The sequence below is a fragment of the Sycon ciliatum genome, chromosome 6 (assembly GCF_964019385.1).
Source record: "Sycon ciliatum chromosome 6, ocSycCili1.1, whole genome shotgun sequence".
NCBI lineage: Eukaryota > Metazoa > Porifera > Calcarea > Leucosolenida > Sycettidae > Sycon > Sycon ciliatum.
Genome location: NC_088648.1, coordinates 31,265,964 through 31,337,745, shown reverse-complemented (window position 1 = coordinate 31,337,745; position 71,782 = coordinate 31,265,964). Strand labels below are relative to the sequence as shown.

At 45.1% G+C, this 71,782-nt stretch overlaps 5 protein-coding genes and 1 long non-coding RNA gene across 6 annotated transcripts in view; 3 read left to right on the top strand and 3 right to left on the bottom strand.

Moving 5' to 3' along the window:
* The window catches only part of LOC135820216 (leucine-rich repeat-containing protein 15-like), a 57,847-nt gene extending 53,407 nt beyond the window's left edge, over positions 1–4,440 (top strand). Inside the window, exons 12-14 of the mRNA XM_065333532.1 lie at positions 1,331–1,594; positions 2,991–3,002; positions 4,163–4,440. Of these exons, the coding sequence (XP_065189604.1) occupies positions 1,331–1,594; positions 2,991–3,002; positions 4,163–4,440 (554 nt within the window). The remainder of the gene's footprint in view (positions 1–1,330; positions 1,595–2,990; positions 3,003–4,162) is intronic.
* Positions 4,441–5,010, bottom strand: LOC135820215 (uncharacterized). Its single transcript, XM_065333531.1, has one exon. It carries the CDS (start codon positions 5,008–5,010, stop codon positions 4,441–4,443), a length of 570 nt encoding a protein of 189 aa, XP_065189603.1.
* Positions 5,011–10,402: 5,392 nt separating this feature from the next.
* Positions 10,403–31,327, top strand: LOC135818951 (sushi, von Willebrand factor type A, EGF and pentraxin domain-containing protein 1-like). Its single transcript, XM_065332120.1, has 5 exons — positions 10,403–10,677; positions 23,391–23,555; positions 26,234–26,446; positions 27,735–27,958; positions 30,870–31,327. The coding sequence occupies exons 1-4, from the start codon at positions 10,530–10,532 to the stop codon at positions 27,944–27,946; spliced, it is 738 nt and encodes a 245-aa protein (XP_065188192.1). The 5' UTR covers positions 10,403–10,529; the 3' UTR covers positions 27,947–27,958; positions 30,870–31,327.
* Positions 31,328–42,051: 10,724 nt separating this feature from the next.
* LOC135820214 (uncharacterized) lies at positions 42,052–44,939 on the bottom strand. Its single transcript, XM_065333529.1, has 2 exons — positions 42,770–44,939; positions 42,052–42,548 (listed from the first exon to the last, which is right to left on the bottom strand). The coding sequence occupies exons 1-2, from the start codon at positions 44,937–44,939 to the stop codon at positions 42,052–42,054; spliced, it is 2,667 nt and encodes an 888-aa protein (XP_065189601.1).
* Positions 44,940–59,081: 14,142 nt separating this feature from the next.
* LOC135820213 (uncharacterized) lies at positions 59,082–60,515 on the bottom strand. Its single transcript, XM_065333528.1, has one exon. It carries the CDS (start codon positions 60,513–60,515, stop codon positions 59,082–59,084), a length of 1,434 nt encoding a protein of 477 aa, XP_065189600.1.
* Positions 60,516–68,849: 8,334 nt separating this feature from the next.
* LOC135818950 (uncharacterized) lies at positions 68,850–71,452 on the top strand. Its single transcript, XR_010553838.1, has 3 exons — positions 68,850–68,936; positions 69,421–69,521; positions 71,064–71,452. It is a non-coding gene; the product is annotated as an uncharacterized LOC135818950 (long non-coding RNA).
* Positions 71,453–71,782: the final 330 nt, after the last annotated feature.

Below are 71,782 nucleotides of genomic sequence, written 5' to 3'. Positions count from 1 at the left end.
GTTACTGTTATTGCAGCAACCATGACCAGTTACAAAATCTGTCAACCATGGCTTGTTACAAACTCTGTCAACCATGGCCTGTTACAAATTACATCAACCATGACCTTTTACAACCTCTGTTGACCATGACTCGTCACAAATTCTGTCAACTACGACTGGTCACAAACACTGTCAACCATGACTGGTCACAAACACTGTCAACCATTACTCGTTACAATGTACATGTACAACCTCTGTCAACCATGACTGGTTACATGCCAGCTCAGTATGTACATACACAGTCTAAGCATGCCTTGTCACAGGTCTCTAACTAGATGATTCTGAACTGCTGTAAGACATGTGAATAAAACCAAGAGTGCACAAACAAGAGTATGCAACTGTGGCGATGGGTCAGTGCGCGGCACGCTGCTTTCATTACGTAATTTGCCTTCATCACGCTCTGAAAGCATGCATTCAAACTCACAATTTCTCGTACGAGCCCATCCGTTTTTACTCGATACGTTGCAGTACCTACGCAATTTCTCAATTCTGGCGAGTGAACTCCAGTTTCGTACAAAAGTTCATTTCAAACCAGAGGGAAAGTGCTGAGTTTGATTTTCCGCAGTGCGCGGACTGCAGCTGAATGATGTAGGCAGCACGCCGCGAATCTGGCCCATAGAAAAGAGATCACTCTTGTTTATGGACTCTTGATAAAACCAGGAAGTAAATAAAATATTTTGATTAATGAGATTTCTTCGATCGTAAGTTCTGTTGGGGCTGTAAGGCGTCATATCTGTTATATGCGAAACATGTCTGAAGACTGCAAGATTGTTAACATATGCGCCCGGATTAGCGAAAACTATCAATGGTGTTTGATATCAAATTAATCAAAAAGTGACGTTGCTTCGTTACCGCAAGTGCTTTTGGGGCTGTAAGGCCTCCTATGTGTTATGTGCGGATATGATAGCATATTCTCTCGTTATCTGTGGATTTTGGAAAACTTGTAAGGCGATTTGTTTTGTTGCTGTACACAGCTATTATTCTAATGAGCCTCAAATATAAAGGTTACTTAAAATTGGCCGGTTTACGTATTCGAAAGATAACGGCTATCATCAGAAATATAAATCTGAGAGGATTTATCCATTTCTGGAGAATGTCTTGTCTTTCACCGACAGATTTCTTCTCATCACCTCGTTAGATTTAGCACTTGATTACATATGAGGCTTTTACAGTCACACACCTTTGCAGTTATATCTCCGAATATGGGGAAAAATTGCGTTACACAATATTGGTCTGTTAGATGTGAATCACAATTGTTAAATTTGAGCTCTCTGATTTGTTTGTCTCTTAGAGGTGAAGAAGGCCAATCCACTCTTCACTGATCATGAGGGCAAAATAGTTTGTTTCTACCTCCCAGCCGTCAAGCCTGGCTACTCAAGACAGCTGGTGGGGATTGGACAACATGGCTCGGTGAATGTTTCGAAGGAATTCAAAAATTCTCAATTGGGTGACCGTAGCTATGTGTTCGTCAAACCAGGCTATGATAGCTATGGTTTCCAATATGTTCGTGACAGCGATGGACGTAGGTCACCTGTCGGTGCCGAGTTCTCATTGGGTAAGTAATTAAGGAGTACAAAGGGGACAAGACAACTGATGATTTTGCAATACCGATCCACTTTTGATTATTCAAGTAGCATTTTGAACAATCACTCCTCTTGTAGTTTGAGGTGTTGTGTACTTCGAAAAGGTGGAGAATCGAGAAGCTCACCGTACTGAATAATGCCAAGAACCCGAACAGCCTGAACAAAAGAAGCGAACTCCTATCAAAATGCCACCAAGAGAACAAATAAAGTTAACAAAATTGACATTTAGGGTTACATAGTAGAACAAGTTAGTCGCCAGTCGAAGGATTTTTGTAGTTGCACGTCTATGAAAGTGCACATGCCCATAGAATGAAAGAGAAGATGAACAACCACCACGACCACGATGACGACAACGACGACAACGACAACAAGCAAGAACAACCAACAACCAACATCAAAAACAACAACAACAACAACAGATTGCATCGGGTGTTGAAGAGCGATGCCTTGTCACTGTTCCTTATGGCGATTTTCTCCGTTAGGCATAGGTTGCACCGCTTCGAGGTTCTTTTCTAGACGCTGGATCTCTGTCTGATTCTCCACGAGATGTTGACATCTTCACCTGCCTCCTTCAGCGCCCATGCATGCTTTGACAATTCTGTGCTGTTTCTCTGTGGGGCATTCCGGAACGATGACGTGTGGTTGTTGAAAAGGAGCTTGAATGGGGTTTCGGAGATGCCGATGTACTTCTTCTGGCTGAGATTTGAGTGCACTGTAGCTTCGTATCCTATCTCGTTGACATTCCAGTCCCCGTTGACAGAGAGATAGAGTCACAGACAGAAACGAACAGAGAAGGACAGAGACGGACAGAGACGTACAGAGACAGACAGAGGCAGACAGAGACAGACAGAGAGACAGGGACAGGGACAGGGAGAGAAAGAGAGACAGAGGAACAGATAATATGTCTGTCTGTCTCTCTCTGTCTCCCTATGTCTCTCCGGCTCTCTGTCCCTCTGTCCCTCTGGCTCTCTGTCTCTCTGTCTACATATCGCTCTATCTATCTCTCTCTCTGAGAGGCAGACAGACAGACAGCGACAGAGAGACAGATAGACAGAGACGAAGAGACAAAGAGAGACAGAATAACAGAGAGTCTGTCTGTCCGCCTGTGTGTTTGTCTGTCTGTGTGTGTGTCTCTCTCTCTGTCTGTCTTTCTCTCTCTCCATATCTCTCTCTATCTCTATCTCCCTATCTCTCTCTCATAATCCTGCTTGGAAATCGTCCATCTGCAGTTATGACATGCCACTAACGTTCCCATACTCTGTGCCTTGTGCTTGTCCTCCAAACACTTTCTTGATGCTGTTTTTGGTGCTGATGCTGATGCTGCTGCTACACCTGATGCTGATGCTAATGTTGCACAACAAACTCCAGTATCTACACCAGGTGAGTTGAAGGCATTGAATTCAACTTGCCTGCATTATACTTCCTCTGCATCAGCTAAGTGTGTGTTTATCTTTTAAGTGCCTGTAAGGTGTTTTTTTTATAAAGTGGAAACATTTACGTGGAAAACGTGATCCAAGACTTTAGAGAAGGAACTGACATCTTTCATAACTTGCCGTTGATCTTGGCTTAAACTTATTTGCTCACAACAACAAACAGTTTTTATTAGCTACCACAATAGCTTCACATGCGATACCAGTTTGCGGAGCCAGGGCACGCATTCCAGACATATCATGGTCTCTTTGTTGGAAGCCCTGTACACAGCAGCAGCTTTTCCGTGAGGATGTGTAGTCAAGTAGCTCTGCCCGCCATGCCCCGCTACAGCCTCTGTCATCTATGACGTCACTGCTATTACAGTAACCAGGGCTAGTTACAAACTCTGTCAGCCATGACTCGTTACAAACTCTGTAGACCATGACTCGTTACAAACTCTGTAGACCATGACTTGTTGCACACTCTTTCAGCCAAGCCTTGTAAAAATTTCTGTTTACCATAATACGTTACAAACTCTGTCAACTATGTCGCGTTAAAAACTCGGTCAACCATGACTTGTTATAAACTCCGTTAAGAATAGCTCGTCACAAATTCTGTCAACTACGACTGGTCACAAACACTGTCATCCATGACTGGTCACAAACACTGTCAACCATTACTCCTTACAATGTACATGTACAACCTCTGTCAACCATGCCTGGTTACATGCCAGCTCAGTATGTAAATACACAGTCTAAGCATGCCTGTTCACAGGTCTCTAACTACAATGTAGGCGATTATGAACAGCAGGAAGACGAGCGAATAAAAGCATGGAGTAAACGAGAGAGCTTGGAAGCTCAGGGCCCTACGCTATGCTTTTTTGCCCAGCTCATCGTCCATGTTATTAGAACTAATAATACTTTAAACAGCTATTTTTCTAACCAGCCACAACTATAAAGATGTCCTTAAATTGGCCGGTTTACGTGTACCAAAGATAACCGCTATTATTACAAATATAGTTCGCAGTGCTTACTAGCGACAATAGATTTATCCAATTCTGAGGAACGTTTTCCATTTAACTAGACTTAGCACTTGATTACATTAAATTTTACATTCACATACCTTTACAGTACGGTCAGCTAGGAGTCGCTCCGAGAACTGCTGTCTGCACTGGCTCACTGCCGATGGTGCTGGTGAAGCAGTCCGACATGGCGCCCTCCAGCTTGACGACCAGGATCGTCGAGCACAGCAGGTGGTGTATCATGCAGAGCTCACCTGGAAGGAAGATACCTCTCATGACCTCGAGCAGCTTACGACGATCCACCTTATCCAAAGCTCTGCTCAGATCCAGGCCCAGGCCATGACACTGCCAGTGGAACCGCTGTGCTCTCAACGCAAGCCAGCGTAATCACCACAGGACGTCACATGTGCTTTTGCCGGAGCAAAATCGTGCCGGAACTGGGCCCAGAAAATCCGTTATAGGAGCTCGGGTGCGGCGAAGCGTAATGAGGGATAGAGCTTTTCTGCCCGTATTCAGAAGTATACCAGGCCTCAGGTTCTTGACTGGCCCTTGCGGCTTGTTGGGTTTGGGTTGGGGCATCAGCACTCCTTGACTGATCACCTCCGAAATGTCCGCACAATTCTCAAAGCTGATGTTCAACACATCGGCCATCACACCGTGGAGAACCTCTGGGCTGTACTTCAGGAGTTCTCTTCGTGCGCCATCCGGCCCGACAGCTTTTTGGTTCTTCAAACGGGCCACCGCTTTGCTTATTTCATCACAACTGATTCTGGTAACCATGATGTGAGCGTGCGGGGGTGGCAAGCCGGTCTGCTCTTCAGCGGTGAACAGGAATTGGAAATGACTCTTCACCCGTGCTACCTCGCTTTGCCGTTGCGGTATCACATGCCCATCATCCGTTTCAACTAGCAATGAGTGTTTCGCCTTCTGTCGGAACTCCTTCACTGCTCTGAACATCTGGACATTCTACGCTACGCTGATGACGTGACGCTGATGAGCACTAGCAAACAATGGTTACAACTGGCCCTGCCTATTATCGACATTGTATTCGCAGACTGGCATCTAAAACTCAACACAGAAAAAAAACAGAATGGATCCACCTCACCCACGACAGTGATATCTGGAAGTCTTCCAAGCAACTGGGATTGCTGCTGGGGTATGTAGCGGATTGTGAGCGCCGGATACAGGTTGCCTCGACAGTATTTTGTTAGAATGTACTCACTGTGGATCAGATGGGAGAAAATCAGCGAGAATCGGAGAATCAAATTGTACCGTGCATTTGTGAAGCCATGCCTAACCTATAACTGTGCTAGACGAAGGCCCTGGCGAGTGCGATTGACAGATGCCACAGACGCCAGCTCAGGAGCCTCATTGGCATAAGGTTCCCGAACAGGACATCGAACATCGACCCGTACCAGCGCTGTCGGGAAGAGCCGCTGTCATCCACCATCGAGAAGGCTAGTCTGCGGATGCCGGGACATGCACTGCGACTGTTGCCGGACACCCCAGCGCAGCAAGCCATGAGTGGGTACTTCACTCCACAGCAACGTGGGTGAAAGGGCCGGCCAAGATCGTCGCTGGTCGGCACCCTGAACCAAGACATGCTCAGCAGAGGCAAGCCGGGTCGCTCAAGCCGAAGCCATCTGGACGACCTAAGACAGTTTGCTGTGGATCGCAATGGATGGCGGCAGATAGTTTGAAGGAGTCGCCACAACTGTCGGATATTGACAAACATATGAGCCGCAATCAGCGAAAACAACCCTTAGAGGTTTCGTAATTTTTTCGAGAAATAGGTCGATTTGTGACGTTCAACGATTTTTGATCGCGCTGCCAACAGCACGACGACTTCTTGAACCCCTTGCTTGAAGTATTATTTATTTTGAAGTTGAAGTTGTGTCGAGTGGCGATCTGGCTGCGATGGCTTCGGACGCCAGAGTTGTTCAAGGAGCGCACACGGCAGTCATTGTGTACAGCTAACTCGAACCTGGTGGAGAGTGGATGCTGAAGTAGCCGCTGAAGTTCAGAGTGAAGGTGAGACGTTCTTTGGTTACGACATCGTTGTCGACAGCGAGGCGGAATCGCAGCCGTCATCTCCTGCTGTGATGCGGCTCAAGGTGGCCGATGACTCGTCAGAGTCGAAAGATGAGGAGTCGTCACCTGAGATAAATTCTGAGTCTGGGGCTAGTGACGGCAGCGACGCCGTGTCTTCAGCTGCGGAGGAAGAAATGGAAGACAAGATTGCGGAACGACTCCACGCAGGATGCAGCTGCGAATATGTCGGTCATTTCTCCGCACTCATCAGCTATTCTTTGTCATCATAGCTGCTTACTGTACTATTTCAAAAGTATTCAAGCTGCCCACCCACATTCGAAAGCTGAATATTCATTGTACACATACATCGTATACATACATTGCACCAATTTGGAGTACATCTTGTATATTAGTGTATACGCCCGTTTTGAATCGGAATATTGAATTTTGTCTTCGCTGAGGTCCTTCAGTAGATGTGTTTCAACAAATTTCCAACCAAAAAGGAATTTCGAAAATGTTGACCCTAAGGGCTGTTTTCGCTGGTTTAGGCCCTTTATTGGTCAGAGCTAGGGAACAGCAGCGGAGCCGTGTGCGCTCCTTGAACAACTCTGGCGTCTGAAGCCATCGCAGCCAGATCGCCACTCGACACAACTTCAACTTCAAAATAAATAATACTTCAAGCAAGGGGTTCAAGAAGTCGTCGTGCTGTTCGCAGCGCGATCAAAAATCGTTGAACGTCACAAATCGACCTATTTCTCGAAAAAATTACGAAACCTCTAAGGGTTGTTTTCGCTGTCTGATTCGTAGGCAGCTCCGAGATCGATCTGCCCCAGAAAGTGTGAAAACGTTTGGACTTTTTTGAATTTTTTTCATCTTTGTTGATTATCGATTCTTTCGTTTTCACTTTCGTTGTGTTTGGTAAGAATTTTCCTTTTATTTTTCCGCAATGTCAGGTGAAGTGCAGGCTCCCCAACGTCCCCCTCCACCCCCGTGTCTCCCTCTGTAGCAACTCCTGTAGAATGCAGAAGAATTCGGAAATTTGCAGTCTTAGATGACATGATTCAAGTTGGTGAACTTGATCTTGTCCTCTGGACATGAAAACGTCTTTGCCTTACTGCAAGGGAATAGGGCCTTGCAGGACATTGGCAACGTCCTGTCACGGTCGGAGCCAAAGCTGGGCGGCATCACCAGCCGGGCAGTGAAGGACCGAGCTGAAAAAGTCTTTGCGCGAAGAAATTTTGCAGAGGATCTTTCAAATTTTCTCTCCGCCATATTTACCATGGCAATCAGGATGCGACTCGCTGTCTTCTCGTGCACGAGTCACTGAACCTATTTTGGGTACTGAACGAGCCGAATACAAAATGAATTCGATCTTGTTTCGTTTACGAGTTGACAACGAATCACTGAACCTCTCTATTATTGTTATTATTATTATTATGAGTCTTTATTCCACTCCAAATTGAAAATAAAAATAAAAATTGGAGGTATTACACTAACTCACCGGACTTATCATAGCCAAAGGTAAGCAGCACGGAATAATATATGGAAAAAAGTAAGGTAGAGAGAGAGGAAGGGAGAAAGGCGCATGTACCATCACAGGCATTAAAGCCCAAAGGTATCATGGCAACAGGTATTGCAGAAAGGGGAGCATCAGAAGTTGGCGAAAAATTCAGGCCAGCAAAGCTCATCACTGGGCACAACCTCCAATGCGCACCCACAGAAAGATCAAATACGAATACCCACAGAAATACCACAGTGTTTCAATTACAAACTAAAACGAATACAATAACATACAGAGCATAAAAAGCCCACCAGGGACAGCGAAGAGCCCTATGCTGCACCCAAAACAGATCTTAGAATGGCCATCGAGCCAAGGATAGCAGCCTGCTGCAGTTCATGAAGGTGCCGCTCTTCTCCACATAGCTGCTTAATTGAGGTAGCCGCTTCCTTCGTCAGGCCACCAAGAGCACCAACTATGATGGGCACTACGGACACTGCCTCTCGCTGCCAAATCTGCCCAATTTCCACTGCGAGGGGCAAGTACTTCGCTCTCTTTTCAGCATGTTTTAGTGTTACTCTATGATCCAGTGGCACACTGACATCAATAAGTTGGACTGACTTGCCATCGTCCCACACAAGATCCGGCCGATTTGCTCCAACCATCCTATCTGTAGGGATTGGCATTTCCCACATTAACTTACGGCCTTCACTATCCTCGACGTAGTGTGGCAAGTGGCCAGGGGGAGCAGGAGATACCAGTCTGTAGCGATGACAGAGTGCCCGGTGGACTATAGCGGCAAGACGATTATGGCGAGCAATGTATGCCGTCCGTGCCAACACGGGGCAGCATGCCAAAATATGGTCAACAGTCTCCCCCGGACCTCCACACAAACGGCACACGTCCACCACGGAAGTGTCGCCAATAACCGATCTTTGGTAGTTCCTGGTATTAACCACCTGATCCTGAGCAGCAAATACGGATGACTCAGTGGATGGACGCAATGTTGGAGACTTTAAGAAGTTGAATGAGAGAGGCATGTCCAATACACCGCCACTCCTCTGCCAATAGCGACCATGCAGGGGCTTCTGCCGCAGAGAAGCTTGGGTGGAGGTTCTGATAGCAGACTTAACAACGTCAGTTGTTGCACCTCCGATGTCCAGGATGTTGAAGTGCTCCATTGCCGTGGCCGCCCGGGAGATGATCGACTTTGTAGGCGGAAGATTTTCATGATGAGCATGCAGCGCAGCAATCAGCGGCAGGTCAGAGTGCGCCTGGAGATACCTAGACAGGCGGATGTATTTCCTCTCCAGCAGGTGCTCAACCGATACAATCCCTCGGCCGCCCTCAGATCTCAGATTATTATTATTATTATTATTATTATTATTATTATTATTATTATTATTTCTCCTTTATTCACTTCTTTCGAAGGCGATAAGCCAGACCCACCGGGAAATATTTCCATGGGTGGGACAGCAAAAAGAAAGTGAAAAAACAAAAACAAAAATAAATAAATAAATAAAACCTAAAACCAAAGGGACAAGAACTAGTTGAAGGAAGAGGAAGAAAGGAAAGAAACTCAATCCGAACTCCAACATCAAAACAATAATAAAGAATTTGCAGCGACAGGCAAAATACATCAACCAATGAAGGGAGTAGTAACAAAGGAAATATCAGTCTTTATCAGTCGTTATTCAAGTCTCTTAGCTATTGAACATGCAAACGCAGCAGAGGTGCATCTACATGTTAAGGATAGTTCTCAGTATTTTAATCGAACCTTGTATAGCCTCCTGTTGCACAATAGCCAGGTCTCCTCCCTGCACAGTCCGAAGGCATTGAGGAGTCTCCCCCACCAAGCCTCCCAGGGCACCGACAACCACAGGGACCACGTCAACCTGGTTGAGGGACCAAATCCTCGAAATCTCCCGCTTCAAATCATAATATTTCGAGCGCTTTTCAGCCATTTTCTTATTGATGTTGTTCTCACCAGGAACGCTGATGTCTATAATGTAGGCGATGCGCTCCTTGTCATCAACAAGGAGCAGATCGGGCCTGTTTGCTGATAGTTTCAGGTCAGTTGGGACCGAATACTCCCAATAGAGGCGATACTGATTACTCTTGACCAATGCCTTGAGCTGGTGGTCGAATCGTGAAGCACCAGTAGGTAGATTTCGTGCTTTACACATTTCGAAGTGCACATACTTTACTATCCGGTTATGTCGTTCAATGTAACTTTATTATTATTATTATTATTATTATTATTATTATTATTATTATTATTATTATTATTATTATTATTATTATTATTATTATTATTATTATTATTATTATTATTATTATTATTATTATTATTATTATTATTATTATTATACTCATAAAAAGGACACACTTCAGGCTCATTACAAACATCTTGAAAGTTTTTGTCTTCACAAGTATACTTTCAAGCCTTCTCATCAGGTGAAATACAGGCAAGGGAAAAGGAACAGGAACAGTGGATTAAATACAGTACAGTCTTACTGTATTTAATCCACTGTTCCTGTTCCTTTTCCCTTGCCTGTATTTCACCTGATGAGAAGGCTTGAAAGTATACTTGTGAAGACAAAAACTTTCAAGATGTTTGTAATGAGCCTGAAGTGTGTCCTTTTTATGAGTATTATCGCATTTTTGTCTCAGAGGAAACTATTATTATTATTATTATTATTAACCTTTGCAGTTGCACCTCCAAATATTGGAATACTCGCGTTAAACAATATTGGTTTGTTAGATGTGAATCACAATTGTTAAATTTGAGCTCTCTGATTTGTTTTGTCTCTTAGAGGTGGAGAAGTTCAATCCAGCTTTCATTGATCGTACGCGCAAAATAGTTAGCTTTTCCCTCCCAGCCGTAAAGCCTGGCCACTCAATACAGTTGGTGGAGATTGAACAACAGGGTTTGGTGGATGTTTCAATGGGAAACAACTCCGAAGAGGCGAATGTCAACAGCAACTATTTGGTTCTAACCCCAGGCTATCATATCTACGGTTTCCAATATGTTCGTGTCAGCAGTGGTCGGAGATCACCTATCGGTGCCAAGTTCTCAGTGGGTACTCCCCCTGGTAAGTACCTACGGAGGACAAAGTGGACAGATGATGCTTTTGCAGCACCGCTCTACTTTCTATTACTGCCTATAAAATAATAACGGGAAGAAAATCTTACGTTTTAATGCGGGAGTTATTTTCGTAATGATAAGCTCTCTTGAGGCTGTAAGGCCATATTTGTGAAGTGTGCGGATTTCCATGAAGATTGCGAGATATTGTCCTATGTTCTCAATAACCTATGAATTTTGGGGTTTAAATTTGCGACTCGTTATAATAACATGTCTTACAGTTTTCAAGCAGCATTTAGAACAATCATTTCTCTCGTAGTTTGAAGTGTTGTGTACTTGCCTAGTTGAGAACGTAGGCCACAGAGCAACAAGCTGTCTTCTAAGTTACCAAAATATCTGTGACGCAATCCGTTTGCCATTGCCAATAGTGCGGCTTACTACGCAAGCTCGTTACTTTGTTGAGCCCGAACAAGAGACTGACAACGGGAACAAGTAGGTTGGTGGAACGACATTAGAAACGGGACAAGAGATCAAGACGAACGAAACGACTACATGGTGATTATTGAAGAGGGAGTTTATTGAAGAGAGCTTATTGAAGAGAGAGTTGAAGAGAGAGCAACGCCGTATAAAGGGCCTGGGTAGCTATGGCAAACATGGACGCCCAAGTAGCTACCAAGGCCAAATGAATAATGCATGAACTAATGAATTGATAATATGGTGGTAAAGACACACCTGGCAATATGGCGGTAAACACACGCCTGCCCACACGCTCTCTAGGCTGCAAAGTTCTGACACAGAGCTCTCCTTCTCACCACCACCACCACCATCAGTTCGCGCCTGGCGCCTGGTCGATGCATAGCTGGCGGTTTCCGGCATAGCAGGCTGGTACATCAAGTAGCGCATGGCACGTAGATGATGACACAGCAACGACATAGCTCGATTGCGACGTACGTTTCGTCCCCGCTGGACTCATCAGGCAATCTTCTTCTTGGATGTCTTCATACGGAGCTTGACTCGCGAGAATGAAGTTGAAGACACCACTGCAGCTGTACTTATGGTTGATAACTTATGTGTTTACCGCCATATTTCCAGGTGTGTATCAACCATACGTACAGCTGCAGTGGTGTCTTCAACTTCATTCTAACTAATGAACTATATGAAATAATATATTGCAATTACTTGTGGGCCTAACAACTGCATTGGCGAGGCATAGGTGTAGGATGTCAGGACCTGTTGCGGGGAGGGGGGTTGACAACTGGCAGGCATGGGAGTGTTTCACTTGATGTTGGTGGCGGGTTCTGGGGCGGGCGGGCTCAGGGGCAGCAGGTGGCAGCATGCCTGTCAGCTGGGCCGGACCAGAAATGTAGTGCAGCTTGAACAGGTAGCACAGTCTCGAGACTTACAGACACACTGATAGGCTTGGGAGCATGGTCCCAGCGCCAGTGCTGCATATGCACCGTTGCTGGATGCGGTCAAGCTTCGCTAGTTTGGACCAGGCTGTGCCTTGCCAGATTAGGGGAGCATATTCCATGGTTGGGAGAATGAAACCTTTGTATACGCTGAGGCAGCCGCTGTGGTCGAGCACTGGGCACACCTTCCTGAAGAAGCCAAGGCGCTGGCTTGCTCTGACTGCAACCTGATGGAGATGGTTGCGGAACATCAGTTTATGGTCGAAGGTCACACCGAGAAGCTTAACATCGGTTTTTTGTCTGACCACAGAACCCCAAAGCTGAGAGAAGAGGGTGGGAAGGGTGTTCATCGCCTGCTCATCGACATTCCTTGGCACTTTAACGGCTCAAACTGGACCTTCTATCTCAATCCCCAAGTTTGAACCTCATCGAGGGAGGCTTGCAGTGAGTTAAAAGTGGCGGGGACACGTGATCGGCACGGATCAAGCAGTACAGTATTGTGTCGTCTGCATACGTTGCTAGCTGGCATTCTTGGGAGACACAGTCAGAGATGTCATTGACATAAATAAGGAAGAGCGTTGGTCCTAAGATGCTGCCTTGCGGCACACCGTCTTGGATTAGGAAGTGGGAGGAGTTCTGACCACCCACAACATTATGGACAACTTATTTTTGATTCGTTGTGACACTGTAAACAGCTATTATTCTAACGAGCCGCAATTATAATGATTTCTTAAAAGTGTCAGGTTTATGTGTTACAAAGATAACGGTTACAAGAATATTTCTTGGTGCTTCCTGCCAAAGTAGATTTATCCATTTCTGTAGAATATTTCCTCTTTCAGATACAGATTTCTCCTGGTCACCTGATTAGATTTAGCACTTGGTTATATATATAGCGTGGAGAGATGATGACATAAGCAACGAACACAGTTCCAAAGCGGAGCCAGGGATTGTATGTGTGCATAATGGGTACGACAGTTAATACGACTAGTGCAGCCGTGGACAGCGCAGCCGCACGGAAAATACGAACTTGCCAAAGTGGCAGGAAAGAGTGTGCAAACACTACAAATCAGATCAATCGATGACTTTATGTTTTCGCTGCCAGAGCTCTCATTTATCTTTGCTTGCTTGTTTGCTAGCTTGTATTGCTGAGGGAACATATGCTGGTTTGTATATGTGGATCGCCATGGTGAATGGGCCACGCGTACTTGCCCGGCCGATATGTGTGAACAATAAAGAGAGAGCTTGGAAGCTCAGGGCCCTACGCTATGCTTTTTTGCCTAGCTCATCATGCATGTTATTAGCACTGATGGAACTTTCTCTTTGGCCCAAACTGCGTTGCGGTCTTATAGTGTTTTTCGTCGACCATGATGGCTTCAATGCCCAACCATACCACAATGACCTGATCAGCTACATAATTGTACTGCAAAATGTTTCCATCTATTCGAATAACATGCATGATGAGCTAGGCAAAAAAGCATAGAGTATGGTCCTGAGCGAAAGAAATAACCTTTCTCTTTGCAGTCGAGGGTAATACGACACCGTCTGCCACCTTGATGACCTAGGTAAAAAAGCATAGGGAGGTCGTAAAATATTTTTTTTCCAGACATAACCTGGTATTCGAACCGACACTATAGCGCTGCATGCATTCCCCCGATACACTTCGCATACATACTCATTCTTCCACGTTGCTTCACGTTATGATCTTGTATTTGACAGTCCTATTTGAATAGTGTGGCCAGCTGTATTTGAGGGGGATAGTGCGAATTCGAATCCCAGGATATGTCTCGTCCCATAGCTATCCAAAAGACATAACTTCAGTAACGTCTCACGCTGGTTAGATTCCACACAGCTCTATTTCCGTGTTTCTTTGTTTTTGTGCCGTCGGCGCTATTTCGTACCTGTCCCGTACCGTACCATCAAAGACTTCTGTCAACAATAGTCAAATAGAGCTATGCAATATATGCCTATAGCAACGGACAGCGCTGGGGACGCGTACTGTAAGAACACCGGTAGCTCTGAGGCCCACGCTGCAGCTACAGGAAACCATAGGGAAGTGCATACTGCAGCAGCGACAGCGAACGAAAAGCACAGCACCGGCCTCTGTGGTAAGGACACAAAGGATGTGGACAGTCCCACGTTGTCCCACCCATGGGTGACGAGGATGACGCTTGGACTCTGGTATCGCATGACAAGCCTCGAAGACCACAAAAGAAAGTCATCTTTGTTGGCAACCTCAAGGCGGGCACAACTGAGGAGCAACTAGCAACTTACTTGCACAGGAGACTTTGCTGCTGCTGCACTCCCTGATTTCCCTTTACACAGTATGGCAATACTGGAGAAACAGCCACTCACTCACAGCTTAATGGTGGAAGGGGGGGGGGGTCATGATCAATGCACAAGATGCTGGATAATTGCTTGCCAAGAACTTTTGGCCAGCCCGCGTGTACTCCAGGCCGTGGAAGTTCGATGCTGACAGAAACAGCAGTGGGGGAGCAGTGGGCGAGCCACATCTGGCGAAGATATTGGAGACAGCATTTAGCATTGCACATCCTCCAATGGCAGTGCTCAAAGCACAGCTGCCGAAGCCCGCTGACCATGGAGAGCCCTTTTTAGGCACACAAAGCCACAATATGGTCAACAATAGCAGCAGCACCGGCGACCCACTCTTTGAGGAGACTAAGACCAACTCCTTCAGGAGACTGAGGCCACTGTGAACAAACTCCTTCAGGAGGCGCGGATGGTGACAGACAACTTGTCTGCTGCACCACCAGCGATAGAAGGTGCATCAACACAACTCGACAACAGCCAGAAGAGAAATAGCTCGCACCTCTCCCCTCCTGACGCTGAAGATGCGATAAGGCCACCACAAATCTATTAGATCATGACTAGTTCACATTCCACTTTGAAAGTACTGTCCCTGAACATCTCCAGCTTCCGCCAGAAGCTGAAGGATTTAAGAGAGCATGTCTGAGAAAACCAGAACATATGTGCAAGTCGATCTCTCAGATTTCGCTCAAATTTTGCAGGTAGGTTTGCTTTGGGGTGTAGATCGACATTCCAATGCCCGCACAAAATCTTTTGAAGGGAACCATGAAATTGGCATACCACGCTCATATGGGGAAGTGCCTTTGCTGTTAGCGTTATGCAGACCTCACTGACTTGTCAGTTTGAGCACTCTGGCAAGGTACGTGTGGCTTTTCAGTCCGACATCAGTGTATATACACACCACCACCCAAGTTCCCGCAACAGTCTAGACGATGTAGGGTGTAACCTGGTATGGACATTTCTGCTGTTGTAATGGTACCATCAGGCCAAGTTTCTGAGACATCTATTACATTGGGCACACTATTAGGGGCCAGTTGCATTAAGAGAGCATGTCTGAGAAAACCAGAACATATGTGCAAGTCGATCTCTCAGATTTCGCTCAAATTTTGCAGGTAGGTTTGCTTTGGGGTGTAGATCGACATTCCAAAGCCCGCACAAAATCTTTTGAAGGGAACCATGAAATTGGCATACCCCTCAATATTGGCCCAATATTGGCACGATTTATGGGTCTACAAACGAGCTACGGCACAGCGTACAAGAACAAGCTACGAACAAAACTCCATCAAGTCTACATTACCTTACCTTAGAAGAGTTCTTGGGGCAGCACCACTTAGCCACGCCAGCATCCCAGAAGACGAGGGCAATCATCCCTTGACGCCACAAATGATCGTCTTGAAAATAGCCAAATTACAAGCGCTGATAAAACTGCGAGCTACGTCCTCAATTAGCAAACACTAAACACCGGCAGATAGTAGAACACCTCTTCTAGCACTGAGGACATGTCCCCCATCATCCTTTTTGGGTTTTCTTGAAATAAACAATTTTGAATTTTTCCACTCGACCATTCTGAAATACGTCCAAACTCATACCTGCGCAGGAAAGCTCGCCCCTCCGCGACGTCTAGTCAGCAATTTCTACTCCAACACCACTCCCAACGCTGCAGAACAAAGTGTATTGTTGACTCTGACAAGGAAAAGCAGCGGTGATCACTTGTCACTCCAAACGACAAGCTTCTCCTTGCGCCACCAACATAATTCGGTGCAACAGTTGATGCAAAAGTGACTGAATTTTTGCGTGTAGTTTTTGGATTTTACTGCAAGAGGAATGAAGAAATCACGTGCATCGTGACGTAGAATAATGCTTTCTGGTGCACGACACAATGCACATGATCACGATCGTTCCCGAGGCGCTATTCGAAACGGACCATGAGGGAGGAGGTAAGATGCATTATATTTCTTGCATGCTCTGCCCAGAACATTCAGAAACTATCGTTATAGCACTAGCAGTATTGCATTGGCAAGAATTCTTTGAGATATTTCCTCTTGCAGTAAGAACAGGGATGCATTTTTTCACACTAACCTCGCTCATCCCGAACATGGTTCAACAGGAACTACGCGTATACGGCTAGTTTACATGCTGATGATCCACGTAGATCTGCAACAGCAAGGAATGACCGTTGGCGTTGTCCATGCCATCAAGGTCGCTGGGAGTTGACCAGCGCGCGGCCTACAGGCTACACTGGTTGCATGGGTATGTGGCGCGCCCACATGGCAGATTCTTACGTCATGAACAACGTGATTTGACCCTACTCGCCCTAGTCTGTGTGCTGCATGTTGAGGGAAAGTCCCGGCTGGAAGGCCTACAACACGACATGCGTGCTCTTGAGCTGGACATCAAGATGCACTTGATCCGATCTTGATCAACGGGTGATCCATGTAAGTGCAGGTGCGCTTGATCAAGGTGACTCGGAACAACTGCTGAACCCACGGCTGTTTTTTTGCGCGATTTTGGCCCATTTAATATGGCGGCCGAGAACGCGTAAAAATTCATGATTTTCGTCCAGGAATTGCTTTAGACAGCTAAGTATTCCACAGACTTCGCCACTTTTCGTCTCCAATCAGCTTGGTTTGCCCTGAGTTTTCGATTTTTCGGCTTTGCCTTTCCCTCAGCTCCGCGTACATGCCGCGCGACCACTGCTTCGATTTGTTTCCTTGTCTATGGAGGACGTTTGTTTTCCTGTCCTGGGACGTTCGTCGTGCAGAATTTGAGCCAACGTTTGTGCCCCAAATAGTATCCCCAGATTTGAGTATCGTTTAGATAATTTGGAATCGGGTAGGTAAGTGTCCGTTCTGGTGCTGTAGAAAATTTCGTTCCGTGACGTGCATCAATTCCGTGTGACTTGCGTTTGCAATATTCCCACACTTTTGGTATTTCCCACACTTACTGGATCGTAACTGCAATTGTGTTACTCTCCAGTTGTTGTGAGGACGTAGAGTGATCATGGATGAGCATAAATCGCTGCTGCAAGAAGTCTGCCGAGTCGGTGGCAGAAAGTTTTCCTGTTTCAAGCAGTCTACTAGATATAGTGTGGAAAAATATAGTGATCTGCTGAAATCTGTACATGGCATTGATATCTCGAAAGATTGCCCAGACATCCACCCACCATACATCTGTATTCTGTGCGAGCGAGCCCTAAAGAGAGCCATTAGAAAGGCAGAACATTGTGGAGGTGGCTGTGGACCTGTCACCAAATGGGAGCCACACCATCGCACAAACTGCTCTGTGTGTGCAAGCCAGAAAAAAAGGGGCGCAAGCGCGCACCATGCAAAACCAAAAACAGCATTGCGAGGTGCCGCACTCCTGACAGCACCCAGCCACCAGAGCGATGATGGATCACCTGCACACGCAGCCGGCAGCAGTGTAAGTGGTCTAGATATCAGTGCAGAATGCATACAATCAAGAGCAGCGCGACAACATCGTGCAATACTGCCGCTTGACAGGGACAGATTTTTGGACAGAAATGCGGTGCAAGTTTGCATCATTTGTCAGAATGCCGCAGACGGTATCCTGGAAACAGCATGCTGCAATGAGCTGAGTTGTGCAGAGTGCATAAGCGAATGGCTCAGCACGAATAACACATGCAAGTCTTGCAGCGCTGACATGGCTGCATCATCGATGCGCACGCCCAGCATTAGTCTAGCCAGGGTTGTCAGCAGCCAGTCCATACACTGCGACTTCCACGAGCCATCGCTACGTGGATGTCCTGAAGTCGTGCCGCTGCATGACTTGCAACGTCATGTCAACATGTGCCCGTTCAATCCCGCAGAGACGCCATCATGTAGCACAGCACGTAGCCCGCCGCCGAGCACGACACCTATCCGCTCAGTGCGCCCATCGTCAACAGTGGCTGAGGTTCTAAGTGCTTCTCCGTCGAAGTTGAAGGGCAATGTGGCAACCAACCTCACTGCACGTCTGGTCACGGCTAGGGCAGAGGGTGGCAGGCTGGAGGTGAAAACTGGCGAGGGAGGCAGGGGCAAACCGCAAGTTTACCAGCTAACACCAGAATGCAGTGTACCGTCAACCGATGCGTCTGCCTCAACACTCAAACGCCGCGCTGCTGAGCTGACCCGAATTGCTGAGTCCGTTTGTGGTGGATCGGATGGAGCTCGAGTGCAAATGATTGCTGGGCTGAAGCGGCTCTCATCAGCTGCACAGGAGGAGCTCTTGCAGGAAGCTGGCTTGAAGTGTAGTTCACCTTCGCCTGGCACCGCGCTGGCCATCAAGGCAGACCTCCGACTGCCATGGAGCCAATTGAGGAAGCTGCGGCAGTGGCTCAAGGTCTTCGGAGTAAAGTTGGAGTCTGAGCGTTCTATACGAGAGTTCATCGCGAAGACGCTGCCCAGCTACACCGCTACAGAGCTGCCGATGTCGAAGCGGAATGGCGATGTCTCCATGGCTGCCACTGTATTTTTTCCGGACCTTGTCGCTGTTGTCATGCACTTCCTCGACATCCTCAATGAGAGTGACAGCTTGACATGGCATTCAGGCACGATTCCACAGTCCGAAGTATGGCTCAAGATTGGCGGTGATCACGGAGGAGGCAACTTTAAGTTAAGTTTGCAGATCGCCAACGTACTAGCACCGAACGCAACGCACAACACCATTCCACTGTGCATATTCGAGGAGAAAGACACTCCGGCCAATTTGAAGACTGCTCTTGGACAGTATGCTCCACAGATTGAGCATTTGCAAAGCACGGTATGGAACGGCAGGCAGCTGAGAGTGTACATGTTCGGCGACTACGAATTTCAGACTATGAACTACGGGCTGTCAGGTTCTGGCGGACTGCGTCCATGCTTGCACTGTTTGTGTCCGAAGAAGGAGATGGCCAATCCAAATGATGATAGAACAGATGCGCATAGACAGGCACGCACACTGACTACATTGGCTGATGATTACGGCAGATTTTCTGAAGCTGGCTCGCAGATATCACAGGCAAAGCACTATAACAATGTCATTCGTCCGTGCATATTGCCAGTGCCCGTTGAAAATGCAATCATCCCGGTGCTGCATCTCGACTTGGGCATCTACACATGGATGTTTGAAGCCCTTCTGAAGGACCTGCAGGAACTGGACTCGAAGCTTGCTTCGAAATGCAATGCTGACACCAACGATGCTGGTACGTTCACGAAGTTGTGTGCCCTCCACGAGAAACTCCGCTGCGCACAGTTGCAACTTGACCAAGCCGTCAACGAACAGCAAATGGTCCAACAACAGATGCAATTTGTAGCTCTCCACATCCAGAACCAAGTGGAACAGGCGTTACTGGCATTGGTGACTACTCTACAGCAAACATGTCAGGCAGCAGTTACGAAGACCCAGCAACACACCAAGCTATGCCGCAGTAAGGACTTCAGTGGCCCATGCGTAGCCTCTGTGGAGCCTGTTCTCCAACACCACAAGATTGAACGTCAAGTGTACCACGGTGGTGCTTTCATCGGCAATCACGTCCACCAAGCCTTGAAGCCCACCGTGGTCGCTGCCATCAGCCATGCTCACGTACCAGTCATCACGTCCAGGTGTCCAGTCCTGGCGGAGGAGGCCCAAACAATAGCATCTTTACACGAGAATCTGATGAACAGCTACACTTCTTGTCGAGCTATCTTCAGTCACAGCCAGGCAGTTTCAGCAGACGAGATGGATAAGCTGGAGTCTGAAGTTCGGCGCTTCTTGAGTATGTGCAGACGACACGTTGTGGCACGGCGACTTGGAAACATCACGCCGAAACTTCACCTGTTAGAGAATCATACGGTGCCGCTCATCAGGAAACTTGGCGTTGGTCTGGGCCTGCTCGCGGAGCAAGGGGCAGAGAGCTTGCACGCCAGTCTCAACACCCTCAACACCATCTATAAAAACATACCAGGAGACCTCGCCAGGCTGAAAGTTGTCGCCGAGCAGCATCTGCTAACAACCACCAAAGAAGCCAGTACGCTGGCTCCTCGTCCACAGAAGAGGAAAGCCGAGGACCAAGGTCCAGTCTCCTCGTAAACAGGTAAGAAGACAGCGTGGTGACAGCAATGTCTGTCTTCGTGTTTTGTATTTCCAACGCTCCAAAAAAAAACATTTGGAGCACCAGATCATGCTCCTCTTTCAAATTTTCAAACGATCTTCAACTGTTTGCGTTTTTTGTGTCGAATCATACTGAAAACCAACTTGGTTTTGTTACTATTCACAAGAATTTACCGATTCGCATCGAGTTTCCAAAACTTCTCTAAAACCCGGTGGAACGACGCCATATTGTAATCTGGTCAGCCGCGGACAGCCGTGAACCGTGATCTACGAGACCTGGCATTCTTGTGTCACGAAGCACGTGATTTCATCATTCCTCTTGCAGTAAAATCCAAAAACTACACGCAAAAATTCAGTCACTTTTGCATCAACTGTTGCACCGAATTATGTTGGTGGCGCAAGGAGAAGCTTGTCGTTTGGAGTGACAAGTGATCACCGCTGCTTTTCCTTGTCAGAGTCAACAATACACTTTGTTCTGCAGCGTTGGGAGTGGTGTTGGAGTAGAAATTGCTGACTAGACGTCGCGGAGGGGCGAGCTTTCCTGCGCAGGTATGAGTTTGGACGTATTTCAGAATGGTCGAGTGGAAAAATTCAAAATTGTTTATTTCAAGAAAACCCAAAAAGGATGATGGGGGACATGTCCTCAGTGCTAGAAGAGGTGTTCTACTATCTGCCGGTGTTTAGTGTTTGCTAATTGAGGACGTAGCTCGCAGTTTTATCAGCGCTTGTAATTTGGCTATTTTCAAGACGATCATTTGTGGCGTCAAGGGATGATTGCCCTCGTCTTCTGGGATGCTGGCGTGGCTAAGTGGTGCTGCCCCAAGAACTCTTCTAAGGTAAGGTAATGTAGACTTGATGGAGTTTTGTTCGTAGCTTGTTCTTGTACGCTGTGCCGTAGCTCGTTTGTAGACCCATAAATCGTGCCAATATTGGGCCAATATTGAGGGGTATGCCAATTTCATGGTTCCCTTCAAAAGATTTTGTGCGGGCTTTGGAATGTCGATCTACACCCCAAAGCAAACCTACCTGCAAAATTTGAGCGAAATCTGAGAGATCGACTTGCACATATGTTCTGGTTTTCTCAGACATGCTCTCTTAATGCAACTGGCCCCTAATAGTGTGCCCAATGTAATAGATGTCTCAGAAACTTGGCCTGATGGTACCATTACAACAGCAGAAATGTCCATACCAGGTTACACCCTACATCGTCTAGACTGTTGCGGGAACTTGGGTGGTGGTGTGTATATACACTGATGTCGGACTGAAAAGCCACACGTACCTTGCCAGAGTGCTCAAACTGACAAGTCAGTGAGGTCTGCATAACGCTAACAGCAAAGGCACTTCCCCATATGAGCGTGCTTATCGATTGAAATTATGGCCCTAGACGATACCAATATTGCGTATTTATGCAGCCGATAATTTAATGTTCTTGTCAACTGTCCATGTTCATTGTTGTTGTCTTCAGACATGTAGTTCAATAAGCAGCTATGCAATGGACATTGTTCAGTTGCGGTCTGCTTTCTCGTCCTCTAGCTGTGATCGAGGCCATTGCGGTCATACTGACTGTTCTCCGTGTTGACCTTAGCTCTTGGTAATATCGCTATCCATGTATGCGCTCAGCTTGGTTGCACCTCGATGCCTCATGTGATAATGAATTTGGTCGCCAAGCTCCGATTTAGGTTCTGCTCGAGTCAGTTTTGCTGAGTCAGCTTTGCACCGTGTAGCTTTTTTGGTTGTGTTCTTGTGCGTGCGGCATCAGGTTTTTGCGGTACCTTTTGTTTGGCTGCGCTGTAATGCATTGAGAAAGTTTTCTTTAGTAGTACTTGGAACAAAAAGAGTCGGTGCTACTCAGTCTTGAAGAATAACAACAGTCTTGTGAACAATGATACAGTCTTCTGCGCCAGTGTGTGTGCGCGACAGAACAGACATTTTGTCATTCATGGCCCTGATGATGGGCCAGGGCCGAAAATTTGGTGTAATGTAAATCTTAATTTTAATTCCCGTAGCTATGCAGAAGACGTTACTTCAGTAACGTCTGGCGCTAGTCAGGGTCCACACAGCTTTAATTTGGTATTCGTTTGTGTGTTTGTGTCACGCCTGGCGCTATCCGTATCTGACTGCAAAAAAGCATAGGATGTTATAAATTTTTCAATTCTCCTATTTTTTTTTCAGGCATATCCTGGGATTCGAACCCGCACTATCGCCCTACATGCATTCCCCCATACACTTCGCGTTCATACTCATTCTTCCAAGTTGCTTCACGTTATTATCTTGCGTTTGAAAGCCCTATTTGAATATTGCGGGCAGCTGTATGTGGCCAGCTGTGTTTGATGGTACGGTACGGTACGGGAGACGGTGTCGTATAACCCTCGATCGTACCTGTCCCGTACCTATCCCCTACCGTACCGTGCCATCAAAGACGGCTGGCCACAATGCATATTCAAATAGGGCTTTCAAATGCAAGATCACAATGTGAAACAACTTGGAAGAATGGGTATGAATGCGAAGTGTATGGGGGAATGCATGTAGGGCGATAGTGCGGGTTCGAATCCCAGGATATGCCTGAAAAAATGATAGAATTGAAAAATTTATAACATCCTATGATTTTTTTGCCGGTAGATACGGATAGCGCCAGGCGTGACACAAACAAACAAATGTATGCGAAGTGTATCGGGGATGCATGCAGGGCGCGCGATAGTGCAGGTTCGAATCCCAGGTTATGTCTTTAAAAAAAGGATTTTTTAAAAGAATTTATAACATCCCTATGCTGTTTTTTGTCTAGGTCATCAAGGCCCAATAAAGCATAGCGTAGGGCCCTGAGCTTCCAAGCTCTCTCGTTTTAATCGCACTGAAGAGAACGTTTTGGAGTTGAGAAGTGAAGTTTCCTTAATGTTTCTTCTTGCTCCTTTATTTGCCTCAGAGGGGAAGTGTGGTGTCATCCCAACTATCAGTCACGGGGAATATCAAGTAGTCGATGCAGGTGTTGGAAACGTAGCTACTTATCACTGTAGCCCAGGCTATCACATGATGGGATCTGGTCTGGTGATCTGCCAAGAAAATGGACAATGGTCTGAAGCCCCTTCTTGTGAGTGTAATAAGGAATATTTCTGATAGAAGAAGGGGGAGGGGTCCAACTGTCAACCACTCTATTCATTTGCTATTCACGATCTTGGCATAACTCTATTGTTGATGTAACATTAAGAATAACCTGCCCGCCTGTGTGAATTCAGTACCAATGAATGCTCTACAGCTTAGGCCTGTGGAACCAGATCACGGACGGTCAGCCATGGAAACGTCTCCACCCCCAGTGTAAATAGTCCAAATAGTTCAAGTAGTGAAGTGAGCCCTACACGTTTGTTGGCTTCTTGACTCTACAGAGAAGAGCAAGGCAATGATTATGGCTTAGTAGTAGCACTCCAAAGACCGAACATTAGCAATCGAAAATGTCCACCGTGCACGTGCTTTGTTCCATGTCGCCTACTCTCTGCAACAAGAAAACTGTGTACATACATGTCCCTGCATTCAAACCCAAATAGCTAAACCCGTTGTTAGACTGAAAGTTGTATACATAGATGTCCCTGCATTCAAACCCAAATAGCTAAACCCGTTGTTAGACTGAAAGTTGTGCATGTAGTCATAGGAAAGGAAGGTAGTTAGTTCAGAGTGCTACTACAGTCCATTTCAAAACTATAGACGCGTACCTAGGCAAAAACCGTTATGCCAGCATCTATACCACATATCCTGCTGCCTACAAACATGCCCATGTCTGCCCTGTTTACAAATCTGGTGATAAGACCTCAGCCACCAACTACAGGCCAATCTCACTGTTGCCTATCGCGGCCAAGATCCTAGAGAAGGTTGTCCACAAGCAAGTCACTTCGTATTTCACCCAGAATCCAGACCTGTCAGCCATACCAGCTGAACAATTTGCGTACCGCTCACACCATAGCTGTGAGGATGCCCTGACACTTTGCATAGACAGATGGAACAGAGCACTTGACAACGGTGACCAATGCGGAGTAGTCTTTGCGGATATGAGCAAGGCGTTTGACCGTGTGCAGCACACAGGTCTGCTGGGAGAGCTAGCCACCACTGGCTTAGGCGGCACTGTCCTCAAGTGGTTCTCAGACTATCTCACGAACCGCAGCCAGCAGGTTACTGTCAATGGTGAGAAGGGTGACACCAAACCCTGTACAAGAGGGGTCCCCCAGGGGTCTGTTCTTGGGCCTTTGCTTTTCTGCGTCTACATTCGCCGGGTACCCGATATATTTCACCAGAGTGTCGTGCAGCTGTACGCTGATGATATTGCGTTCTACGTATTCGGCTCTGATGTGGCTACAATTATGCTACGCTTGCAGGATAGTATGCGGTTGCTAGAGCAATACCTTGATGAGAAAGGCCTTCTGCTCAACCCCACTAAAACACAGTTCATGTTGATACGGCGTCCTGCCCTGCCTGCACTGAGCCCAGCCCTGTACCTGACCTGTAAAGGTATTGTCATTTCCCCTGTCTCTACTGTGAAATACCTCGGTATACTAATCGATGAGCATCTAACGTTCCGCCCACAAGTAGAAAAGGTGTGTTCAGTGGTGTTCGCTAAACTAGCCTGTTTTGCTCATGGCCGTCGCAATTTATCAGCTACAGCTCGGAGAACTTTCTTCTTGTCAATTATACAGTCTACTCTAGAATATGCAAGTAATGCGTATGTGCACTGTTTGAAAACTACCCTATATAACAGGCTTGTAACGGTCAGCCATATTGCGATGAAGAAGGCATTTGGTTTAGATAGAATGACCCCAACTGCATTAGTTTTACAACGGTGTCATCTGTATTCGTTTGAGCAACGAGTTAATTTGAAACTATACGTTTTGGTCTATCGCTGCTTGTCATCAATTACTAGCCCCCTCCTTCAGTCACTGTTTCTCCTGCGTTCAGTTGGCCCGCACACAAATGCTCGTACTCGTGGCCAGGATACAGCTGCCTTAGTATTACCTACTGTACATATTGGGTATGGACTGCGCTCAGTTTCTTTTCTGGCGGCAGGTCGGTGGAACACTCTTCCTCCAAACTGTCGTCAGGCACAATCTGCTGGTACTTTTGCTCACCTCACAAAGATTCACCTAGGGTTCCCTGTAACAAGGCCATGCCTGTTGGGACTCCCCTAGTCAAATAATAAATACTACTACTACTACTACTACATAAAATCTGTGATCACTTTGTGCATAATTTTTTCCAAATTGGGCGTCTGTTATCCAATCCTTTAGAAACTATATGAGAGTAATTGTGGAGCGATCCTGAGCAATATTCCGAAAACTATTCTCAAAAAGTTCCAGCCAAATTTGAAATATTTCAAAAACCCTACGCGTCTATAGTTTTGAAATGCACTGTAGTCATGGTGTTTGTAGGACTTTGACTGCGTACTGGGGATTTGACTGCCTATAGATGAGTCAGTGCACACGATTCGACTGTTTACAGGTTTTAGATTGCATAGTGGCCTCCCGACTGTCTATAGTGAGACGCCTGCCAGCTGTGTCCAAAATATAAACTTCTTTTCCTCACGTTTTCTCTTTTTTATTCTCTAAACTTGTGAATATCTGTCATTATTTGATACTTTGGAGCTCCAAGGAAACTAGTTTGTGCGTGAAATGTGTAGATACAGTGATGGTGACAATCAATCGTTTGATTTTTCTTTTGACATTTACCTCTGCCACTCCCTAAATCAGTCAATATTTCATACTAATCTGTCATCTTTGAAATGCACAGGTGGTGCCTTTTGCCAACCATCGCATACCCCTAATGGTCGTATTGAACAGCTATTTCCTCCCCCTAATGGTCCTCCTGTCAGTGCTTTTCCTCTTGCCGAAGTTGATCCAAAGTGTGATGAAGGTTATTATAGTATGGGAAGAGCAACTTGCTCGGGAGATGGGGGAGAATGGGAGTATGAAACACCATTGTGTGAGACCCCGAAAAATGCCCGTAAGTACATTCATAATCTCCTAATAGTATTACATCAATCTTCGGACAGTTAGCTGCTTGTACCTATTAAGTCTCATCAGAGGATTAAGGACTTTCCTTTATGATCTCAGCCAAGGCTAGTAAGCAGATGAGCTGTAAGGTGAAAAGTCAGGTTGCTCTGACTGCCACAGATATCGTAATCATTTTATGATGGAAGACAGCGTTGCAACACACAATCTGGGCATGAGGTGGGCATTTGTCGGGTTTTGCATCACCTTGAATTACTAGTATAATAGCTGTGCTTGACTTACTCTTGTATCACATACCGGTATCACGATTTTAAAGTTAATTTCAACTTCTTTAGATGTGTCTTTCCCCGGCTACATGTACATGTAATAATCTAGATGTAAACACTTGTTATTATTATTATTTGAGAGATTCCCCAAAGGCCGAAGCCTAAATCAAGGGGGTCTCCAAGAATAAATAGACATGTACAATAAGTGTACAATAGGGTGCAATTTTTAAAAAGAAGAAAATATTAAGACAAGAATATTAATGTGAAGAGGTTAATTGGGAAGTCTGAGTAGAAGCAAGCGAAAAGGGTACTGGTAAAGAAGGGGGGTAATCAGGAAGTCAGAAAACCTCGAGGATGGAATCTTTACCTGTGGAAATGGGACTTAACGTGCCGGCAAAATACACCACTGGTTTCAGATATCCTAATCTCGGTAGGCGGGGAGTTCCACGTGGAGATCATGGAATGTAGTAGAGTGGAGCGGAAACAGGGACCAGTGTGACTGGGCAGGAGGTAAAAGTCAGGACGTCGTGCACTCTTGGATAGAACCATGTTGAAATTATTCAGGATTTCCGGGTATTGGCGGGTGAAAGGGTAAAACAGTTTGAGGCAATGTATATGCCGCCGCCACGCAAGACTTTCCCATTCAGCAGCTTACATTCAAAAACATGAAAACGAGTGATACGTTAATGAAGTTGATATGTGTGCATTGCCTGAGGATTGTGACTATGTGAAACTAGGAGTTGCAACACAGCTTCCCCTACCTCTCTTGATTGTGTGCGTATGAGAAGTGCAAGTGCAAGGTTTTTACCATCCTACACACATTTTTGCACTTGCCCTTGTTATTATAATCATAATTTGAGCACTTTAACTCTCCATACTATTTTTGGGCGTTTAGTCCCTTCAGTCGGGGAATGGAGGTCGGTACAAGTGGAGAGAATACTCTAAAGGGGAGGAGTTAGAAAGTTCTAAGGAAGCTGTTCTATTCTACGATATTTTCCCTTCTCAATGCTTTAGGAGCGAAGTGGAGAAAGCTGGCGGAAGCGAGGAAACAGGCAGCAATGAACCGGGCAGGAAGTGGAAATGGAGGATCTGACGAGGGCGACAGGAAGGAATTGTTTGAGGAGGGTCCTGTCAGTGAATCATCCCAATCTGTGGAGAGCCTCGCCGGCAAAACATCCCAATCGTCTAGGAATGTGACCGAAGAATCAACAGTTATGCAAGTCTAACTTCAGAAGAGGGTAAGAGATTCACTGCCAGAGTTCAGGACCTTGAAGGGTGTACCGGTGTATTAAATTATGAGATCAATTTTATTGCTGGCAATTGGGAAGTCAGGCATACAGTTGGACCATGTTCTGTTTCAAGAGCACATAAAATTTCATTTTTTCACACCATTCAAATAGCAGTTACACTGTGATGTTCAGCCTTTTCTCTTCATTGTGATCCTAATATTGTAGTTTCCCCATGGCTGGTTCAAATTTGAATAGGATGTACAATATTCTCGCCTATTAATTCCCTAGTATAAAAATTGAAAAGGCATTTTCAATGTTTGTGTGACTATAAGAGATGATAAATTGGCTAAAGTGGAGCCCCAGGATGGGGGAGAATGTATAAACAGACAACTAAATAGTCTTCAAGAACACAGCGGCAGAAGAAGGATCCATATGTACAAGCATGTTTACGTACAGAACTCTACATGTATTTTAGCAATAAATTAAGTGCACGACAACACCAACATAACACAACTTCAGGTTTAGAAGCTGTGAACAGCTTGGTTATTTGCTGTTTCGAAGTACAATTCTGTGAAACACTGCTCTACACTGAGCTATTTGGCCACATTCATATTCCCCATTCACTATGGCATTGTTAGTGTTGATTGGGGGAGTGTTCCAAACGATTCACGTTTTGTCCATTGCTTATACATGTACATTTGTTTGTTTGTTTGTATACTTTATTTGAATTCGCAAATCTTAACGAGCACAAATGCTCAATGACAAGGCAGCGAATATGTTATTATGTTACAGGGAAGGAGGGTTGGGGAGAAAATAAGGAGAAAAAAGAGAGAATGGTAGATATCTCAATCAAGAGCGAAGCGCTATCAAACTACAGGTCTGCTCTCGACATAACAACTCTCATTTGTACATTAACCTCGCTAGTACATAAAAAAGTCAAATCCCGCGCCGAAACAGCAGCACTCCCATACAAATTTCGTTCTACACAACATAATCCTACCTAACATAAACCTCGACAAAACACACACTACGACGCGGTCCCTGACGTGTGCACTCTCGATACAACATAAATTCACGTGCACGGTACGATCAAGCGGTAGCTGTAGCTAGCCAGTTTAGGCCAGTTTAGTCCTACATAACGTAAACCTCGGCATAGCGCACGCTACGGCGTGGTCCCTGATGTGCACACTCTCGATACAATGTAGATTCACGTGCGCGGTACAATCAAGCTGTAGCCGTAGCTAGCCAGTGTAGTCCTATTGTGAATATATTCTGCGGCATTGATGTTATCTGATGTCGATGGTGGTACAGTGTGTATATGTTTGCACGGGGTACGGTTGAATCCTCCTTGTAATACCCTTCATTTTGAGGTACATGTACATCTTGTATTTTACACATGGTTTTCTACATAACATAACCCTCGAAATAGCATAACTTTTGCATGGTCCCAGAGATTACGTTATATGGAGAGTAGACCTGTACAAATAAGCCAGCAAACGACAGTTCTGTAACCCGCCTAATAAACTAAGTACCTTTTTCAGGCGTGCAATGGACTGTCATTAAAACAAAACAGAAATATAATAATTTGACTTTACCTTTCGAGTGTAGGTGAGATATCTGCAAACAAAGTATATCCTTTCCGTCAAAACAATGCATACGTCATGGATTGGGACTCCCCGCGTGCTATTTTGTACGTGAAGTGTGTGGGTTACAGCGAGGGCTGCGTCCCACCAGGTGGCGTACCCAGGGGGGGGGGGGGGGGTGTCTGCCTGGATGATAGCTAAAACAAAGCATCGCTGGCCTGAAACAAAGATCCTAGATTCGATTCCTGGGGTGTTAGTCAATTTTTCTTCAGAATTTTTCTGTATACATCGTTTAACATCTGTTTCTGTTTAGGGTTGGGTCACATATCGCCAGTATACGCCGGGAGTCACCGGCGGTGGGGCTCTTGCAACCTCTCCCAGCGCATTGCGATTTTGTGAACAAGTGCAGTTGTAACAAAATCATACTGTAAATAATCGCAAGAGACCGCCAGCAAAGTCAAAGTTGGGCAGTACCCGACTCTTGCGATCTGCCCCGGCACCGATCTTTTACAATTTTGACCAAAAGTGTTTTATCCCAAAGTAAGATAGAAATATTTACGACACCTCTCCAGACGTTTCGTTGTTCTGATCATCATCGTCATTGGAGAAAGAAGTTGTTTGTGAACTGTTCGCTCTGTGATCGCCTGTGTCGGGAGCCAGACTTTGTCAAACTTTCAAAACAATACTCCTAAATAGAAGCTAGAGAGGAGGTCCGTTCGCCAGTCCTGTAGTCGCTTCAAGGTGGCAAATCAGTCAGCATACCAACCCGTCCTTCTCGGATGATCTGCTTGACTGTTGTGCCACTTGTATTTTTCTATCTGTTTTAATTATATTTGTCTCATAAGTGGCGATACATTGGCAAGTTATTGTGACTTCATCAACAATTTCAAGCAAAATTTCGACAGCATCGCTTACTTGACTGCAATACAATGCGTAGAAGTAGTTTCATGATCTCCAGTAAAAGGTAGCACCGACTGGCTATCAACGAGAGACCTTGAACTACTGAAGAAACAACTAATTGAAGCTTCAATTGGCAAACCTGTCATAGCAATTGGCTACATTCTGTACTACATGTACTTTGTAGTAGATTTGGTTCTCGAAGCGTATGCACCATGGGTCGGGAGCTGGCTCACCGCCGATATATTGCGATGAGTTGTGGCGCCGATTTTGATTATGTAAACCAACCCTTACATCTTTCCCGCAAACGAATGAATATGTTACAAATCTCATTGGTTCTACTCGGTTGTGACATTTCCAACTGGCAGGACATTTCTTCAGTTTCTATTGGGTTTTACGTTGATTCTAGTCCTGTCCTCTAAATTTCTGTTTTACTTCAGATGAAACTCTGCTTTGCTAATCCGATGGAATTTGTATGAATTTCAACCAAACGTGTGCATGCACACATGAATGGTAACAGGATAATGCTTGCAGTCTGCATGGAGTGCACCTGTCAAAGGTGTGCTAGTGTCTTGCCACAATATCAGCAACTGTTACACAACTCATCATTTCCTCAAACCTGCGTTTCCAATTGTTGTCACTTCCCCAATGTTATTGAAATCAAGTTTTTATTCTTTTTCCATTTTCCTTACATTTTCAAAGTATCTTTTCATTTACCGGTGTGCGTCTGTCTACAACTCGTCTTTGATCAAATTGCTGACGCAAAAGTGAAGATACACAACTTCGCTCGTGCTGAAGATTTGGGTTTGAATACTAAGAAGATGCAAAAAAGTCTAAATGTTATCAATACATGTTGACTTTTCTGCATTCCCTTAGTCCCTCTCATCTGAGTTTTTATGCCCCCCCCCTGCCCGTAATGAGTACATGTAAAAGAAAATGTATTGGATAAATTCTTAAAAAATTATTTTTTTGCTCACTTTCTGCATTGAATTGATATTGATTGAAAAAGTTTGCAGTATACTGTTTGTGATGTGAACGTTTACGATCAAATCCAAGTGCGCACGATGGTGTGGGTGCATGTGTTGGTATGGTTGTTTGCGATTTCGTGGAGTGCAAACTAGTGTCATGTGTGATTGCAAGTCCTGTTTGCTGAATTAGGAGAAAAAGCCATGCATAGGGATCTGGAGGCCACTCTCGGATAGCTGAGTGAAAAGGACGGCCACTGGGCTGACTTTTGCCTCCACAGATGATGGCCAGCCCTTTCTTATAATAATAATAATTTATTATTATTGCATCATCATCTCGTGGCAAGCAATGCCAATATTGTTAGAGGCGTGATAGCCAAACACGGCCAAATACTGGCCCTGAGTCCCGTAGTAGGAATCAAGACTAGCTGCTGGAGCTGGATCTGGTGGTCTGCTCGCAATGGCTGTTGTTTTTGTTGTGTACTTGATGGAAGGAGCTCACAACTCAAACAGGCCTAAGCTTAATGACAGTGAACTCGGTAGGTAATGTGTTCATGCCACGTCATCAGAACATTCACGCTACCGTTCCCTTCGTTTTGTTTGTCTTGTCATCTCTACTGTTGCTCTCCTCGATACTTTAGTAGAGCCGTTTTTTTAGTTACAGAAGGGTACAGTTTGGTACATTTCACCATGATGTCTGCTACGTTTGACCAGAAGCAAGTCATTTCTTGTAAGCTGAGGATTTTACTTGTACGAAATAAACAGGTCTTGGAGGGAAAGCGGAGAAGGACAAACATTAAATTTTATCTATTAGAAGAGGTAACTAAAACATAATGAATAAATCAAGAAGGAGCAATATTCCTAGAACGTTCAACTGTTGTGAAGAAATCTACTGACTGCGGATTAACTCGATCTGCTCCTGCTTCTCTCACCCTCTCCCATACTCGTGAAATTCAAAGTGATGTAAACGAGAGAGCTTGGAAGCCCAGGGCCCTACACTATGCTTTTTTAGATACTTTCTCTTTGCATTCGATGGTAATAGTAATACGACACCGTCTACCAACTTGATGACCCAGGCAAAAAAGCCTAGGGATGTTAAAAATGTTTCATTTCTCCTATTTTTTTACATAACCTTCGAACCCGCACTTTCGCCCTGCAAGCATTATAAAGCGGGGTCCCATTTCGAAAGTCGTATTTTAGACGTTTCGTGGCAAGTAGGAGCTCACAAATTTTTTTAGAGCTGTTTCTGGCTAAGTTGTGGCTGCTGAAGACGATAAAAGTATCGGCAAGTCTGTACAGTTGTCCCGTTTGTTAGATATAGCAATCTTCCGCTGCATACGGAAATTGTACTTCGAAGTACATGTACTCGAACCCAGTCATTCTAGGGTATAGTGGCTTTCTGCATACAGAGTCCGTCAAGAAGCATTTTGACGTTTGAAGAAAAGCTTGCTCTAGAGTGTTTTGGAGCCCAATCAGGCGGGCAGACCCGAAGCGGAACAGGCACGATGTGAGCAAATGTATGGTGTGCCAGGATTATAAACCTGACGCGCAGAGCAGGCGCTTGGCAGAGAAATTTACTCAGTGTATTTTGTATTTTATTACTTCCTCCGTATACAAAAACTTCGTGACTTTTTTTAAGGCTGCGCACAGCTCTGGAATTGTTCCGTTTGACTTGGAATAACACTCGTGGCATTGTCTAACCTCTTTACAAGCTATATACAAACAAAAAAGCAACTCAGACGAATGAGATTGAGTTTATTCAGAGCCTTCGTCGCTCCTGTCATTGTCACCTGACGACGCTGGTGCCGCATTGCCAACAGTCGCTGCTTCCGCTCCCACTCGTTCAGATTCTTTTCAGCTGGAGTGATGATCTCACGCGGGACTTTGGCTACGTCCTCTTCACCTCCAGAGCTGTGTACGAATCGGTGTGGACTATATTCAGTCGTTCCAACCCGCGACCTCCATTATGTCGTGAAACGAGTCACTCAAGCACACCCACACGCTTCGCATTTTCTCGGCAGGATAATCCCCCCAGCATTCTACAACGGCTTCGAGGAGGTCCCTGCGATTACCCTAGACGACGACGGAGACGTCTGACTGGAGAGAGGCGAAGAAAGCCAGGTCGTCGACATTCCGATCCGGAGTCAGCGCTGGTTGCACGACGACTGAAATGTTTCATCTTGCCGTGCGAGCGGAACCGATTTATGTTCTCACGTTGCATATGGGGGGCCGCGCACCGCAAGTACGAGCCTGGCCAGTTTCAGGGCAGCGAATGCTGTGTGACTCCGTGTTCCAGCCGCGAGCTCCACTTCGTCACCGTGTCAGTTTCGAGCAAGTAAGTGTTAGTTTTTCTTCATTTGACTCGTGCGTTCCTGTCGGCAACGTCCTCACACGCATGGCTTCGGTGGAAAATGTGTTCGGGATCAACCAAACCTACCTCAACATGCATGTGGGTGGCCGATGACAGCCTTTGGCGTGGTTCGTTGAGCAGGTTCTTGCTCAAAAAGACCGTTGAAGAAAAGTCACGAAGTTTTTGTATACGGAGGAAGTATATTTAAGGATTTCCCAAAGGCTTTGGGCCTGTCGAGAGGATCTCCTGCAAGAAGAATGAAATGACAACTTTATGTAGAGGGAGCAGGTAATCGAGGATAGGCTAAGGAAATAGATCGAGGCATACAAAATCTGGTAATTAAGGCGTTATATTTATTCTTCTTTTACTAGGGAATTCCCAACAGGCGTCAGCGCCTTTTTACATGGAACCCTAGGTATAATTTGATGGATGAGCGAAATTCAGCTGGTGAACTAGATATGCGGCAAGCCGGTGGAAGTGTATTCCACCTGGCAGCGCCCAAATAAGAAATTGCACTAAAGCCATATCGAGTGTTAGCGGGGGGCAGAACAAGAGCAGCAGAGACTTGGCCACGGGTGGTGGCTGCAGTCCGAGCACCATGGGCGCGCAAGGTAAAGCCGTCTCGCAGAAGAGGACTAGCAAGTCCATTCAGGCAGCGGTAAACAAATACATAGGTTTTGAAGTTGAGGCGTTTCTCAAGGGCGTACAAGTTAGTATGACTGTATAGAAGAGTTGTGGGAGTCATTCTATCCTACGAAAATATAGGTTTGTGATAAGCAATGAATATATGCAGTGCTGCCAAACTCAAATGTGGACTGAATGATCGATAAATAGAAAAGTCGTTTGCCAAAAATGCTGATATTCTGCTTTGCATGGACAAATGCTCCGACCTTCCTATTGACATTTGCACATACTGCATCCATTTGGGTTGAGAAAGACAGATGTTCGTCAACCAGTATTCCTAAGTACCGAGCGTAAGCAGATGGGACTATGGAAGTGCCCCGGCAGTTGACTGCGGTGCCAGGTGGCAGCTCCGTGCCCGGTCGCCTGAGCAGGACAAACTGAGTCTTGGACGGGTTTAACACCAGTCCTATCAGATCTAGGTAGCGATCCAGAGCTGCAAGGTCAGCACTCAGCTGGGTTGTGATGATCTGGATGGACTTGTGCCTGATATAGAGTGTGATATGATCGGCATAAAGTTGATTCAATGCATGTTCTATCAGTATTGTTCAACTACAGCCTTGATGATGGTGTGTTCCCGTCCTCCTGGAAATCATCCACTGTAATACCGGTGTACAAGAATAGAGGTTGCGCCAAAGAGCCTACCAATTACAGACCTATATCCCTTCTCCCATGCATAGCGAAACTAATGGAAAAGATTCTCTCGGAACGTCTACTTCGATACTTGATGACCCAGGGTGTAATTTGTAAAGGTCAATTCGCATATGTACGCAACAAGTCTGTAACGGACCAACTTATCTTGCTAACCCAATCAATGGCTGTAAATATTGATAATGGCACTAATTTTGACCTGATATCTCTAGATTTCAGGAAAGCTTTCGACCGGGTCGACCACTCTATACTCCTAAAGAAATTCGGTAAGATTGCTACAGCTTCGTCAGTAAAATGGCTGAAGAGCTTCTTAGGGATCGACAAATTGAAGTGAAGGTACATAGCACTAAATCGAAGAAGCGGAGCATCAACTGCGGAGTGCCTCAAGGTTCCCACCTTTCACCACTCCTATTCCTACTCTATATAAATGACCTGCCCAACGCTATGCAACATTGCACGCAATATATATTTGCAGATGATGTCACCCTCCTACTGGCTTACAAACCTGAAGACACCCTCGCCAGTAGAGCCAACATGCAGTGTGATCTCGATGCATGTCAAACATGGGGCAGGGATAATGGAGGTGAATTCTCAGCAAGCAAGACATCCGTGCTGTGCCATAGAGCTATCAATGATACACCTACTGCAGGAATTAATGTACAATGAGCCATTAACGGTGGTTTCTGACCTGCAACATCTTGGCATCACCTTGACCGACAACCTGAATTTCCGCAAACATGTCGCCTCAATAACTTCGAAGTTCAGATATCGAGTGCACCTACTGTCAATTATGTCCCAGCAACTTACGCCTTCGGCAATGATCATACTGTACAAAGGGTTCGTAAGACCTGTGATCGAATATAGCTGTACGGTGTGGTCGTTTGGATCTAATAAGAAACCCATGACCACTCTTGATCAATTACAGGCAAGGTTTGCTAGAGCTCTACTGAAAAAGAAAAAAATTGCATTTGATTACACTTCTTCCAAATCTGTCTTAAATTCTAAATGCTCCCTAGAGTCACTAGCCTATCGTCGCCAAATCATCAGTCTCACTACTTTTCACAGATATGTTTTCCATCATCGTGATTACCTTGCTGATTTCCATTTCAAGATTACGAATAGTGAGCGACGACCAAATAAAATCATTCTTCCCAAATTTAAATCATTGTCTAAGTCTCTCTTCATGTTCCGAACTGCTATTCTATGGAACTGTTTACCCCCCAGTCTAACATCGGAAGCCTCGCTCTATAAGTTCAAAGCTGCCCTCAGGAAATTTACAGCTGACTATGCTTATGCAATCAACGGAATTCCGCCACCTTGCAGTTGATTTTCCCCATTTCTCTCCTCATCAATCCCTACTTCTCTTTGTACATACATCTAAATCTACTGTTCTTTCAATCAAATGAACCCCTCGATAGGCACATTGCCTTTGGGTCATTTCATAATAATAATTTGTCAAATTTGTCAAATAAACTCATGTTGGAAGCACTGTGGTGCATCACGGGTGTAAATGCAAAATAGCAATGGGCCGAGCACGGAGCCTTGTGGGACGCCTCTTGTGCAAGGGCGGGCCCCACCTAGCTGTTGTCCTACTCTTACTCGCTGGACGCGTCTGGTCAGGTAGCTTGCAAACCAAGCAAGTGCAGTGTCAGCAATGCCAAGCATCTTCAACTCGTCAATGAGCTCTTGATGCTTTAGGCGCCGGTCACACATGCATGGCGCTTTTGCGACACCACCAAAGCTGCACCACAAAAGTTGGGATATCCCCAGATCACCATAGATATTGCGCCTGGCGCCACTGGCGCCACCGCGGCAATCTCAAAAGCGCCACAACCAAAACATTGGTGGCGAAACACAAAAGCGGCTAACTTTTGCGGCGTTGTCGTTGATGGATCTCTTGGATCTTGGAAAAATTAGTTTTTTCATCTCTCGTCACGAAGTGGACTGCTGACCAAGAGCAACTGCTCCTCTCCCTCTATTTCGAGGTCTACCATCCGACATGGGACTCGACTCAGGCGTCCACCGATGCTCAATGCTTCTAATATCTTGCTGCATATGGGCAATAATGAGACTGGTCTGTAATTAGTAGAGCTTTCTGCATCGCCTGATTTGAAAACTGGGCTGACTGTGGCATTCTTGAAAATATCTGGTACGTTGGGATACCGTCAGTGTTGAATGTGCGCTCCAAATGGCACGGCAGCGAGCAGAATGTCAAAGTAGGTGATGTCATGATTGTGCTTGAGGAGCACACGCCGCGAGCCCGCTGGCCACTCGGGAGAGTGCAAGCTACGTACCCCGGTGAAGATGGTGTAGTGCGCGTCGTGGACATCAAGATCAATGGCAAGATCTACCGTCGTTCAGTTGGCCGCCTTGTGCTGCTGGAGGTACCCGACGCTTCACCGGCAAACGCCATCCGCAGCGTCAACACCGGCATGACCATTGGTGACATCACCGAGTGATCAGTAATGTGTGTTCCGCTCATGCTTTGCTTTCATCTTCTCACATAAATCTGGGTGTGTAATAGATTCTCACTCATAGAATTTTCTGTTCGTTCTAGAGGGAGGTATGTTCGGTCCTCCACCTTCTTCCATCAAACGATTAGTAATATTATTGTGCCGCTGGAGGTACCCGACGCTTCACCCGCAAACGCAATCCGCAGCGTCAACACCGGCATGACCATTGGTGACATCACCGAGTGATCAGTACGTTGGGATACCGTCAGTGCTGAATGTGCGCTCCAAATGGCACTGCATGCTTTGCTTTCATCTTCTCACATAAATCTGGTTGTGTAATAGATTCTCACTCATAGAAGTTTTCTGTTCGTTCGAGAGGGAGGTATGTTCGGTCCTCCACCATCGATAGGTCGCGGCACTGAGTTATATCTTGTCTCATGTCACCATCTGCGCATACGTGTTTGGGGCACACGCGCGTGCTCGCGGCTTGCGCGAACTGAACCATGTGAACCATGAGCAGTACTTTCATCCATATTTGCATGCAACTACCCTTATTCATACATGTACTGATAGTGCAGTCAGTTCTTTTGTTAGTTTTCTGTTTCGCAAGTGGACCCAAGTTAGTTTTAGTTTGTTTTCCTCTGCTCGAATGATGTGTTTATTCTTGCAATAAGTCCTTCCGAATAATACCTTTCTCCTCGTCTGAGTCCTGTTCCATCGTGTCTGTGGTGAGAGTCAAGTGACTTTATTAGTGAGGGTTGTGACAGCCCGGACAGCACGAGATTACGAGTCCAGTGATCCGACAGTCAGTGTAATGAATATATCGGCGAAAATGCTGATAGAGAGAATGCTGGAATTCGGGGAGGCTGGTTATAGCGGTAAGAGAAGGCGGTAGGCAATTCCATAGCATTGCAGCTTTGTTGGAAAAGAGGGAAGAAAAACGCACACCATGATAATTGATGCTAAGAGAGCATGTCTGAGAATACCAAAGTATGTGTGCAAATGGATCTCTCCAATTTCGCTCAAAATTTGCAGATAGGTTCCCTTGGGGTGTGGATCGATTGTGCAAAGCCCTTGAAAAAGGTTCTGAAGGGAACCTTGAAATTTGCATACCCCTCAAAAATGGCCGAAATATCACATTATTTATGGGTCTAGAAACGAGTCACGTCACAGCGTACACGAACAAGCTATGAACAAAACTCCATCAAGCCAACATTGCCTCACCTTAGAAGAGTTCCTGGAGCTGTACCGCTTAGCCATGCGAGCATCCCAGAAGACGAGGTCCATCGCCCACTGACGCCACAAATGATCGTCTTGAAAATAGCCAATTTACAAGCGCTGGCAAAACAGCCAGCTACGTCCTCAATTGGCTAGAACTATAAACCGGCAGATAGTAGAACACCTCTTCTAGCGCTGAGGACATGTCCCCCCCCCTCTTTCTTTTGGGGTTTTCTTGAAATAAACGTTTTTTGAATTTTTCCACTCGACCAGGCTGAAATACGGCCAAAGTCATACCTGCGCAGGAAAGCTCGCCCCTCCGCGACGTCTCCTCAGCAATTTCTACTCCAACACTACTCCCAAGCCCGCAGAACAAAGTGTATTGTTGACTCTGACAAGGAAAAGCAGCGGTGACCACTTGCCACTCCAAAACGACAAGCTTCTCCTTGCGCCACCAATAATGTTTCGTGCGACTGTTGATGCAAAAGTGACTGAAGGCCTGAGCACAGTTTTTGAATTTTATTGTAAGATGCACGGTGAAATCACGTGCCTTGTGACGCAAGAATGCCAAGTCGCGTGGCCCACGGCTCACGAGATTTCAGAGTCACCTTTGTCAAGTCCGCTTGTTACTTGCCTTGAACGCCCGTTGGTATGGAAGTGATCACACATGTGTTGTTACTGCGCTCAAGAACACGCTGACCGTGTTTAGGCCTACGAACCGGGACTTTCGCTGACCTGTCGATGCGCCAGAGCGAAAAAAAGCCCTTTTTTATTATCCCGGTCAGCTCATTTTGTACAGAGGTGAAGATGACGATTCCGTGAAGAAGTAATGGCTGACATTGTCGAACATTAGTAGTATAGGGGGAGGGGGTTCTGGACCACCTTCCAGGTGGTCCAAAATCGACTTTCTCGATCGGCCCTTCGGGCCTCCCTCCAAAGTCTCCCCCTCCCCCTATACTACTAGGCGAACGTGTCAGATAATGACTCTTACCAGGAGATAGGTCTGCCATACAGTTCCCCCCTCTCTTACCCTATAGTTCTAACCCTTCAATACACTTCTTATTCTTTATGGTAAGAAATGTGTGTGTGAGATCCAAGTACTAATATTACAACTCCAAGTACTAATTTTACACCTCCAAGTACTAATTTTACAACTCCAACCACTGATCCCATGTTGGCTCAACCCAGTTCCAGAAAAGTGAGTCAACTTGCTGTCTCCGAGAAAATCGAAAGTGAGCCAACTTCAGCTTTTTCACTTACCCCCATCTTGGCTCACTTCGAGGACTGATGTGGGATCGGTTCCTGAGCCAACTTTGGGTGGTTCAGCTTTGGGTGATGATCCTAATTATTCTATATTAGAGGAACGGTTGTCATATTTATAAACAACGATTCTACACAAACTTTCCAAGATGACAAGCAAGAAGCCAACCCCGTTTACCACAGCTGATGTTCTCACTGACTCCATTGATTGTCGAATTACAATCAAGGATGGGAATAAATGTGGATCACTGACAATCAATGGTAAGGAACCATACATAAAATTCACTGATGAGACAAATATCATGAATGTTGTGAAGAAAGGACAAGAGGACTCTCTGAAATTTTCTTCTGACAGTGACATTTGTAAATCCATCCGTTGTATCGAGAAGAAGATCGAATCCGAAGGAAATACGGTTAGAAGCAGGATTAACACAGCTAAATGTGATCACCCAATCCTGTTTCTCCAAATTTCTCCTGATTGTGCTATCTTTGATGAGGACAACAAACCATCAAAAACCAACAAGATCAGGCAAGGTGACACCGTCAATGGTATCGTTCACCTGAAGTGGGTTTACAAAGACAAGACCGATGACACTCTCAGTCTCAAACTTGTTGTTGTTGCTATAAAGCATTTCCAGAAAGAAGAAGTGAAATTCTCAGCAAACGATTTGTAAAAAATAGTCAAACAATCCACAAGAACAAAAAGCAAAACATATTTTTTTAGAAGTGAAATCATGGATGCGTGGTTTGATGACGACTATTCCACAAACAAAGAAGAAGAAGTGATGGATACATGGATAGATGATGAACACTCTACCAGGAAAGATAAGATGATAGCGGACTACATTGACTATAGAAACCAGGTATGGTTTCCTACAGATATAGAATTGATGATTTTGGAAAATGAAGTAACTCCAGAGGATCTTGAGGTGTATGAGATGAAGAAAAATGATCTGTATGATGCCGCAATTTACTTCGAAGAAATAGAAAAATCCAAAACCAGAATAGGAATCGAAACAAGGTTGGAGATAACCCTGAACAAGGTTGGTTTACCAAAATATCTTAGCAAAACCCCATTCAACAATCTTGTTGATGAAATTCAGAGGATCAAGGAAGTAGCAAACAAAGAGAAAAAAGTCAAAGTGAGTTACCCATTCCTACTTTCGAAACTCATTGCTGATGAAGATGATGTGATCAAGATCAAACCATTCATTCCAAAGTGTAAAAAATCACAACAAAGACTTGATGTCATATGGAAGAACTATAGAGAATCGAATGTGTAAGAAAAGTTTTAAAAAAATATATCTTTTTGTTCTCATGATCACTGGACAAACTGCTTCATCATATCCGGAGCATAACTCATGAATGAAATGCTACTATCAAACCCCTCCTCAGCCAGATATCTTGGTATTTCATGGTGTCCGAACGCTAACGTACTACATCCATCTTCTGTGATATATCGTTTTGTGTCCAATGGTGATAAAGCTATCTTATTAACTGTTTCTCCGAAAATGACGTGTCTATGACTCCGGAGTGTTGTCATTTCTCGATGGAACACGGATTGATCCAAGAGACAATTTCGGAAATCATCATGTGTGATAGTTTTCTTGAGCACTGCTGTTTTCACCCCCTTTGCCCTTTTTCCACTTTCCTCACCAGAGTAACTGTACATCTTGGAGCGAAGTCCTACAAACTCAGTGATCAGTTTTCCACCGAGTTCATCTTTGAACAGGCCAACAACTTTCTTGTTTTTCTCGGAATATAACGGATGTGATTGATCATAATTGCTTGTATCATACTTATCAAGAAACTCACTCATGTCATCAAACAGATCATCAGTAAAGAAATGAAGAACCAAGCTGTCTGTATCGGTGTACAAGAGTTTCACATCAGAGCCATACAACTCTTTCAGGTGATTGTAGTAAAAGTCATACATGAGTGTCTTTGAGAGATCCAAAATCGACATCCCACACAACATATATGGGCTTGTTGAGGACGACCTTTGTCCTGTTGCTTTGTACCCCGACCAGGTCATCGTTGAAGATCACATGGCGGTTGTACGTTGGTTTGGCAACAAGCTGTTTGATTTGTTCATCAGTTTATAGAAATCCTTAGAGAAATCGTCCTTTGCCTTCTTCCGGAGGTCTGTATTCTTCTCGATGTAGTTTCTCATCCACGGTGTCTGAGTAAATTTCAGAGCACGATGAATTTTGGCACAACGTAGTCTGAGCTGAGTGTAGAGTTTCAAGTTTCGGTAATGGAGAACGTACTTTGTCTTGTCCCTCAAGTTTGGTACAAGTTTGAGAGCATCTACTCCTGAAAAATTGAGTTTATCAACAAGCTCCTGCTGGTATGGAGATAGCATGTCCTCATTAACGGAAAGACGTTCCGGAGCAACGGGATAATCGTTGTGCTCCTCATGAAGTTCGTGTGGATAATCCAGATCACACTCGACGATATACCCCGATGAGGAATCATCTTGAGTGTTCAGTATCTTGTTCAGGAGTTTCTCTGATGGTTTCTCCCACCGAAAATCAGACACTGGGAGATGCTATGACATTGCCCAACCATAGAGATTGTTGGCATCGAGATACTGGATAAAATAATGACGATGGCTGATCAGCATCAAATTTCTCCTGATAGTGACTATTAGCAGCAGCATATCGCTGTGAGACCATCGACACACCACCTCTCATTCCTGATTCTACTTCGAAGTACAAACAAGTGCTGATCATAGTCTGTTAGTAATTCCAAGGGCACACCTGAGTACATCAACAGAGCATCCCAGGCAAATCCAGGCAGAGTGTAGTAATTTGCTGGATCCAGCTGATACGTTCTGACAGCTTCTACTCTGAAATTCTCAAAGATGTCAGCCAAGAGATACATTTCGGTCTTGAGATACAAGTCGTGATAATCACCAAGAGTCTGACAGTCGAATTTCATCCACATTGTCTCAGCATGTTTGTAGTCATCATCACTCACCCCCTCATCAGACAGTGAAGAATAGAATTTACTCTGTGCTGGTAGCTGAGTCTCATGGAACCTGGAGAAGCTGTTCATGTACTCATAGGGGTATACCCCTTTCCTCATCAACAGCTGATGGTTTGACAAGGTCTTGGTGTGAGTGAATGACTCATCTGGTGTCGTTTTCACAAGTCTATCGAGTGACGCATTGAGAAACTGGCAGCTGTCGATGAACCGGAACTGTCTCCATGTGAATGAGATGAATTTCTCCATGTTGTTGGGAATGACTGATATCTCACCCACAGTTTTACTCTTACACACTCCATCCTTATCCGTGTATGTGACGGTCTCAACATCTGTCTTGCCGATTGCTCCGATGAGATGATGACTGTCATAGCCTTTCAGGTTGTGAAAAACCACAGGGATGTGCTCCTTGCATGGATAAATTCTGAGTTTGATGTTACAGTCATTGTGTGCGGCACCGCGGAAATCACCAGTGATGTGGTCGTGATCACGGACTCTGTCATCACCAAGTTTCTTTTTACAAATCCAACAGTCTTCTGTCTCTCTGAACAATTCTTCTTGTTCCTTAGTGAGATCCATCGGTGCTGGATTATTGAGTGCTGATTGGATTTTCTTCTCCTCAGCTTTGAGTTTATCAAAGAATACATCCATAGCATCAGCACCCCGGTAGAAACACTGACTTGTCATCACTCCGTCAGAACGCACCACGACATAACCAAAACCATAAGGAACATGTTGTGAATCTCGGCTGGTTTGTTGGCTTTTCACTCCATCAATTTTCTTGATCAGTGCCTCAGTGTCAGCATAGATTACATAGGGACATTGTAGCATTTTGTGATGATTAATGAACTTCAGTGTTGGTTGATTTCCATCGTCGTCCGGTTCTGGTAGTACCATGTGTGCTGATAATCCAGTGACATTATCACCATACTCCTGATGATTGCTCAGGGATTTCTCTGTGTTGTGTGGTTGGAGACATCTTGTACAGAAGAATTTCCTGGCTTTATGCTTTGACTGATCGTAGCACAATCTGCTGAAATCTTTGATCCAAAAGTAGTGATTCTGATCTTCTTTTTGGTATAGTAGAAGATTGATCACTTTCTCACTTCTTTTCTTTGTCAGCAGTAGTGGATAGATCACGTTATCTTCATACCCAAAGACATTGATAGCTAGGCTGTTTTGCTTCTCGACTTTGGAAATTTGACTCAGTGGTGTTGGAAAATCGATTCCGAACAGATCAAGTTTGTTGATATAGTCTGTATACTGAGTTACCCTGTCACTATGCTTCTTTGCTGGATACAGAGCTGAGAGCAGTGCCCACATCAGACATTTATCATCCTTATTCTTGACATTGATGATTGCCTTCTTTTTCTTGACCTCGTTCGGTAAATCAATGTAGGATTTACCTCTCATTGGCTGATATGCTGCTACATCAACGTAAAATCCGACGATATGATTGATGTGCCAGTTGGATCCATTCTGTATCCACTTATCGATATTTCTATGAATTTGTGTGTGTGCCGTTCGAATACCGTCATCAATCTCATGAGATGTTGTGACTGTCATTGGTCCACTCCTGAAGTATGGTGTGTCTGTGGTTGTTATGTCGTCTCCTTTCTCCATTTCTACTTGTAATGTCAGACTGACTTTCACACCTTTGAGATTTTCCAGTTCTTTCTGTATCAATGTTCTCAGTGGGATGTTGATACTATCAAAGAATATATACAGATCTGGATGATTCTCTTTCGACCCATAGATGAACGATTTCAGAATCCCTTTGGGTACTGACTTTGAGACTGTGAACGGTGGTGTGATAATCGGTTTCCTCTTTCGATTCTTCCGATTCTTCCGAATCTGTTGCTTGAGAAGTTCCCGATTCTTTCTTTGATCTAATTTTTTTGTGAATCCACCGGAGTTGTTTCTCAGTCTTGAGTTTCTTCCCATCATGGGTGATAGTGAGTTTGCTCAGGTCAAAGTCCATCTTTACACTACACAAGGATTTTTTCAATCAGTGATAGCATTACTGTATATCACAACCCTCTACAGTCCATTCAGAAAAAAATGAACTTCTAGCTTTTGGCCATAAATGGGTCAAACGTTGAGTTTTTTTAGAATTTTTTTCTGCAACCCCATATGGAATCCTCTTCCCATTATGTTTCTGAAGTTTTTTTGTCCAAAAAGCAAGCCATAGCAAGAATAGGATTTCGGCCAAGTTTTGCCCCAAAAGCACTGAATTGGGAAAAACCATCAAAATCCAGGCCGTTTGACCCCGCCTGCAACAGTGCATTCTGCGGTTCGAACCCCAGTTCAGTCACCCTTTTTGGACCCTTTTTCAAATTTCAAAGTTCGCGGCACTGCACTGTGTACGATGAAATCACGAAAAATCGCCAAATACGGGAGCTCGCCAGAGCTATTCCGTCTCCATGTTCAAGAACATATTGTCGGACATTGGCAGGTTATTCAACCAAGCGATATGGTGACTCCCCAACCTCGCCAGTTCGCCAGACTTTTCGGACCCATCTTTTTATGAATGGACTGTAATAGAGGTTCAAACGACCCACGTGCCCTTTGCTAGGTTACGACCAATCAGCAGCCTCGGAGAGCGGGCTTTGATATTCCATCAAAGCCCGCTGTCATTGACAACCTGTACGAGAAAACCATCAAAGCCCGCTGCCATTGGCAACTGTACGACAAAACCATCAAAGCCCTGATCATACCCAATCTCAGTCTTTTCAAGGTGATCTGGCTATAAGAACAAGAAACCGATAGGGGTGGTGGTCGGGGATGCGGTGGCTCTCAACTTGTGGAGTTGGAAATCTAGCTCCAGCATCGCAGAACTCTCAGCAGTATGCAGCGTGAGCAAGGCGTGTATGGTGGAAGTGAAAATACTTCCGTGACTCTTCAGCCACGTCTGGCTCTTGACACGTAGTCCTGAGAAATTTCTCACGAAACAGGTTTTTCGTCCACTGACATTACTTTCCCTTTGCTGTAATCTCTGTGTGAAACTTACGAAAGGGACGAAAACGACATGCACTTTAGACTTCAGGCTGCTCTGAAATCCCAAACGAAAGGCCGACATTGTCCACACTCCAGATCACCCAAAGAATGAAGCGAGTTTGATTCAAAATCAAAAAAAATGTTGGGGATCGTCTGAAGCATATTCAAGCGAGGTACAGTCTGGCTTGATGACTGATCAAAGCCCTCGGGCCCAGCCCTTGGGCCTACGGCCCTCGGGCTGGACCCTTGGGCTTTGATCAGCCATCAAGCCCTCTGTACCTCGCTTGATTATCTACATAGATCTGACCGTGGATTCGAGTCACAAGATCGCGGGTTCGAGTCTCGGTTTTGGTTTTTTCTTTTTTTCTCTTCTCTCTTTTTCTTTTCACAAGACACGCTCATCGGCATGTGTTCTCAGAAACAGGATTCAGACACGCTCATTGGCATGTGTTCTCAGTTTCTTCTTGTGAAACAGGATTCAGACATACGTATTGTGGCATGTGGTCTCAGTTTCGTGAAACAGGATTCAGACACGCTCATTGGCATGTGGTCTCAGTTTCTTGTTGTGAAACAGGATTCAGACACGCTCATTGGAAAGGCTTTCTGTCTAAAGCCTTTCCATACTGGTGCTCGATGTTTTCAGTTTGGGGACACCAAAATTAGTGTACCGCTAAAGACACGTGGTCGACACTTTGTTGGCACGTTGTTGACACTTTGTTGACACGTGACCCAATTACCGGCCTACCAAGTGCCTTTGGCGACCGCTAACAGCAACTGTGGAACAGTGCGGTGCCCTTTTTTGGAGCAACGTACGAGTAGTGCCCGTGGATTATGACCCCGCGACCCCAATCTACGTGGCGGTCCGCAATTAATTCGCTACTTCATACTGACTGGCGTCCCGCATCGTCCCGAATTTGTCCGCAATCTGCTCTCGGGACCGCTATAGGGCTCCCTGACCTGCTCCATCTCCGCCATCGATCGTCAATGTACTGCGCATCCACCCAGGCCAGGACTGCACTTACTTACGGGAAGGAGTATTTGCAAGATGGAATCTGGGAACTGGAAGACGACGAAGAAGAAGCGTGGGAATCCGGCGGCAATGGCTGGGATGTAAGTCCAACATTGCTGGTGCTAGAGTTGCCACTGCTTGCTTTAATATAAGGGAATCATGTGTGTTGCCTTTTGCCTTTTCCGACGTCCTCCTCCGACTGTACTCCCGATCCCAGGACTGAACTTACGGGAGGAGTGCTTCCAAGATGGAAGACCAAGAAGAAGAAGCCGCTGAATCCGGCGGCAATGGCTGGGGTGTAAGTCCAACATTGCTGGTGCTAGAGTTGTCACTGCTTGTTTATAAGGGATTCATGTGTGTTGCCCTTTTTGCCTTCTCCCATGTTCTCCTCCGACTGTACTGGTGAACGCTGTGACATATGTTGCCCTTTCCAGGCAGTAGAAGGGAGGGGTGGGGGGGGGGGGCAGTACATCCTGGCATCCAGGAATGCTAGGTGGAACTAGGCAATCTGACCTTTCCTCTTACTCCAATAATGGTATGGCTGGGGAGTTCTTGAACATCCTCAGTCTTGTTAGAGTGAACTGTGCAACTCGGCAATCGGTGATAGCAGAGGACCAATGCCGATGGCGATGCTCCTTCCTTTTTCTCTGTCACAGGCTGCGGTCTCGAGAAGAAGCGTTATTTCTGGATTCCAAGAAGGACGGCACAATGGTGAGTGGAACTTCGTGGGTGTGCAGCCTTGCTAGTTGACTTGTAAATCAACCATTCTTCCTGTCTCTGACTTCTTCAGTGTCCTCCTCAGTGTCGGACTGTCCGCGTCGCATTGAACTGGTCCGATGAGGCTGCTATTGCACACACAGTGAGGGAACTCCCATACGGGGACTCGGAAGTACTGCTACAGTACAGGTAAGGTGGTCATTGCTTATGTGGGTGCGCCGTTGTTGTCAACTTTTAAGCCAGATGTACTCCGACCTACATGGAGTCTGAAAGTAGTCAGCTGGCGAACTACAATTGAAGTTTAGACGTTATATGCCGCGGCTTGGTCAGCTCTTTCAGTTTCACAATGCATTGCACTCAGCACCGCTTCTCGGAATAAAAAAGAAAAGTATTGACATATCCGCGGCAAGCCGCTTATGTACAACGGCATGGGAGAGGATAACAAAAAATGAAAATATATTGTTGGGGAAATCCACGCTATTATCGAATATTCAACAATGACGGGTGTGGGGTTATACCAAATTCCCATAATGTGGAAGTACGTTATTATTGTTGAAAGCACTAGGTGATCTGCACTCTACAATGTGACCTGTGCGATTATATCGTTGAATGATTGCCTGTTCCGAGCCACCAAACGCAGTGTCTCCAGGTCCTTCAGACTCCGGAGACGCATGGACGTTGCCTTGGCTAATTCGTTGTCTATCACCACTGGTAGGGTGATGCGCGGGCGTCCGAGCCAGCCCCGATTCTGTCGCTGGAAATACGCTGTCATGCTCACCTGTGCTGGAGTTGCTTCAGGGAGGCGTAGAATATGACCAAACAGTTTCCACCATGCTATTCTGCTTAGTACGGATATTGGCTCGGCATTGCAGCGGGTATATAAGTCTGTGTTGGTGATAATTTCCGGGTAAGATATCCCTAATAGACGGCGGAGCTGCTTTCTGTGGAACGCATCCATTGCTGTAGCATCCCGGGATGAAAGCACCCACACGCCACAGTTGTAGGTCAAAATAGATAGCACAAATGCATCAAACAACCTCAGGCGGGTTGCTTCAGAGATAACTTGTCTCCGCATCCACAGGTTGACAAGTGTGATATCTTGTCAGGATAGCTGTGGAACGCATCCTCCCCAGTGGCGGAACGGCAAATGTGCTGTTCATTTTTAGGCTTGCTTTTATGGTACGTACAAATCCCCATTGAAAAGACATACAAGTAGTGGAGACCAGAAACTGCAAATAGATGTTGGGAACCGCGAAGACCACCCTTCCTCGTCAAGTTCCCTGAAGGTGTGGAGGGGGGGGGTGGGAGGGGGGAGCGGAGGAGGGACATTCCTGCACTGCTTAAAGTAGGATTCACAGGAGCATTTTCAGAAATTGCTTGTACATTTGTACCAGTTGTAACCGACAAACGCATTCTCATTGAGCTTTGACTTGAGGCACGTCAGCAAGGCACTGTTGCATTGCTGATGTCTTGTCGTGATTCTGTGAATGGTATTTTATGCGAGTTTGCATCGCACGCAGAATCGCAGGTCGTGTCGCATTGCGCAGCACACAGCCAAATTGCTTCTGTGAATCCCACGTGAATGGGAATTCCAATGGGAATGTAATCCATTGCCAACAGGTGTATTCCCGAGCTGCGCATCATACTGCAAAATTGCTCCTGTGCATGCGAGTTTGCATCGCACGCAGAATCGCAGGTCGTGTCGCATTGCGCAGCACACCGCCAAATTGCTTCTGTCAATCCCACGTGAATGGGAATTCCAGTGGGAATGTAATCCATTGCCAACAGGTGTATTCCCGAGCTGCGCATCATACTGCAAAATTGCTCCTGTGCATGCGAGTTTACATCGCACGCAGAATCGCAGGTCGTGTCGCATTGCGCAGCACACTGCCAAATTGCTTCTGTGAATCCCACATGAATGGGAATTCCAATGGGAATGTAATCCATTGCCAACAGGTGTATTCCCGAGCTGCGCATCATACTGCAAAATTGCTCCTGTGCATGCAAATGGATTTCATTGCTCTTCTGTAGTTTGGGAAATTCTCGATTATGATAATTCTGCGTGTGTGTACACCAGCCCTGAACATACATGTAGGTGACCCATTTGTGGTGTCTCATAGCCTACCTCACGACCTTATGCTTTCTTTCTGTATCACTTGTATCTTGCAGGTATATCACCACGTGACGACCACATCGAAGTCTGAAATTGAAGTGTGAAGATGCTTCAGCAACCCCTTCATATTTTTTCCATTGCTTTTATTGTGCTTCTACTGTGCATGTGATGGCAATGTATGCCGGTGACACGGTCAGATTTTGTCCATGTGTGTAACGTACACCTGAATGCTATCGTTGAAAAGGATCTGCCACTTACGATCTTCGGACGAGTATCAGGTCAGCTTGGTTTTGTGTGGGCTGTACCAGATGCTGTTCACTTCTCTATCTGTTGGATATGTGACTTTCTGCAAGTTTCTGGTGTATGGTGGCCACTTCTTTGCTTGTCTTTGTATGACATTACAATAATTCTGTATTCACTGCTTCCATGGTGTGGTCTGCAAACTGCAATCCTTAGGCAAATTTCACCACGCTGCAATGTTGTGCTTTGGCCGCCAGCTTACCTACACATTGTAGTTGAATTATTTTTGTTTCACAACTGACTTCCTGAAGTATGGTGGCCACTGCTTTGCATGGCATTATACAATGTTCATCAAGAATTTCCTGTTTGGTTCGTGTGTGTGTGTGTGTGCATGGCTTCGCCAGTTGTGTGGATTAGACAGTTATCTGGCGCTTGTCTTGATCTGTTTCAATCAGAATCAGATCCGCTATCGTTGCTATAAAGAGAAAATCTGTGGGTGCATATCCAGTGCATTTGCAGATTTGCGTGCTTCTCTTGCGACGGGCGTATACATGGTACAGTGTGTGTGTGTGTGTGTGTGCGTGTGTGTGTGTGTGTGTGTGTGTGTGTGTGTGTGTGTGTGTGTGTGTGTGTGTGTGTGTGTCGAGGATGCAATTGTTCTCACGTCAGGTCGCGCCATCCCAACGGACGATTTCAAACGAGGCAAAGGAGTTGGAGTCGTACTACGCGGACGCGCACAGCAAGCGTTCGTAGCAGGGGGAAATCAGTGGTCTGCTGTCTCATCGCGTGTAGCACGCTGCAAGCTAAAGTTCGGTGACATTTGGGTCCACGTCGTGGTGTGCTACGCACCGACTTTCCGGTCCAGTCGCGATGCAAAGAACGATTTCTTTGACTCTCTTCAGGAAGTTATTCTGTCCGTACCCACCCAGGACTCCTTGATAATCTTGGGAGACTTCAACGCTAGAGTTGGAGCTGAAATCTGTGACGATAGCTGGTATGGAACACGTGGCCCACATGGTGTTGGCACTGTCAATGAGGCTGGCGCTGAGCTTCTCCAGTTTTTAGCGTGCAACAGCCTTACTGTGTGCAACACCTGGTTCATGAAACGTAACATCCACAAGTGTACCTGGCAACATCCCCGCTCGAAGCGGTGGCACTGCATCGACTATGCAATGGTCTGGGAACAAGACCTGTCCAACTGCACGGATTGCCATGTCATCAGGGGAGCTGAGTGTAGTACAGATCACAACCTTGTGTGTCTCACATACCGCATCCGCTCATCTGCTTGCCACAAGCGTGCAAAAAGACCTGTCAAGTTTGATGTGCAACAACTTGTCAAACACTCCTGCATGACGGAAGCGCAGAGAGCTGCAACCTGTAAAACTCGTGAGCAATATGCGACGTCTGTTGCGTCAGAGTTACGATCCTGGAATCATGATGGCTGCGTTGAGGACAAATGGTCTGCCGTCAAATCTGCTATCGTCACCAGCGCTGAGAACCATCTTGGCCGTCCACGTCGTCGCCAGCCTGATTGGTTTGAAGCGTGTGCTGATGTTCTTGCACCTATGCTGGATAGCCGCAATGCCTTACATCGCAAATGGCTCGCCTCTGGTTCTGACGCTGACAGGCGTCGCTTTGTCGAGGCTCGTGGCAAGTGCAGAGCTGCCGTGCGTAACGCAAAGAGTGAGTGGATTGGACGTAAAGCTAATGTGGTTGAGTCAAGTCGGTTTAGTGGCAAGCACGCATGGTCTGCAATCCGTGATTTACAGAAGTGCTATTCGGGATTATCACCTATCTCCATTCCATCCATCCGTGACAGTGACGGAGTTATCTGTAGCTCCCAGGAGGGGCAAGAGAAATGCTGGCTGCAGCATTTTGCCCGTCTATTGAACATTCGCAGCACCTTCGATGCTACCATCTTTGACCACATTGAGCAGCGTGAAGTTGATGAGTCACTCGGCCAACTTCCCTCGCTAGAGGACCTCACTATGGCTATACGCCAGCTGGCTAATTGCAAGGCTCCTGGCTCATCTGGAATTGCACCTGAACTGCTTAAAGCTGGTGGTACACCATTGCTTGAGGCTCTGCTTGATGTTATTCACACTGCATAGACCAACGGAACGGTTCCCCAGGATTGGCGGGATGCCCAACTCGTGCCGATTCCCAAAAAGGGTGACTTGACCAACTGCAACAACTGGCGCGGCATTGCCCTCCTAGATGCCGCTGGCAAGGTTTGTGGCCGTCTCATTCAGGACCGTCTCCAACTTGTCGCGGAACAAGAACTTCCAGAATCCCAGTGTGGCTTTCGCCCTGGTCGCGGCTGCGCTGATGCCATCTTTTCCATTCGCCAGCTCATCGAGAAATCGTACGAGCACCGTCAGAAGCTGTTCTGTGTCTTCGTAGACCTGAAGAAAGCATATGATTCCGTACCACGCCAAGCACTCTGGCTAGCATTGGGGAGGCCAGGCATTCCTGAAGGGCTCCTCAATCTAATCCAATCGTTCCACGAGAGCATGCAGGCAGCTGTGCGCGTCGGTGCCAGCACTACCGAGCCGTGTGCGGTCAACAATGGCCTCCGTCAAGGCTGTGTGATGGCCCCAGTACTTTTTAATCTGTACTTCGGTGTTGTGCTTGAGCGGTGGGCACAAGTGATGCAGGACAGCGACCATCCACCTGGCATCCCCATCCAATTTAGCATCAATGGCAACCTTTTCTCAAAGCCCGCTCGCCAGTCTACTGCCGCAATCATCAACGACATTGAGTACGCAGATGACGCGGTCTTGCTCGCTGAAGACCGCCCTGGTGCTGAGAAGTGCCTTGAAACATTCTGCACGGATGCCTCTTCCTTTGGCCTCTGCGTCAACGCTGCTAAAACGAAATTTCTCGTGGCAGGTAGCCAAGTCAACATGCCTGATAGAGCCGATATGAACGTCAACGGTGATACTGTGGAGCACGTTCCATCCTTCATTTATCTGGGGTCCGTCGTGACACCGGATGCCCGCTCCTCTACTGACGTCAGTCGCCGCATAGCTGAGGCTTCCAAAGCCTTTGGAGCTCTTCTTCCAGTCTTGTCGGATCGCTCGCTGTCATTAGTCAGTAAGCGAAAGCTATACGTGGCCTGTGTCTTGTCCATTTTGCTGTACGGCAGTGAGTGCTGGACGCCCTTGAAAGCTGATAGTAGACGTTTGGATGCCTTCCATCATCGCTGCATCCGCACAATATTAGCCATCCCTCGCAGTCAGCAGCAATCCGATCGCATCACGTCTGCGCAGTTACGTCGTCACTGGGGTGACCCAGTGCCACTCTCTGTTAAGATGCGCCATCGTCGTTTAGAGTGGCTTGGTCATGTGGCTCGGATGTCGGAGGACCGTGTCCCATTGCAGCTGTTGTTTGGTCGTTTGTTGGCTGCGCGCCCCTTCTGCGGTCCCAGGCGTAGGTGGAGAGACGTTGTGGCTACTGACACGAAGTCCATTTCAAACTGGTTTGATTGCGCACAAGACCGGTCAGCTTGGCGAGAGCAGGTTCTGGTTTTTCAGCCTCCTCGGGCAGTAGAGAAATCCGTACTCTGCTCATCTTGCAACCGGGCTTTCTCTCGTCCTCAAGACAAGGCACGGCACAAGTGTTTGGCTGAGCGCCAACTTCCCGTCCACCAACAGCGTGGTTCAGCACAGTGCGTCAGTTGCTGCCGATGGTTCCGCAGTAAGGGTGGGCTTGCAGTTCATCGCTGCCAGCCTGCACTCCCTGAACATGCAGATACGGCATTGACGGCGTCTCTCGCTAGTTGCTGCTTCCAGCATTGTCAACGCTGCAATCGCTGCTTCAAGTCCCGGGCTGGTTTTAACCGCCATAACTGCAACCGTGGAAAACGTCTTGCTGCAGCCGATAGGGAATCACTGCCGCTGATCTGCATGCATTGCCCGAAACGTTTCCGACGACAGCAAGATTTGACGAGGCACCAGAAGTCCTGCCAATGACGGTGCACTCCAAACTCTGGCCCCCTCCGGGGGTGACATTGCCCAATGGGCAGTCATGCTATAGTAGTAGTAGTAGTAGTAGTAGTGTGTGTGTGTGTGTGTGTGTGTGTGTGTGTGTGTGTGTGTGTGTGTGTGTGTGTGTGTGTGCGTGCCCGTGTGTGCCATGTGCATGTGCGTGTTTGTCACAATGTGTCTGTGTGCAGGGAGGGCTGGAATGTATCAGTGTGCTACTGCAGTCGCATGGCTACATACAGTGGATCGCGCGCGTGCTCACCATGTTTATCTTCGGAGCAGGGCCGGTTTGGGGGAGGGAACAGAAAAAGAACTGAAATTACCCATATAAAAACCGCTCTGTGAGCGGTTCTGAAAAACCTCTACTGGTGCAGCCCCGTCGTAAAAGTAAGAAATTAGAACTGGCGCATTGTCCTCCCAAGTGTGAACTGATCCACCTAAATCGCGATTGACGGGACCCGAACGCACCAGTAGCACGAGGTCGGGAGGGCACAGGATCACAGCCGGCGTCGGCGCTGATCAAGTTACCATACAACACTTACAGTACCTTTGCCGCTTTGGCTTTGGCTATGGACCAGCGTCCCCAGCTGCATCCACAGGTAGGAACCTCGTGCTACTGGTGCGTTCGGGTCCCGTCAATCGCGATTTAGGTGGATCAGTTCACACTTGGGAGGACAATGTGCCATTTTTTGCGGGGCTGCACCAGTAGAGGTTTTTCAGAACCGCTCACAGAGCGGTTTTTATATGGGTAATTGACATAAGTTCTCAGTTTCTTGTTGTGAAACAGGATTCAGACATGCGCATTGTGGCGTGTGGTCTCAGTTTCTTGTTGTGAAACAGGATTCAGACATACGCATTGTGGCATGTGGTCTCAGTTTCGTGAAACAGGATTCAGACATGCGCATTGTGGCATGTGGTCTCAGTTTCCGGGATTCGAACCCGTGACTCTCGATTTCTTATCCTGTGTGTAGTAGATTTACCAACCAGGCTATCGGGGTCAAACACATATGGAGTTGTTTATGTCTATTAGTACTGACAAGAGTCCGAATCCGGTGCTGTTGACAGTTAGTAGGTCTACCCCGTGATTTTTTTTTCTACACACAAATCTGCTGCTGTGATCACGGATCACAACCAGCTGAGTTGATCAAACGGGACCCAGCTGTCGAATCTTGCCGAGTAGCCTTTCCACCTCACAAGGGCTTGTTTCTTCTTTTTGTCCTTTCGGAGCACTTTCTCGATCCGGTAGATTTCTTGAGTAGTTTTCTGGAGCTCTTGTTCATAGAACGACCCATCAACGGGTTCACCATCGAGGTCCTTGACAGAGTACGTAGTGGGTCTGGTCGGGAGAATATCGGTGATCCTGAATACCTCCTCAGTCCAGTTCGGAGTGTATCCTTTCTCGAAATGTCGTTTCTGCTTCACCAGTCGGACGTGATCACCTATCTGGAATTTAGTGGACCTGGCTAGTGGAGATTTCTCACCCAGTGAGTCACGGATTCGATCGGCGTTCTTCTCCCGCGATGCCTCAGTTGGTGGCATCCGAACACCTCTGTGTTTTGTCGTGTTGTACTTCTCTACCAAATGTGGAAGGACATCGATGTACCTGCTGGTGGAGTTAGCACTGAAGTATTTCCACATCCTGGTTTTCAGAGTTCGGTTGAAACGCTCAACTACAACAGCCTTTCCTTCGTTGTGAGTGCTGTACATCGTGATCTGATTCTCATCAAGCCAGTGTTTGAACGTTCGATTATAGAACTCGGTACCCTAATCAACCCACAGCTTACGTGGTTTCCTGCTGCTAGTTTTCACGATGGATCGAAATGCTGATTGGATGTCAACACCTTTCTTGGATTCAAGCGGAACAACCCAAGCATATCGGCTGAACAGATCAATGACAGTAAGTAGAAATTTGATTTCATCATTGTATTTACGAAAAGCTGTCATATCCACGAGATCGGCGGACCAGATTTCATCAATCTCACTCACAGTCACTTGTCTCCTTGTGAAATTCACACGCTTTGGTTTGTGTAACTCATCAGCCAGATCGTCCATCCATTTCCTATCAATTTTTTTTACTCCTAAACCTATCATCTTGAACAAACCAGACAGGAATCCACCTTCTTTGATTTCCGATTTCTTGATAAATTGTGAACACGATCGACCACATACGATAGGCAATGAACATTCATCTTTATCTATCTATCTACTTTTTTATTTCTCATGTATACAAAGATGTTTCAACAATCCCATATTTTCACAGTGATCTTCCAAGCTCTCATCAATCTTTTCAGCACAAACAAGTCTGAAATTTCCATTATCCATCTTGTCAAGCTCTGCTTTTGTCAATGATAGAAAAATCTGTGGATTTGTGGTAAATATGTGGATGTTAATCGTGTCATGCTCCTGATCATCTTTCGTGAGTTCCAAACTCACCCCCAGAATATTTCCACGGAAATGTGGAATGTTGGAGAGAGAGTATCCAAACCCAACTGTCCCACGGCAGATTATGTGGTACATTTTCATGTTTTTCTATCTATCTTTTTTCTTTCTTTCCACCCATATCACCAATTATGTTATCTAAACTGTTCATACTATAGGGTAAGATCCAACAAGTTTGATAGAATTTGTAAAATCAATTACCTACAACGATGGCTACGTCTTTTCCAAGTGACTATTTCTCCTATGAGGACTTTGACTATGAACCTGATACTCCTGATTGTGGTGATCCTTGGGAGGATATGGAATCATTTAATCACATTGATGTAAGTGAAGATGAGATAATTGATAGAATAATGATGGATGATTCAATGACCAGTGATTTATTTGATGATGTGTTTGAAAATGCTCTTGAGGAACAAAGGAATATCATCCCAAGCATTTTCCTGAGAATTTGTGAAAATCCAAAGTATGGAGGAATTTGTAGTTCCTACACCAACAATCACCTGTTAGAGAAGTTTCAGGATGATATTGATGAATATTTGTAAGAAAAATAGAAGAGAGAAAGAAAAGAGAAGAGAAGAGAAAAGAGGTGATCAACTCTCCTCTTTTTTTTCTACACCAAATTATCATCATAAAGGGTTATTTGAATCCTGTTGTATAGAAGTATACCGATGAGAATTCCAAAGATTTTCTATCAGCAAAGATGACTTCCCCTTGTAAGATTTACAAACTTGTGAGCCAACACACCGATCAGGTATACGTTGGCTCCACTTCTCTACCACTGAAAAATCGGATGTACTGTCACCGATCAGCTTACAAAGCCTACCAAAAAGGTGAACGGGGTTTTATGACCTCATTCATTCTACTTGATCTCGGACATGTAGAAATTGTCCAGATCGACTCTCTGTCAATGTTTGATGAAGATGAGCTTAAGAGGAGAGAACTATACTGGATCGAAAAACTGGATACCGTGAATAAAAACAAGCCTGGAAAATCAGCATCAGAGTGGTATCAAGATAATCACAAGAAAATCAGACAAAATGCCAATGAAAGAGTTGTCTGTGAGAAATGTGAGAAGTCTTATCCAAGAAATCACAAATCCCATCATGAAAAAACGAAATTCCACAAGCTCCGTGAATGATAAAATTGATAATGCTTATACAATGAATATCAAAACAAAAAAAATTTGTTGTGTTTTTCTTTATTTATCTTTTTTTATCTACCTCTTTTTTCTTTTTCTTTTTACAATACCAACTGCTCATTTTCTTGACTGGGGTGCTGAGTGAAATCCAACAAGACATCAAGAGCACTTCTGCCTTTGCTTCTTTCTTCTATGAAATGTATACAGTAGTATCCACACAGGACACTATCATTCATCTGTATCTTTGATGAGTTATACCAACATTTTTTATGGTGCTTCTTCATCCACCCAACTACCTCCTCTGGTGGTGATAAGCCAAAGCTGTCAAAATATTCATTACCAAACACACAAACCCAGTGAGTACCACCACCATCCAAGAAATCTTGAAGATTGATTATCAAACAATCCTTTGATGATAGAGGTGGTGGAAGCTGATCTTTGCTAAAAGTTCCTCTGAAATGTGGAATAGATCTCAGAATTTCATCAATGTCAAAGTTGGTCAGGGGTCTCACGTTCCCGGTAGACGCAATCCCTTTCCTTTTTGGTCTTTTTTTACCCCTCTACCCCTCCGTGTTCCGGGAAGTTGTAATCCTTCACCAGTGTTTCCAAAACCTATCATTTTTCCTAGAGCTGGTGCTAATAATCCAGCTGCTAATGCTCCGAGAAACCCACCTTGCTTCTTGAGTTGAGTACTGGATAACTTGAGATCCATTCCTACTCCTTTTTGCTTGGATTTTTTGATTTTGGTAACCTGTCGGTTTGTGAGCAAAAGTGTAGTATCCCTGCCCGACCAATACGGAAGTAGTGCGGAACTAATACGGAGCTTTGCCTGATTTAGTGTATCTCCGTATGTAAGCGTACGGCGTCTGCTGCATAAAAGCGGCTGCGCATTTCTGTTTTGATGAAGATGAGATTTTGATAATAACGAGCTATTCAACCTCCAGGTTTGCACCGGAGAGAAAGTTATTTTCCCGCTTCTTCTTTCACTAATAATTATATCTCAGGTGTGTACCTGAAAGAAGTAGAATAAAAGTAATTCTTGTTGATTTCACCGCGCCTACCACTCGGCTACCCATTACAAAAGCATATCATTTCCGGATAACTGATTTTTTGTTAACCGGAGTGTGATTCCATCCTGAACACTACCAAGTTTCTTCTTTTGGTTCGGAGTTAGCATCAATCCATATTCTACATACTGATTCCCCGACCAGCTGTGGCTCTGTGTGTGCTTCCAGAAATAGCACCAGAAATACCAGCCAGTCCTAATGTACCAAGGATGTTGGGAGCATGCTTGATCACAAGTGGAGATATCTTCCCAACCAATCTTCCGATCACAGAACCGATACTACCACCTTTCTTCTGTGTTAGTTCCTTTGTTAATAAAATCTCAATGTCCTCATCCAACTCATTCATGGTTCCTATCTACTATTATCTACTATTACTATTATCTTTTTTCTTGCACCACAACACTCATTTTGCCATTCATACCATTGAGTTTGAGATGACGTTCGGAGAGAATCAAACAGATGGTTTGGTAAGAAGCAGCTGTACCAGTGGGAAACTCAAACGGTTTTCCAAGTCTCCATCGAAGTTCGATATCAGCAGAGCTGTTCCTCAGCTTCTCCTTATGCTTACTCACATCTACATGAATGATGGTGTACAAAGAGGCAAAATCCTCCACACTTACCTGACTTCCACTGTCTGTGTCAGCATATTTTTGGATGGCTTCTTGGAAAAGCATGTATGCTCTTGTATAACTCCGAGTAGCTGGACTGAAATTCATATCCAAATCACGTTCTGGGAATCTATCGCTGTTGATGTACACAGACAAGCTTCTGAGGTCAGCATTATCGAAAACCTGGTTGTTCTGTTCTTCATTCCCACTTCGATTGGCTGCTTGGATGGCAAAGAAGATATGAGTTGGGAGTTCCTCATTGCTGCGAGTAGTCACTCTCCAGGATGGGTTTGTCTCCGTTGATCCATACTGATTTCTATAAACCCGGACTTGCTCGAAGTACAGATCTCGGAGGGTGGACTTAACCAACTTACTTTCAATCTTACTAGCTAGTTGGAGTGATGGTCTCCCCTTTGGTATCCACAAAGAAAGATGTTTGATGTCAAACCTTCCTGGATCAACACCATTTGCTCTGTGAATGTAGTTGGCTGATGATTCTCTGGTAAGATTGAGTGTATGCTTGACTCCCATGAATACCGTATCAATATCTTTACTAAAACCCAACAGTGATGATAAAGGAAGCAACATGGTTGTATCCTTATTTCCAGTCGTGATGAGTTGTCGGGCTCTGAATCCGGTATTGTAAGCAGGATTCTTTAGAGCTCCTGTCTGAAAATTATCTCTGAAATTTTTTCCAGTAAGTGCTGTTACGTCTGTGATAGGATTTACTGGCAACAATGCACCTGAATCCCTAAACTCATTAGGAGATGCTTGTCCAGTTCCTGGGTCCTTGTACCAGAGCATGATGGTAGCAGAACTTCTCCCATAATCATCACTAAACTGGACTAGATTGAGAATGGTAGAAGCTTGTGGTACATGACTATCAACTTTCTCTACCATATTGTTGTCAAGTTGATACTCAACAGTCTTGAAGAGTGACCAACCGTTGTTGGAAAGAGTGATGATATCATCAGGATCATAATTGGAGTCATCTGCTGCTTTGACGAGACGTCCACGAACCTCAAGCAGTGCTTTGTGAGGAAGGAGATACTCATCAAGATCCTTGGTTTCTATGATATGCTGATCTTTATTCATGTCATTGCTGTTCCTGGGTAGATATTCTATATACTCATACTCAGTTGTTGATTCATCCTTTGGCGGGTCTGTGAAAAGATCGAAATGTGGACTTGTGTAAGAGGCCATGGTTTCTACCTATATATTTTTTCTTTTTTTTCTACAACCTTTTCATTCCTGAACCAGCAATGATGTTTGATAGGATAGATCTCTGATTATCTTGGAGAAGCTCTTTACTCTTATCCAACAAAACTCGTTTGATGTCCTTGTTGTTTGATAATTGATTGATGGTATCTCTAACATGTGGATTGATAGCTTTGTCTTTACCAATAGTAGTAGCAAGCTGCTTTGCCTCTTTCTTTACTTTCATATTTACTGCTTTTCTGTCACCCTTAGCAAGATCTTTTGCCAAATCAAAGACCATGTCTGGAGTGATCTGCTCTTTTGCTGCTTCCAAAGCTTTCTGAGCTGTCATTTTTCCTATGGATTTGACCTTTGGTGCTAAGATTTTGCTGGTGTTGTATAGTACACCTTTGGCTTTGTTGTACAGATTTCCAAGAAGACTTCCGCCGATAACCTTTTGTCTGGTAAGCTGGTTTCGTTTCAAGAACATAATGTCATCTATCTAGTCTTATTTTCTTTCCCGGAGATGAAGACTGAACGTGGTTCTTTCATTGTTGAGGTTCAGTTCCTTTCCATCTTGATCAGTTATCCTCATTATTATATCTGATATTCTGTCAGTTTTCGTCAATGGTAAAAACGTCTTCTCATTCGGTTGGATGTTGAGTTGGAATCCAGGAGGCATATCCGGTGAAAAGGAGTAAATGACATCACCAGTTCTACCATTGAGATATGCCTCACTTACCAAGCTACAGTGAATGAGGATGTTGTGAGTGTCAGTGATATTCACAATGAAGTCAGATGTAGAAATTGTATCAACCAGTTTCTTTGAAAATCCGAGCACAGGAGCAAGTGATGACGGGATGTCAAAGTCAACCTTGTATCCATGTTTGAGGTAAATTTCACTGTGTAGAGGATTGAAGTTTGGCTCAATCGTTATCCCGTCCTCATTTTCGATTTTTCTCTGGATATATCGATTGATGTCAGGCACGTTGTAAGCACCTCTTGGAATGATAAGAGTTTTCCTGGCTTTCCCATCAAAAATCCGAATTTGGTTGTTTGTGGTGTTGATGTTGAACCAACTATACCAGATGGTAGAATTGATCAGAGCAATTTCATAGGTCTTCTTTTCATCAAGTAGTAATGGAGGGTTGAAAGATGCTTGAAAGTTTTGACTTGTCCCTGTGATTTGTGAACTGTGACTGTCAAAAAATAGAATGGTTTCCATGGTTCTATCTATACATAAGATTTATAGATCTTCTTGTATTCACTCTTTTTTATCACTTTATCATTCAACAAACGGTCCAAGATCTCAACTAGTTCGTTAATGACTTTCTTTGATGTATTTCCTGCTTCTTGGGAAGCGCAAAGTAAACCCAGTCTGTTTACTAACTCATCATGTGATTTGTAAAATCTGATTCCACTTCCTTATTATTATTATTTTGCTTGTTCGCGTTGGCATCAACCTGCATAAAGCAGGTATATAGCCTTCGCTTAAGCTGCCATAAAAAAGAAAGCTCATCCTAAGCGAGAGGGCTAGAGGGAAATATAACGATAACGAGATACAGAATACAAAGAAATCCAATGAGTTCAACGTACAATTCAAAACAAGAAAGAAAGGAAAGAAAAACAGAGCCGAATCTACCGATTGATCCATCAATCGACAAAGGGGACTAATCCGTTAGTGTTGCAAAGTAGAAGCTGATTATAGTTGCAGATCTCCAGGCCAGGGCCAGCATATTGCCGATTCTGGATAGGTCTCCGCAGCATTTGATGTGGCAATTATCATAATGTTTGATAAAATTGTTAGAGTATCTAGTATCTAGAGTACCAAGTATCTAGTATCTAGAGTATCTAGTGTAATTGTATCCGTTATTATTGTTAAGGGTATCTAGTGTAATTGTATCCGTTATTATTATTAAGGGTATCTAGTGTAATTGTATAACTTCAGCCATTACACACAGCACACATTAGTTCCTTCCACTTTGGACGATCCTGGGCGAGCTGCCTCAGTGCAACTAGATCCTCGTGTGATGTGAGGGAGTTTGTGGATCTGGAATTTTTCAGGTCGTTGTTGATGGATCGCGGGAGTGTTGTTCTCGGGCGGCCTCGGAACCCTGAGCTTTCTGGCTGAAAGTATGCTGACATAGCCTGCTGGACCGGGGATGAGGTGTCTAGTCGAAGCATGTGGCCAAACATTCTCCACCTAGCAGACTGGATGATTCTGCTGAGTGAAAATCTCCTTCTGAGAAATCTGATTCTGGTGATGGTTGTCGATGTAACCAAAACAATTCTGGACTTTTACCTTCAACATATCTGTATGCTTTCCCTGGCTTAGTGGACCGTGGTGAATCAAAATCATTAAACCTAACTGCTTGATCTGCTTTCGAAACTGGACTTGAAAGTTCTGGACTTTTTGGATTGATACCTTTCTTTTTGTCTCTTCTCTTTTTCTTAGTGGACTGTGGTGATGTTTGAGTTGCTTGGTCTGCTTTCGTAACTTGTACTGGTTTCGCTCTACTACTACTTTTAGAATTGATCATGAATTCTATATATTTCCTCACCTTGTCTATGGAATTTATCACATGTTTCATGTTTCCATCTTTATTACTTGCTGAACTAGAGCGCAGTTGTGCCCCTCTTATTATTTCAAGAATATAATTCATTTCTTTCAAGTCCTCACCTTCTTTGATCTCTCCTGCTGGTGATATTGGATGATTGCTCCCCCTATACTCATTGATGAGGTCAATATCATCCTGGTTGAATGATTTATAAGTCTCAGTAATGAAAGAAGAAGTTCTACCATCCAATGGTTCAGGAGTGCTACTTCGGATGGGTTTGATGAATGAACCCACCACGGATGGAATTTGATGGAGGGCTGATGTGATTGCTGCTTGGTTAGTCTGAAGTTGTCCAAGGAGCGCATCCTGCCGTTTATCGTATTCCTCACTTTGTTTGGTTAAATTTTTAACAACAGGTTTTTGAAACTCTTCTACAAACTCCTCCTGCTGTTGCTTGCCTATCTTTTTTTCCAGTTGACGTTGCTTGAGAATTTCTCGATTTTTGAGAAAGGTGTCAATGACTTCCTTCCGATGTTCAGGATTTTCTACTTGAGTAAAATGTGGCATGCTTATCTACCAATACCTTTTTTTCTTCTCACTTCTCCAAGAACCTATCGAATCCACATCGGTACATCTCTGGCTGATATGTTGCTGTTTTATCAAGCATGAAAAATGAATGTGGTTTCTCTGTTGCCATTTCATAGGCCTCCGCAAACTCGGTTTACTTAAGATTTTTGGAGTGATCATGTGCTAGACATTGGACATCTCTGTTGTCTAACCCCTTGTACAGGAGGAAGCACTTGGTATTCCTCCGGATATATTTCGGTACATCATAGTATGATTGACAAAGATTTATACAGTTACATTTCTTGTTCCGAGAAAGACTGAAGTATTCCATCACTTTTGTCATGTGCTTTTTATCAATCTTGATGTCATCAAAAATTATCACCCTATTTTCCTGATCATCGAGATCCTCCACTGGACAAACCTTGTCTGGTTGTTCAATGATAAGTTTACCAGGAGATATTCCATTGTAAAACCCATCAAGAAGTTGATATTTTGGTTGTTGAGGATTTCTTGTGTAAAGAATGACCTTATCACAGTTCAACCATGATTGTAGAAGCATATTACACAGGGTGTTTGTCTTCCCACACCCCGTTTGTCCAATCATCATGTAGTGACAATCAGGAAGCAAGTAGTGATGCTTTGTTGGTTTCTCCTTGTGCTCATCAAAGTTGATCATTTCCATGGTTTGTATCTACAAAGGATCATTTTTTATTGTTCCAACGCTCTTAAGAAAAAGAAGAAAAAAATATAGATAAGGAAGATGAGTTCAAAATTTGGAACAGCTTTGGGAGCTAATTCGATCAATCTTGATTCCTATGCCAAAAAGAGGGAGTTATTTGTCGTCAGTGAAGAAAAGCTGGATAAAGCTGGTGGAGATGTGAATGGACATATTGACATGAACTATCATAGAATTTGTCATCTTGGGTATGATGGAGTGAGTTCCACTTGTGCGGCAGCAACTGGGTGGGTTACAAGTGAGATAGGAAAAGTGAATACTTCATTTGGAAAGCATGTTGATGATGATGAAACACGGCTGATGGTGAGTGGTACACTGAAAATGAAAGGAAATCTTGACATGGGTGGAATGGAAATTGTAAATGTGAAGCAACCATCAACAAGTACATCTGTGGTAACATCACAATATCTCAACACAGCACAAAGACAGACTCTCTGGACGAGTGGACTCAACGAGATGAAAGGAAATCTTAACATGGGGTTGAAACACACCATCAATCTCCGAGACTCAACAGAGGATGACTCAGCAACAACAAAGGAGTATGTTGACAGAAAGGATGGAAAGGTGAAAGTCAAAAAAATGAAGAATATCATCCCGAGCTCATATACCACTCCACCAGAAGCCACACTTCATGTCTTTCCTATTTACAAAAGTCCAACCAACAAACTGATTGTCATTGAGGATCTCTTCATAGTCGGTCAAGAAACAAGTGGTAGCAGAAGACGTTTTCATGTATCATATCGAGATGTGTTGGGAGAAAAAGCGGTAATCCGATACATTACTGAACATGATATAACAACGGCATATCTGACCTTCATCAACAACACATTGACATTACCAACTGTGAGTGGATACAATCTCATTGATGAATGGGAGCTGGTTTATCATGAGTACTGAAAATCTTAACTATATGTAGATAAAAATGGAAATACCACATTTGTTAATACTGTTGACCATGCTACCATTTACTCTTGGTTGTATTCTTGATCCGTTGGATAAGGATGGACTCTGTTTGACAACGAAACCTCCTACTGTCATCCAAAGTGAAAGACCAACTCCGGTTGACATCCCTAGTGAAACACCACCACCAACAGATCATAATTATCACCACACAACCACCTTACGATCAGACGAAACCAGTAAACGGGGATAACCCTCATTTGACAGACCCCAATCTTTATCTTTTATCTCAGATTGTTATTCCTATAGTTGGTGCTGTTGTATATATCATAAAACGTTCCAGCTGTTCGATGAGTGTTGACCCTGAAAATGATCCAAGAAATTTACAACATCAGCCTAGGTTAGAATTTGATCCGATGCCATTACCAGATGTGCTTGGTACGATCAATCTACCAAAATCACCTTCAACCTTTGATGTAACTGGTATAGTCTGATGGAGAAGAAAGAAAACGGTTTATGATAGAGTAAAAATGAAAAAATTTATGATCTTGATAGGAATTGCTTTTCTAGCTCATTGTGTCAGAGTGAATGGGTTGGTAATAAACAAATGTTGGGAAGAAAATTCAATCTGGATTTGTGTTCCGCTTACACATCTTAGTCCACCTATTAATGTACCAGCAGCATCTGTACCACCGACAACACTGATACCACCGACAACACCGATACCACCGACAACACCGACAACACCCATACCACCGACAACACCGATACCACCGACAACACCGACAACACCCATACCACCGACAACACCGACAACACCGATACCACCGACAACACCGATACCACCGTCAACACCGACACCACCAACAACACCGGGAATTACATCGGGAACATCGGAATTTACACCGACAACACCGACAACATCGGGAATTACATCGGGAACATCGGGAATTACATCGGGAATTACATCGGGAACATCGGGAATTACATCGGGAACATCGGGAATTACATCGGGAAGATCGGGAATTACATCGGGAACATCGGGAATATCGACAACATCAACCCTAATGACAACATCGGGAACATTGGGAAAATCAGACAACTTGATTTATCTCCTTTTCCTTCTTCTTCTCATCCCCATTACTGCTATTGTATTTCACAGACAAATAAAAAAAATACTTCCTCCGCGTCATCGAAATTGTCGCAGTTTGACTAGTCATCTCAAACACTTTGAATTTCTCCACAGGACAAGAGCTGCTATGCTTGTCGTCTGCTAGCTCTGGATGATTTCTACTTCACCACCAACGAAGCCTAGTAAGAATACACGATCGTTGCGAGGTCGGTTGATTACCGTCGCCGGAATCACCTCGATCTTGAAATGAACTTTTTTTAGCCGTGGCATGCCCATTTATTTTAGCTGTTTGGTCACAGCTCAGGTAAGTGTACTATCGCGTCCAGCGGGCCCTGTTTTTCAGCATCACTGGTATACCATGGTACGGCACCTGCGCGTGCATCACTAGCACTACTTGTAGAGTCTACACGGCTCTTGCAGGTACAATCATGTTCTGAGTGTCTCAGCCAGAGCAACACATTTTATCGCTGTTGCAGGCATTTAGTTTGCTGACCCCTCAATGTTTCTCCAAGCGCTGCCACTTGTTCCACGAAGTCATTCTCACCCCAGCTAAGGTAAAACAGTGATGAGGCTTGAGTGAATGGCCATAAGCACGAGAAATGTGCAGGCTGCAACGCCTGACTGATCTCCGCGAGTCGAAATTACCATCGCAGCGACATCAGCGAAGAAATTGCGTCTAGTTCAAAAATTCCAGCTTCCAATAACAGAAAATAGAACTTTACCGTCACCCTATACTGTTGACTATCGCCTATATCCCATTCCCTGCCTCTGGTACGAGTGCTGGTGAGTACCCGTTTTATATCAAAAGTCAAACTGCGACAATTTCGATGACGCGGAGGAAGTATCACGGAAGGAAAGATGAAGACCTTCACACTTTCGAAACTACCCACATCATGTAAAGATGATCAGGTTAAAAATATACCTTACATTCCCACAAAAGAAACCCTTGCTGAGGTGCGAGCAGCACTCAACTCAGGATGGAAACCCCCTATTACAAAAAAAAGGTGATGAAAAACAAGAAAATATATATGTGGAAATGATCCATCTCTTAGCAAAACTAAAACAGGAAACAGTTGTGTATGCTGAAAATATATCACGAGAGCTAGAAGATGGGAAATTGGTGGTAAATCATCCGAAGCTTAACCACCCGAAGTTGGCTCAGAAACAGACCCCACATCATCCCTCGAAGTGAGCCAAGATGGGGTAAATGAAAAAGCTCAAGTTGGCTCACTTTCGATTTTCTCGGAGACAGCAAGTTGACTCACTTTTCTGGAACTGGGTTGAGCCAACATGGGATCAGTTGTTGGAGTTGTAAAATTAGTACTTGGAGGTGGAAAATTAGTACTTGGAGTTGTAATATTAGTACTTGGATCTCACACACACATTTCTTACCATAAAGAATAAGAAGTGTATTGAAGGGTTAGAACTAAAGGGTAGGAGAGGGGGGAACTGTATGGCAGACCTATCTCCTGGTAAGAGTCATTATCTCACACGTTCCCCTAGTAGTATAGGGGGAGGGGGAGACTTTGGAGGGAGGCCCGAAGAGCCGATCGAGAAAGTCGATTTTGGACCACCTGGAAGGTGGTCCAGAACCCCCTCCCCCTATACTACTAACATTCAGACCCACTGGAGGCGTTCCACAGCCTGGAGCCCGCCGATAAGGAATTCGATGTGACTTGAGTAAGTACTAAAGTGATCCGAAATATTTCTGGGGTCAGCTATTGAGCCATTGGGAAGTTTCGTGTTGTCGTTTTCTTACATTACAGTCGTAGAAATTTCCTCCCTCCTTTGGTGTTCAGCCCGTAATGGACTCCATCACATCTTACACAATATCCGAGATAGCAGAAAGATAGTCCCAACCAACCTGTGTAAAGATCTGGTCATGTCTATGTCCAGACCTACTGCTAACTCAAATGGCACGAAATGAAAATTTTTTTGTGATACGTGTAAAATCCACGAAAGTGACATTTCATCACACCTAAGTTTCAAAATATCCCAGGTTACAATAGTTTCTCGCCCATATAGCAGCAGATGGATTGTGATTCCGGTATATCACCATTTTCAGTGGAAGTATTGTGTTCCACGTCTATCCATGCTCATTGAAACTCAGGCAAATGTGTATATTTGTGTATTTCAGGTCAGAATTCGTAGCGCATTCCATGTTTCTAGCATATACGCCATAATTCCAGTAAACAATAACACGCACGTATCACCTGTGTGCACATTGACTCAATCTTGGTCCAATTCGTTGCTGGTTTCTTGCTTTTCAGTCTCCTCAAATGAAACAACCTTTTGCTTACTGGAACTGTCGCATTCTTCCCTCGCGGAGGTGTTGTTGAAAGTGTGGCATTTTAGCCCTGGCCTGCATAACAGATTTGCCTTTTGCACTCGCATTGTATGATTCTGCAGCCGGACTTGCATCCACAGCCTTTTGTCAAGCCTGTGACAGGCTGTCTGACTGCTGCAAGATGTTTGTCAGAGCCCTACACCATGACTAGGGGTCATTGGTTCTTCACAATCCCTACCTTGAAGAGGTGGGTAGTTGATAGTATATTTTGTTGCTTAATTTAAGCGATAATCAGAGACAACAATTCCAGTGTAGCTGAATTCCACTTGTAGGTTTTACGGCACCGCCATCCATGGACTCTTGGTACTACGTCGTACTGAAGTTTCACTGTGTGTGGAACCCACCTGTCTGTGTTAGTGTTTTGCTTTGACGTCGCTTCGTCTCAGTTTCTTCCTCAGTGCTTGTTGTGATTGGCATGTGGCAGGCAAATGGCTATGGAACTTCAACTGCGGTACTTGCATCAATTGGGCTAGTGTGACCAGTGGATGGTAGTTGATTTACATGTTGGACTGGTGTGCCACGTAGCCTTCTGCTGGCATCCTGGCACTACATTTGTTGCCAGGGTACCTCTTTTTCGATTTTGTCCACAGACACCACGCTCACACTCGGCATGTATACATGGAGCTGCAGGTCTTGAATACCCTTCCCTTTTGCTATGTTCACCATTGTAGGTATTATGGCCAGCCGTTACTTCCCGTTGAGAAAAGATCCCTGCAAGCGTACTTGACTGGCTGTATGCGTCTAATACGTCTGCAAGCAGCAACTGAAGTGGGTGAGTGCGAACTGGATGACTTACTGTAATGTCGTGTATGAAAGCCAGGTGTATTTCTGTAGAAACCGGTGTGGTGGCTAGGCCTCTATTTACATTATGTTGCATTATGTTTGTAGTCAAACCACACTTTTTATGGTTGCCGATGCAAAATCCACATTTTTTAGGACGTTTAGCAAAGCGAAAGTTCGAAAGAAAATTCGAGTCTGGGAATGAGTACAGAAAAAAAGCTCGAAACTTGGAAAACTTGGACGCGAAGTTGGAGTGATTTGCGAAAGTAACTTTTTCTTTTCTCAGTACGCATTTGACTACAGGGAGTAGTAATGTTACAGCCCCCTGCTTGAGACTGAGCTGCATATACGGTACGGTACTATAAGATTCAAATAACTTCGAGAAAAAGGCATCCCCTGATCATAGGTGCCAAAGACTACATTTCAGATCTAAAAAAAAAAAAAAAAAAAAAAGGCATTTCGCATTGCTAAACCTCACAAGTTTTCTTTTTCGAAACAGATTTTCGCGAAATATCACCACCACCAAAAGTTCGAATTTTCGCATTGCTAAACGTCCTTATCGAGCTAACTGCATATCTTGAAACACAGGCTTGTGTTCATTGTCACCATCCAGTATTGTCCACCCTCATGACCATAGCTTGGGGTGGATAGTCCTGTCCCCAGGGAAAATCGCGGAAAAAATCCCAGAATTTGCCGTGTAATTTGCAGGTAAATATGGCATAATTTGCGGTGAATTTGCGGTGAATATTATTGATATGCGGCACGTTTGCAGTTAATATGAGGCAGTTTTACCGGGGAGCAGGTCATGTGCCATGTGTATGCTAGGGAGCGCGCGCCCTACACGTAGACTCTCTACTTTACGTCAACGGCTCACAACGGTCAACCGAACAGTGCACTGTGTGTACGTGTAGCGCAGCAAAAAAGTTCAAAAAACACGGGAAAATCGCGGAAAACGTGGTCTTTTAAAAATCGCAAAAAACGCGGGGGAAAAACGCGGCCGCGGAATCGCGATTTTCCCCGGGGACAGATAGTCTGACGAACAGACGATAAGTCCTTTATTCTTAGTTTCTCGGTACTCTCCTCCACTGTACATTGGCCTGCTGTAGGTCAATTTGGTGGATAACTTTGACAGCTAGCTGTGTCCATGGACTTGCCCTTTACTACATCGTGTTTTGGGGTTGCATTCGTCCTCCAGGGTCGTGTGTGGGCACCTGGACAGAGCCCGGTGCAGAGCTTGGGTGGTACCCAACTGGCTCACATGAGCATGATGCCACCTTTCTTAGATTTGGGGTATGCAGTAGGAATGTGTGCCACTAGTCCCTCCTGCATCAGGGACAGTAGAGTTGGTAATGCTTGTAGTGGGAATGTTATGTGGAGGGTATTCGTCAAAGTAATAATAATAAAAAAAATTATGCCATTTTAGCAAATAATGTTGCTCCATTGTGTAACAGTTTGTCTGCTACTTATCATACTCCGTCAAGCATTTCATCTTCTGCATGGTATTGTTCTGCTTTGTCCGGTTTATTGCTGCCAGGTGCTGCACAATGTCAATGATCGATGCACGTAATCATTACCCACAGCAGTGGTGTCGGTCAGTGGTGTAACTACCTTCCTCAACAATCACCAGCTGCTGGCTTGTGACAGTTTTGACGAAAATTAATCGGTCTCTTTCATTCCGTTATCCCTTTGTCGACTCTGAGGAGATGCTCGACAACCATATAATTTGGTACTTCCCGTTTAGCCTAGTATTTGCAGTATTTGCTTCCTACACCAGCCACAGTGCTTTTCTTCCCACGTTCTTATTTTTCCGCTGGACGGTTTGGGATTATCTTTTGTGTTACATTCTTTCGTTTTCTGTTACATCCTTTTCCTGTTCTTGTGTGTTAACGTTTCAGTGGAATGGTGCAATGCATTTCCAACCAATGCAGTCATTCTTGTCTAAATTGGATTCAATTTAGACGATTACTTCTGATGTATTCTCAGTCGTATTGAGGACACATGGGTGGGTAAACCGCTTATACTAGTAGGGCGGTTCTCATCGGCAGCAGCAGGTACACTGGGACCCACGTGGAGATTGTGGGTGGTGTCCAACTAAGGCTGTACTCACACTACTTGAAAGTTTGACGCGAATGTCGCGTTCAAAACTAGACAAAAGTACTTGAAAAAGCCTTTCCAAGCACACTGCACTCCAGTGACGACTTGAAACATTTTTTGTCAGCAAATTACCATGGAGAAACATGATTGTCATGTGGT

Excerpts from the sequence above, each read along its gene's own strand:
- LOC135820213 (XM_065333528.1), bottom strand. The coding sequence starts at position 60,515 with ATGGCCTCTTACACAAGTCCACATTTCGATCTTTTCACAGACCCGCCA.
- LOC135818951 (XM_065332120.1), top strand. The coding sequence starts at position 10,530 with ATGGGAAACAACTCCGAAGAGGCGAATGTCAACAGCAACTATTTGGTT. Across the intron at positions 23,556-26,233 it reads ATGGTCTGAAGCCCCTTCTT|GTGGTGCCTTTTGCCAACCA; the intron begins GTGAGTGTAATA and ends TGAAATGCACAG. Across the intron at positions 26,447-27,734 it reads TGAGACCCCGAAAAATGCCC|GAGCGAAGTGGAGAAAGCTG; the intron begins GTAAGTACATTC and ends TCAATGCTTTAG.
- LOC135820214 (XM_065333529.1), bottom strand. The coding sequence starts at position 44,939 with ATGGGAAGAAACTCAAGACTGAGAAACAACTCCGGTGGATTCACAAAA. Across the intron at positions 42,549-42,769 it reads TGCTCTGTTGATGTACTCAG|TGTCTGATTTTCGGTGGGAG; the intron begins GTGTGCCCTTGG and ends AGCATCTCCCAG.
- LOC135820215 (XM_065333531.1), bottom strand. The coding sequence starts at position 5,010 with ATGTTCAGAGCAGTGAAGGAGTTCCGACAGAAGGCGAAACACTCATTG.